Source organism: Triturus cristatus, chromosome 7, assembly GCF_964204655.1.
Source record: "Triturus cristatus chromosome 7, aTriCri1.1, whole genome shotgun sequence".
Classification (NCBI taxonomy): Eukaryota; Metazoa; Chordata; class Amphibia; order Caudata; family Salamandridae; genus Triturus; species Triturus cristatus.
The window spans coordinates 1,158,404,363-1,158,476,451 of record NC_140590.1 but is presented as its reverse complement, the minus strand read 5'-3'; positions in this window follow the sequence as shown (position 1 = coordinate 1,158,476,451).

The window sequence follows — 72,089 nt, the reverse complement described above, 5'->3', positions numbered from 1 at the left end:
CTGCAGTGAGTGTCTGAACTCCTGCGCATTTGGGGCCAATAAAAGTGGGTGACAAGCCTCTCATAGGTCTTGTCCTGCCCCAAATGTCCTGCCAATCGCACATCATGAGCCAGCCCCAGTAGGAAGGCTCTGAAGCGCTGGGGTCCCACCAACACACGGGCTGACCCAGGCTCAGCAACCTTAGGCTCAGAATACAGGACGCCATTCTCCCAGTAGGCCCAATGTGACCCAGACTGATCACCTGCTACCTGGTCTGCAGCCTGCTGCCGAAGACCCACGAGAGAAGGGCACTTGTTCTACTCCTCACAGAACTCCTCCCTGGAGGATCCTCCTTCTTGCTGCCACAAGGTCAGTTCAGGCAGGTCCCCCAGTTCAGCTACCTGTTCCCCTGTAGGCTCCAGGGCATCCCCCTCAGGTTCTGCTTCCTCCTGTACCGTAGGAATTTCGGGCCGGTTTTCCGCGCTTTCCGCCTCCTCTCTCTAAGGCACGTACCTGGGCCCCCCTCTCAGGCTCCAGGTCCTCTTGAGTAGGCCTGGGCAAAAATTTCGTTCCGTTCGCGGAAATTGCGATAATTTGACATTTTCGCGTTCCGCGGAGAGCGCGAAAATGTCAAAAATTCCGGTTTCCGCAGCTTGGCGATAATTTGTTTCTTGCTCGCGCTGTAAAATAATACATTCTCGCGCGCGCGCGATCGCCTTACCTGAATCCCTGTGTTCGCCGACAAGTTTTCTTGATCCGGTCGCGTTCTCCATGAGATGTTGTATTGTTTTTAGCCATTTGCGCTGTCTCGCGACAGCTCGCGCCCGCAGTGACGTCATGCGTCGCGCGATCACGTCTTTCTTCTCGCGATCATGCACCGCGAGACAACTCAAAACAAGATGCAACCACATGGGTAAGTTGGCGACCCGCAACCATGCAGAAAATCTCGCGAACATGCCGGAAAAAAACTTCCGCATCTTCGCGATATATCCGCTTGTTTGCGATAATTTTAAAAATGTTCGCGATAATTTGCGAAAGTTAATTTCGCAAATTCCGCCCACCCCTACTCTTGAGAACCCCTACTGGTTGCCATGGACCGTGTAGTGACACAGGCCCAGCCAGGCAGACCCAACATTTCCAAATGAGCACTCCGCTCCACCTTCGCCCAAGGTGAGCTCTCCCGATCGTTCCCTAACAAACAGTCAACAGGCATGGCGGGCCTCACAGCTACCTGAAGAGTATCAGAAACCCCCCCGCCACTCAAAGGGAACCTGAGTCACCTTGCAGTGGCTCTCTGTGTTGTCAGTGGCAACAACTGGATAGAATGCATTGGGGACAACCTGCTCTTGAGATACCAGGTGACACTTCACACCTGTCCCACTGGCTCCTGTATCTCTAAGAGCCTCCACTCTATGGCCATTGATGGTCACCCACTGCCTGTATTTCTTAGTGTTATCAGGCAGTTGGGTCCTGGGGACCACCTCACAGTCTCCTAAAGAGATAAGGGACATCTCTGCTGGCCCCACCTACCTTGGGCACCCATCTCCTCACCCAGGGCTACACTAGCCATCTTTTGGGGGGCTGCATCAGGGGGTGCTGTCTTCACAAATTGGCGGCACCTGAGATCATTAGCTTTATGACCCAGGTCCCCAAATTTGTAGCATCTCAGGAGTCCCCCTTGAACAGATGGACCTGTCGGGGCCCCTGATGGTTTCTGGGGAGGAGGCTGGGAACCCTTCCCTTGGTTCCCTTGGGGATTACTTTGGGGCCTTTTGGGAACTCCCTCTGTTTACCCTTGTCCCCCCACTCTTCTGCTGGGGACCCTGCCCAATCTTGGCTGAATCTCCCATGTGACCAATATGGACCCTGGTACTGACCCAGCGGTCCGTCTCCTCAGCAAGCTTCCTAGGGTTAGTCAGCCTACTATCAATCAGGTGCTGGCGTAGCTCTGGAAAACAATTACTTGACAAGCGCTCCCATGCAATCAAATCAAAGAGCCCCTGAAAATCATCAACTTTGCTACCCTTCACCCAACCATCCAATGCTCTGCAGAAAAAAGTGACATATTCCACCAAGGTACTGTTCTCTAACTTTTTGCAACCCCTGAACCTCTGTCTTTATAATTCATGAGTTAAACCATACCTGGACATTAATGCATCTTTCATGTGGTGATATGAGTTATAGACTTCAGAAGGCAAGTCTAATAGTGTGTCCCGATGCCTCACTAAGGAACCGCCCCAATAACCCCACTGCCCAATCCTTCTCAGGGACCTGGTGGGAACACATGGCTACCTCATAGGCCTTGAACCATTTCCCAATATCATAATTCCTGTAAAATTCTTTTACCACATCCTTGGGAATATACACTCTAGATTGAACAGGCAATGACGGTGCGCTGCCACCAGAGGGAGCAATATCTAAGCTCCTGGCTTTCAATTCCAACTCCCTCAAACTTTTCTCATGATCCAACTGCATTCTCTTTTCTTCTAGGGCCAATTTTCTATTTTCTAACTCCAGTTGCCCACCCAACTTGAGCTTGGCCCGCTCCATCTCATGCATCCTGTTTTCTTTCCTGTCCGCCAGCTCCTCTGGGGACAGGCCTCTGGCAGAAACACTGCTACCTGCTGGGGAGACTGCTCTCCTCCCTCCTGGACCCAATGGCCCCTCTAACTGCTCGTCTACATTATCTGCCCCCTCCACATGCTCAGGGGTGCTCCTTGCTTCAAACCAGGCCCTCAGCGCCTTTTGGAAATCCTCCTTTCTGGAGATACCAGTCATACAAACTTTGACCTTCCTGCAGAAGTGCTTGAGCTGGGTAACAGTGTAGCATTCCAGTTTCTCTTCTTCCCAATCACAATCAACAGATGCTATGGATGCTGCTTTCTCCATGGTGGTTAAACTTGGCAGTTCTTTTTAAAAATAGAAAGTCCCAGAAAAACAATCTACCAAAAGTATGTGGTTGCGTTTTGGTCTGCACTCACTAATAGTGTTCACCAATCACTGTACATGAGTCACAAATGCAAGTCCAGAATCCTCACCGCTGACCACCAATGTTAGATTTGGGGGTCTCTAGTTGGCATAGGTAGATACCTGTGACAAATGGGACCCTTGCGTCTAGTCAGGGTAAAGGGGTACACTCCTAAAATAACCCATGCTCCCCCCCTTGGTAGCTTGGCACAAGCAGACAGGCTTGTCTCAGAGGCAGCGTGTAAAGCATTTGTGAACACATACAGTAATCAAGTGACAACATTACAGATGGACACCACACAAGTTTTATATCAAAAATAAGTATTCTTTATATAGATTTATCACAAGACCATAAACAACACAAATCCACAATACTGTTACTTTAAAATGGTAGAATTTAGCTTAGTTCTCTTCAGATGGTAAATGTGACACTCAGAGTTCAATGTACCTTAAGATGCGACACGCATGGCAATGAAAGTGTTGCAAGGACGGTGATGCGTTGAAGATACGGTGCAAATAAACAAAGATGGTGCTTTCTTCTTGATGCGATACGCTTCCCAGTGATGCGGCGCCACCTGATACGACGTTGATCCTCTTCTCCGGTGATGCGAGAATGTAAAGATCCATCCAACGCAAAAGTAGTGTTGAGAGTCTTTATTAGCAGCAGAAAGTTTCAGATACCTCCAGCTTGCTCCAACAGCTCCTCCACTCCAGCTCTCACTTCCAAGAATAACATTGCATCCTAGCAACATCCTCTACATTCCATCTTAAAGGAATCCCCACATATCTTCCCCCTACATGGAACACAAATTGATATGCAGGACAGAACTTTTTGAAAATTATAATAATCATAAACAGAACATAACCACTCAAAAGATTATAATAAATGCATTCAGAATTGTACAGGTCATTCATACACTCAAGGAGTTTGACACCTAGAAACATTCCCAGCACTCCAAGCAGATCCAAATGTTAAAATAAGGACATTCCTTTTAACTGCTTTCACTTGCACAGGTTAAGCAAATTTACTTTCCCCTTTGATAACAATGCCAGCTCTTCTTACAACAACCCAATCACCAACTTTTATGTCAGTATCCTTCACTCCTTTCTTCAAGTTAAAACTTTCCCCAGCACTTTCTTGTTGTTTCACCACGCTGTTTCTAACCGCGGCACGGTCCACCCACACACATTCTTTGTCCTTAAGCCAACCAGGAACCTCCTTTACACCAGGCTCACGCCCTTTGAGAGAAACAAATGGAGAAACCCCAGTGACTGAGTGCGGCGTCACTCTATACGACCACACCAGTTTCTTAAGTTCCTTAGACCATGACAATCCATTGGTTAATGAGAGTTGAATATTACCCATTAACATGCGGTTAATTCTTTCAACCAAACCATTGGCCTGCGGCCTGAACATAGCAACCCTCTCATGGACAATACCCAATTTGCAGAGGAAATCTTTCATCCTTCTAGAGATCAGTTGAACTCCATTGTCCGATACAAGAATTTGAGGTAGTCCCTCATTTATAAATGTTCTTTCCATAAATCCAATCACTTTTTCTGTATCCACACAGTCAGTAGATTCTACAACAAACCATTTGGAATGATAGTCTACAAGAACCATGAAAAATTTGTCACGTGAGCCAAGTTTAGAAATCGGACCAAGGAAGTCTATCGCTAATCTCTCCCTCACAACCTTTGTTTTATCACTTCTTGCACATGCATGACACTCCTTAATAACCTCTTCTATATCCCTGTCCATCCCCGGCCACCAGAAAGATTGACGGACTCGTCTCTTAGTCATGTTTCTCCCTAAGTGCCCTTCATGAGCTATGCTCATTATTTTGCCTCTCAGACTAGTCGGTGATACCAATTTGTTCCTTCTCCATAGTTTTCCTTCACTCACACTCAATTCACTCTCAACATGGTAGTAACTTCTAAGACGAGCATTCTGACTGCTATCTTCTCTCCACCCATTTGATACACAATTGATAACTTCTTGCAGTATTTTGGTCTTTGTTAAGGGGCACAGGAGCATTAGTAATAGCTGAAACAATGCTTTTTTTAGGTTTTATCCCTTCCATGGATATCTCGTGCCCTAGGTAAGTCACACAACTTCTTTTTAGTTGGCATTTTTCTCTTTTTATCGTTAGGCCATGATTTTCCATACGTTTTAAGACATCATAAAGCACTTCGTCATGATGACTACTATTATTCCCTACTATCAGCACATCATCTTGAAAGCATAAGACGTTTTTCATATTGGCAAATATTCTTTCCATGACCCTCTGGAATACCGCAGAGGCGGACGCCAAACCAAATGGCATTCTTCGATAACGAAATGCACCTAGTGGTGTTTCAAATGAGGTAAGGTGCCTTGACTCTTCACTAAGGTCGATTTGATGATAGGCTGCTGACATATCAATCACACTAAAGACTACTCCACCACCCGTAGCAGTTAACATCTCAGATATATTAGGTAGTGGTTGCCTGTCCACCCAAATATTCCTATTCAAATCACGCAAGTCAACACATAAACAAATCTTGGTACCACCATCCTTGGGTGCGACCACTATGGGGGCCAACCACTCTGAAGCCTCAATAGGTTCAACAATACCCTCTTGCAACAACCTGTCGAGTTCATCTTTAAGAGGGATTCTCATTAAATGGGGAACATTCCTTACTTTATGGACCACAGGGATTGCATTTTGTTTTAGGATGATCTTATGAGCAACATTTTTTAATCTTCCCAGCCTTTCCGAAAAAACATTTGGGAATTTCTCTGTAATACTGGTGTCATAATTATCAACATTTTTGAACTACTGTGGATTTAACAGGTTCAATTTATTCCTAGATCGTTTTGGTGACGCCAACCCAAAAAATTGGCACCTTGTTTCATCAGGTAAACTCGTCCATAAACTTTTCTCCCCGTAAATTCGATCACCATCCACTTTAACCCTATAATGTCAATGGTTTTACCACCATAACCCACTGCTTTAATGTCTGGTTTAGTCCAGGATTCTATATCACATGTGTTTCCCCACACTTTAAGGTACATGTCTTTTGATAATAAATTATATAAACTTCCTGAGTAAACTAACATTTTTACATCATTCATATCAAAGCTTATAGTACAGTGTGGCTTCTCTAATTTATCTGTACTTTCAGTAATGATATCTATACCACAAATATTGTTGGAACAATCTTCTCCCGAAACGGAGAAACCATCTATACACAACATAAACTCTTGGATGTTTTCACAAGTGTCATCAACTTCATGTACATACTGGGTTTTGAAGTTACACACTTTGGCAATGTGACCTTTTGTTCCACACGCTCTGCATATTGCATTCCTAGCCATACACCTGGTGCTGGAAGCAATATGTCCACCACATCGGTAACACTTAAAGACACTTGTGTTGTTTCGCGGAACTATATTGCCAGAATGGGGAACATCAGTTGGCTTATTAGCAGACTTGAGTTGTACTTTTCATATAGATTTTATGGACTTGGTTTCATTAACACTTACATGGGTTTCTGATTCTTTAGAATTCGATACTTTCGACATTAAATCTTCTGACGCATTCTTAGGCACAATTAAATTGGTACATTTATTCATTTCTTTTATCCATAAATCAGTATGTTCAAGGCCTTTTGCTATTTGAACTGCTTCCTCTAACGTAGAATCTTTGATAAGTAACTTTTCTCTTACTCTCTTATTATTAGTGCACCTTACAATTTGATCACGTATCAGTGTGGAGAAGTGTGGCTCAATGGTTAGAGCGGCAGACCCTGATGCAGAGGTCTGGCCCGGGACCAGGGTTCAATTCCCTGCTTCGGCGGGTGTTGGCCTCAAAAATTCCACGGACCTGATAATTCTCGCCTCGGTGCCTATTCCAATCATGGAGTCCCACTCTGCAACTCTGGGCAATAGCTTGCTTAATCTCCACAACGGCCCCCACAATGCTAAGGATGCCTGGCCTCCACCTTGGGGGTGCCCAGGAGTGAACGCCTCACAGGGTAAGCCAGGATGGGTTCCACAGCGGTATTCGTACAAGCGCCTTGAGACCCTTGCGGGTGAGTAGTGTGCTATACAAGTATCAATTTACATAGTCCTTCAGAATGACAAGTTAATGACAATCCTCTTAGCGCAGCAACATAAGTTGCAATGTCCTCATCTACCTTTTGTACACAGCAGAAAAATGTATGTCTTTCCAATACAGTGTTGATCTTAGAAAACAAATCTCTTTTCCAACATTTGCATACTCATGTTGTATACATTAATAGGGTGTCCCTCCCCTACACCCAGAGAAATCTCTGGAAGATCTTCATATAGACGACGTCCTTCGACCCCCAAATGATGAAGCAAAATTGCTTGTTTGCGTATGAGACCATATTTGTCAGCGCCAGTGGCTAGAATGTAGGTTAAAAATAATTTCTTCCATTCTTTCCAAGGAATAGGTGAATCACCGGGCGTAGGAAGAAATGAGGGAGGAGCTGCTATGCCCTGATCACCCATTGACAACACAAGTTAATATGCAGGTTCAATAATGCAAACAATGTAAATGACGCAAGTTAAGATTTACCTAGAAAAGAAAGAATGTTAGTTAAAATAATAAATTAAAATAACAAATTACTGTCAAGGTAGAGAAGGTCGAAGGTCCTGTGGAGGTGGCGCGAAGAAATGCTTCTTGTGTGTGTAGAAACGATGAAAACGCTTCGTGTGCGCGTATTTGTTTTTTTATCTAAAGGAAATTGGGCACACTTGCATGAAATCTTCCCAACACCCTTAAATGACTGCCATGCACAGAATACGTGCGTCAGTTCACGTTGCTCCAAATGCAAAGGGACTATGAAAGGTTGAGCACAATTTGAGGAAATCCGTCTGTGTTCTCGCGTGTTCATACGCGATACTTCAAGCACCGAAACTTCGATGAGACGATGGGTCGTGTGAGCCGGATTTTTAGAAAGATGCAGATTCGGTAACGGTAACGACGTCAAATCTTGTCTTCTTTTTGCTTTCTAACACAAAATGTGAAAATGAAATTCCACGAAGTCTCATTACAGAGAAAATGTCACAACTTGTATTCCTTGGGTACCAGACACAACGTACACATCAATCTCTGAAATCGGCATAAGCGGAGGGATGAGCTTGACTTCATGAACTATTCCAAGAAATTAATGTACATACCAGAAGGTCCCAGTTACTGTGTATCCAGAGAAACGCTGGGTTCTTTTTTTTTCTTTGAAAATACGAAGTGCATATCAGGAAATTATATGTCAAATTCTTCCAGGGGTGGAGGTAGTTACTGTCTGCCCCCAGCGCAGAACTCTTCACTCGTCGCCAATGTAAAGAGATGTTTTACACGATGCGAGCCGCGACAGGCCCTGCGACACGCTTCCCAGTGATGCAGCGGCATCTGCTGCGACGTCGCTCCTCTTCTACGGTGATACGAGATGCTTTACACGATGTGAGCTGCGACATGCTTCCCAATGATGCGGCGGCGTCTGCTGCGACGTCGATCCTCTTCTCCTGGCGATGCGAGGTGCTTCGGTGGACCTGCGATGACTCAACGATTCTTCTGCAACACGCTTCCCGGTGATGCGGCGGCGTCTGCTGCGACGTCGATCCTCTTCTCTGGTGATGCGAGGCGCTTCGTGTTGTAAAGTGGCAGCAGCAGTTCGGCTTGTTGTGCTTCCAGCTCCTTGCGACATGCAAGGCCTCAAAAAGTCCAGCACAACTTCAGGCACTTCAAAAGAACTCTTGGGGAGCTGGTGGGTGAAGTCTGTTGGCCCTGAGACTTAAGCAGGAGGCAAGCTCTTTTCCAAGCCCTTGGAGCTCCTTCACAAGTTGAATAAAAGTGCACACAAAGTCCTTTCTCCTTTCTTTGGCAGTCAGGCAACCACTGCAGGCCAATCCCCCAAGCAGCACTTCAGCTTAGGGATAGTCTCTCCTCAGTTTCTTCTGGTTCTACTCCTCAGCAAAGGTTTCTTCTTGTTTCCCAAAGTGATCTAAAGTTCTTGGGTTTGGGTCCCAATATTTATACCCAGTTTCTCTTTGTTCTCTGAAGGCAGAGGGGCCTTTGCCTAGTCCAAACCAGTTCTGGTCAGTCCTGGAGCACTTTGTTGACAAGACTCCTTCTTTCCTTTCAGAGTGCAGGGCAGAGACATCAGACGCACCACAGGAGGTGGAGCCAGCATTGTGGAGGGAAGGCACAGCCCTATTCAGGTCTCAGGTGCAGCTCCTCCCACCCATTTAGATGTAGATCTCTCTATTCAGCCCTGTGCTGACTCACCCTATCTCCTGGAATCCCCAGACCCTGCCACTCAAACTCCAGACAAGGAATACACAGCCAAGCAGAGGCAGGTTTGGATGGTTAGACAAGAAAATACCTACTTTCTAAAAGTGGTATTTTCAAACACAGAATGTTAAAACCAACTTCACTAAAAGATGTATTTTATCATTCTGAGTTCAGGCATACTAAATTCGAATTTCTACCATGTTCCCTGGTTCAGTTAGGATTATAAGATGTAATAATCAAACTGCCCATTCTGGCCTATGGAGAACAGATAGCCTTGCAATAGTGAAAAACAAAAATGGGTGTAATTCACAATTAGAACATGTGACACACACCAGGGCATGTCCTACCTTATCTTTACAATGCACCCTGCCCTTGGGCCTACCATAGGGGTGTCTGATATGAAAAAAAGGGAAGGTTTAGGGACTGGCAAGTGGGTGCACTTTAAAACACACAAGATGATGGACGTAATGTTGCACATTGGCAAAACATTCACCCCCAATCACAGATCTGGGTTTAATCCATCGTTATTTTGCTCACAACGCCACCCCAGTTCAGACACGGCCATATGCAAATCAGTCTTGACCCTGTGCCTCATGGGAACAGTCCAGCCCGAACTGCCAAGCCATGTCTTCCCTGGACCGGAATCAAGCATCCTAGGACCGGTTTCGGGGTTTCACCCCTCTTCAGCCAGGATAGCTTGACTCCAGTGGAGTTGTGAGCACGGGACCCACGTCTGGGCATACCCTTCCCACATAGGGCGAACAGCAAAACACACAAGGTGCACTTGTCCAGTCAGCATGACAGTACCAGACTGCATGCAGGCTCTGCAATGGCAGGCCTTAGACACACTTTTACAGGCTGCTTCAGTGGGTGGCACAACGAGTGCTGCAAGCTCACCAGCAGTATTTGGATTACCAGCCCTGGGCACTCCTGGTGAACTGTACTAGGGTCTGACAGGTAAACCAAACTAACCAATCATGGAATCACTAATTCATACATCAATTTACAAGAGGGAGCATGTGCACTGTGGCACTGGACAGCAGTGGCACAGTGCCCAAAGCATCTAACACCAGCAAAAACACATGAGGCAACAGCAAAAAATGGAAGGGAGACACGCCAAGGTGCCAGGTCTTAAAATCACCATGCATAGGATGCCCCCTCCTCTGTTGGTGGAGAGAGCATGCCAGTATCTGGAGAAGTGTCCAGTCCACTGGCTTCCGCAAGCTCTCCATACAGCCCAAAGGCTCTGCTGAGCCAACCGTAGGTTTCTAGAAGGTCCATAGACCCCTCCCATTCCTCTCCTGAGCCTAGTACAACTTCGAAGTGCTGAAGCGACAACATAGAACCCCTGGGTTCAATCGGTGCCAGAATCAACATCCACCAACTTCGTTCCGGCTCCGTGTCATCACCGATGAGGATGGGCCTGGCGCTGCTGGTGGGCACATGCGGCGCAGCAGGCACCGAGTTCGGGTCTGATGCTGGAGGAGGTCACGTTGGCACAACTAGTGTCCACCCGCATCCGGGATTGGATCCATGAGACCCAACCGGCTCCATGGCTGGAGTTGTCGGCATCGAACCCGATGGAGCCCCTTCCGACGCCCCAGGGCCTGGGGGCTCAATAGCGGGGTCATCCCGCTCACAACACGGCACATGGACTCGTAAAATTATTGTATTTGAGCTGGGGTCGCTCCGGCTCCCGGACAGGGAGGGAGGCGCGCTGTTGACACTGGCTTCGGCTCTGCAGGACCGTGCCTAGAGCATCGGTGCTTCTTACCTCTCTCGTCGATGGATGACCGTGACCTCCTAGGAGTCTCGCTTGATGTTGTTGACTGCTGGGCCATGAGAAGCTTCATCGCCTGCTCCCTATAGACCTTTGGAGCCATGGTCTGGCAATCCGAACACGACTTCGAGTCGCGGTCGTGCTTGAGACACCAAAGGCAAAAGAGCTGGGGATCGGTTATCCACATCATGCAGTGGCAGGCACCGTGCAGCTTGAAACCTGTCTTCCTCAAAGACATCCCTCACACACAGTGGAAAGAAATTTCCGAATTCAACAAAAGTCAAGAATAAACCTGTCAAAAAGCAACTTCCCAGATCGGCACTTAACTAGCACAGAAAGAAAAAAACTGACATCCACGCGCCTGGGTGGCACCTAAATAGGCACCGCAACGCCATAACCGATGCCACCGACCCTGCCGACATCATGCGGAGCCGAATGGAGTCACCCGACAGCGCGCACAAGGGGTATTGCTCAGTAAAAGTTTTCAGATCCAGCCTGACACCTGGGAAATTTAAAGGTAAGGAATCTGCAGCTAGAAGTCTATATCAAATCCCAAGGTTCTTGGCCTGGGGGCTGGGAGTGGGTGTAAGTCTAAGTTCGGTCAGCCGCAAGTTGGAGACCCATGGTGAGATGTTGCCAAAGATCACTATTTTTGTTTTGTTGTTGTTGAGCTTGAAAAAGTTGGCTTTTGTCAAGTTAGCAACTATGGTCATGGAGGCAGTGAACTTGTTTCTTGTGATAGGGGTCTTGACCAAGGGGGAGAGTATGAGTTGTGTGTAATTGGCATAGGAGAGGATGTTGATGCTGTGTGCGTGGATTAAGTTGGCCAGAGAGATCATGTATGTGTTATAGAGAGTGGGGCTTAACAATGAACCTTACAGCACTCCCTAAATGAGTTTAAAGGCTTTCGAGGAGTAAGGTGCCAGGCCGACAGCTTGTGTTCTATGTGTTAAGAAGGAGCAGATCCAGTGGAGAGCATGTCTGGGGATGCCAATCTTGTGAAAGCACCTGATGAGGGAGGGGTGTGAGACTGTGTCAAATGCTGCATGAGGTGTAGGAGAATGAGGGCTGCCATGTCTCTTCTGGCAAGGATCATGTGGATAACGTCTGTGGTAGAGATGAGTGCTGTTTCTGTACTGTGGTTGGGCCTGAATCTAGACTGTGTTGCATCAAGGAGCTAGTAGTTGCTGAGGTGGTCTGTGAAGTGTCAGTTGCTTAGTTTATCTAAGACCTTGGCTGGATATTGTCGGAGGGAGATGGGTCTGTAGTCAGCAGATGTTTTCTTTAGGAGGAGAGTGATGCTGGCATGATTCCAGATGTACCTGAATGTGGCTGAGTTGATGGAGACATTGAGGATGGGTGTTGGTTCTTTGCTGATTGGTAGAAGACCGTTGGTAAAGTTGTGGTGGGGGCAAGGGTCAGATGGGCCCAGAGGGGATGGTCTACATAGTAGCGATAGTTTTGATGGTAGTGACTGTAGGCTATAAGGGCAAGTTCCTTCTTCATCCATGATGAGATGTTGAATTGCAGCATTGACGGAGTCCAACTGAGGGTCAAATTTGACATATATGGAGGTGATTTTGTTAACAGAAGAAACCCAAGAGCTTGTTGCAAAGGTCTTGCCTGGAGGTGATGTTGCTTGAGGGGGCAGGAGGTGCGGTGAAATCTTTCATGATGGTGAAGATTTCCTTGCAGCTGTTTGTGCTAGTATCGATGTAGCCTGTAAAATCTGTGCTCTTTGTGTTCCGTATCTGCTGGTGGTAGTGTCTGGTGGCGATTTGAAGATGTCTTTATTCATGGTGTCTTGACTTGTTCTCCATTTGCACTCCAGGTCCTTGCAGTGGCATTTCGTTATTCTGAGTTCATCTGTACCTGCTGGCCTTTGGTCCAGATCTTGCCTTTGTGTGCGCTTCAGTGGAGCCAGGGTATTGGCACAAGCAGGGATCCAGCTTTTGAGATTCTTGATGGTTTTGGCAAGTTGCTGGCATGCTCAAGCCGGTGCATGGACAGGGTGGAAGCACAGTCCTCTTCTGTGATGCTTTTCCTGCTGCAGTGGGCGGGTACAGTGTGGTAGGTTTGTGGTGGTACGGATTAGTATGCTGAAACTGATGAGGTCATGGTCTGTCCACTAGGTGCTGGCATGTAACATTGATGCTGTTTGAAGTGTCTAGTGGTCTGGGTGAAATACTGGGTGAGGTTGAGATTTCAGAGGTCGTAGAGTTTGGTGTGGTCTTCTAGGTGAAGGTTAAAGTTTCCTAAGAGGATGAAGGTGCTAACGTTGATGAGAGAGTGCAACAAAATTCATGATGTCTCTGGTGAAATTGGTGTAGGATCCTGATGGTCTGTATATAATGCTGAGGTGTTTCATGTAGTTAGTAGAGTCATCATCCTATTTAGGATGTAGTATTAGAACTTTAAAACATATGTACTTATTTTTTTATGTCGTTATTTATATTTGTATTGTTTTACTGCACAAGGAAAGTTACATCATGGAAAGTCACATGCCAGAGGACTGACACTCGATTGATGGTACTTACTGTGATTTTATTTTCTGTGATGTTATGTTATATGCAATTTAGACGAGCCTAGCACATTCCAATTCTGCTCGGAGCCCAAAAAATCCTAAAATTGTTCCTGCGCATGAGACTGGACAGGGGAAGAGATCATAAGCCCAGAGTTAAATTCAAGAAAGATGACAGTTCAACCCTTTCCCCAGAGGGAACAAACAGCATCTATTAGAGGAACTGGAATTGGTTTTATAAACTGTAAGGTGCCCCTAGCCACAGAAAAGACTTAAGGGGACAGGCAGGCTTGCTTGAAGCATGCATTGAGCGGTGAGTTATAAATGGTTGTATGACATTACATCGCGTGCCTTTACCAAGCCTGCCTTTACCATGCAGTCTTTACCATGCATATAGCACTACCACACACTTCTTTAACACGCATGTCTTTACCACGAACATACATGGAAATACATTCTATGAACCATTACCACACATACCATTACAACACAACTTTTTTTTTTAAGAAATAGTAATGGATATGGATTTAAAAATTAAAATGAATTACTAACATAGATGATATAATTATAACCTGAGATATCATTTTTTAAACCATCTTTATAAAAAAAGGCATGCCATGCACATCTCCATGAACAGAACACAAAGCAACACAACACGTCACAAGTCAATACAATACAAGCAACCCGTAGCATATTTTTCAGAGTTCATATTGCTGTGCCACACAACTCAAAACAAGCGCTAGTATGCAAATACCATTAACCTTTTTTTATTTCCATGCACCACAGCACAAAATATTGCAACACTTCACAAATATTTACAACAATAAATATGAGAGAAAACAGCACATCACAACACGGCGCAAACATTTTCTACAGTAGTTTACAGCCTTTACACTTAACAAATCCAACTTTCTTTCATGTTTGCATAGGCAACCACCCTATCCAAACCAAATATTGTAAAGAAGGTACAAAAAAACTATACATGTTACCACAAAAATAATAAAAATTGTAGTCAAGATTTACTTCGGAAAAAAGTAGTTTTCAATTCTTATTTTATATTTTATTGAAATTTATAGCATACCCTTAAAAAAATATAAAAACAGGTGTCCACCATATTGTAGTCAGTGGTACATTACCTTCTGACGTGACAGCACACACCAGGGTAAACAAGAGTTTATCAGACACATTCTAAAACACTGCCATCTACCTATACAAGTAAGTATAACTTAGATATTTAATAGACGTAAGGCCTTATTTGAGTTTGGCGGCCCGTGAACTGATGTGCTAGCGGTCCAACCATGACTAACTCGGCGCACTGACTACCATATTACAAGATGGGTGGATTGCGTTTCCAAAGAGTGCAGTGGAACCGTCGACACCGCCAGCACATCGACGACAGCCGGTGTCAGGGAAGGGCAGCTGGAATAGGGTAGTACTGAGGAGCTCCATCCCCGTACGTATTACGAGTTGGCTTTCTGACAAGCCGCCAGCAGTGGTCCGACAACCAGCTTCATGTCGGCAGTAACAAAGGATTTAGGGTGCAAACTCACCCCTCTCCTGTTCTTCCAGGCAGAGTTTGACATGGATCTCTTTCTCTAGGTCCCCCTTCACAGCAGCATCTTAACCCCAACTAATACAACCCTGTTTGCAGCGATCTACAGGTGAGTCCTTTTTGTACCATATACCCATTGCTGGACTGCCCACATATGGGCCGGACTCCAGAAATGGGTAGATGGTATTTTCCCACATGTATCATGCATATGCGTACATTTGACACATGTGCAGTCGAAATGTACAAAAATGCATCAATAGATACAGAAAACCATTGCACACCGCTGCAGCCACACCGCGGGCCCTATGGTCAGCTCGTAATAAGGCTGTCTAAAGACAGCCAGCACTGTGGGCACCTGATGGTTGCAGATGTGCCTTCTTTAAAATTTGTAACTAAATGATAATATTTCCTCAAGACTAACAGTGAGCATTTTTTTTTTTTTTTTAATTGTAATCTACTCAGGAAAAGGTGCTGGACAGTGGCTGTGGGGGTAAAATTACCATTCTAACTCTGTCAAGAACTTATATCAGGGAAGGTGCTGGACAGTGACTGGGGAAAACTTATTATTCTAACTTTGCCAAGTACTTGCCTCAGGGGAGATGTTGGACAGTGGCTGGAGGGTAAAGTTAATATTCTAACTCTGCTAAGTACTTACCTCAGGGAAGGTGCTGGACAGTGGCAGGGGGGCAAACTTCTATTGTAACTCTGACAAGTACTTACCTTTTTTTTCTTAGAACATAAAAACAAACTACAAAACTTCTAAAGATCAGAAAAGTACATACATTTTTCACATTCCATTCTTCGTCAATCCACTAATAAGGTAATTCAAAAAGCAAAATACTCAAAATTAAAAATCAAGATTTTAAAAAGTGTGCATTTCCTAAAACAAAATCCTTAGAGAAACTGGAAACCAATCTAAGAATCCAGGATTTTTTCTTCAAAGGCGTTGTCTTCTTCTTCCAAATGAAAAACGGTATAAACAATTATGCCCAAAAATTAAAATGTTGCTTTTATTTCAAATAGGCATAAAAAAGCTGTAGACATGATTTTTTAACAAATATTTGAAACCTATATTGATAAAAACCAATCGTCCCAATGTGTACATACAAACACAACCTGTATAGAGATGTAAAACTGGTTAAAACACAAATAATTATAACACAAAAACTCCTCTAAGAAAATGAAGGATTTATGTCTCACAAAATCCCCAAAAGGTAGAGCTAGCTACCACTAATCAACATGTACTGCATATGCAGGCTCCATTATGTTACCACAAACCTGAATAATAATATAAAAATAATATATTGTATATGGCTCTCCCTTGACCAAAGGAACTATCAGATGACACACTATCACTGGTGTTTAGCGAGCAGCACGGAGTCTGAAATGCAAGCGTTTAGCTCTGAATGAATTTGTATTTACCCAATGAGTGGCCTGGAAGGAGTGTTTTGACAAAGGGTTTTTTACCATCTTACTACTAGAGAGATTTGCTGGCGCACTAAATATCCTCAACACTGCCATTAGATGTTGGATAAAGTTGATTTTAAAAAACCGATGTCAAGGTTATAACATAGTGGATGCGCTGCACACCTGCACACTCAGCTCTTTCCACAAGGCATGCGCTGGCCATTCTGGAGCATTCAGGAGAACCGGATGGATACCTAAAGTCCTCCACAGCGGTGCGCGATGGAAATGCGCGCTAGCCCAGTGCTACATATACGGCGGCCCCATCCTCCCATCGGTACCTCTGGCCGCAGCTTGTGTACCACGACGGGGTACCGACGGAGAGGTAAGTGCGGGGATGTGCTAACCGGGGGTCTAACTACTTAGTTTAGGGTCTCTTGGGGCATTTTTAGAAGCACCTTCAATCAGTTATTTTCAATTTGTCTCTGTCGGCATTTCAAGTATTAGTAACACGTACCTGCCAGCAGTTTGGGTCTGTTTTTATCTACTCTATGTAGTTTGCCCTTTGCAGTCACTGCGTCTCACTGTTAGGCGGAACACCGCATACCATATAGGGGTGGGCGGAATTTGCGAAATTCACTTTCGTAAATTATCGCGAAAATGTTACAAATCTCTGCAAACACACGGAAATATCGCGAAGATGCGGACGTTTTTTCCCCGTCCGTTCGCGGTATTCTCTGCGTGGTCGCGGCTCGCCAACTTACCCATGCAGTTGCTCACGGGCGCGGCCATCTTGTTTTCACTTGTCTCGCGGTGCATGATCGCGAGAAGAAAGACGTGATCGCGCGACGAATGACATTACTGCGGGTGTGAACTGTCGCGAGGCAGCGCAAATGACTACCAATAATCCAACATCTCGTGGAGAACGCGACCGGATCTGGAAAACTTGTCGGCGAACGCGGGGATTCAGGTAAGGCGATCGCGCGCACGCGAGAATGTATTATTTTACAGCGCGAGCAAGCAAAACATTTCTGGTAAAATGCGGATTGCGGAAATTTTGACACTTTCACGCTCTCCGCGGAACGCGAAAATGACAAATTATCGCAAATTCCGCGAGCGGAACAGAATTTTAGCCCAGGCCTAATACCATATATATTTTCTCGTTTGTGGCTAAAAACTGACATTGACCTGGGGCAATATCCTTTTTGCAACAGTGGTTTGGCATATATGTTAAACAAAATAGGTATGATATAGTATTGACATACAATACTCCTTCAAGGTGTACAGACTAAATCATTTACACAGTGTGAACTGCAGATTGTGGCATTCACATATTTGAAATTGTAGAGTACTTATTATGAAGGTTCCTTTTCACTGTTTGTCAGTAAGTGGTTTATATCAATACACTATCTTATAGATTAGTGCCCACATTTATAGTCTCTAATGTGTGACACATGATCTTGTCTTTTACAGAGCGGGCCCCCTTCCCTGAGCTGTTGCCAGGTAGAGGTGTGGCCATTTATCCAAAATCCTTGGTTAAGTGTATTTCTCCTAATACGTAAGAGCTCCTGCAGAAATAGGATATATTGCTAATCCTTCTGGAGAAGCATGTACTATATTTTCAATGATGGATTGTTGTTTGACTTGTTGCGGTTTTCTGCTTTTTGTCTCACTTACACAGATATCTTCAGTAATACCCTTCAACAAGTCATAGGATTACTGGTTGTGTATCTTTCTATCTTTATTTATTTCTCACTCATTTTCACGTGTTCACTAGCAGCAGCTTTAATATCTTTCTGGTCCTGAAGAAAGCCTAAATACTTATTTAGATCACCCAGGCTGAAACATGTTGTTCGTCCCCATTATGTAGCAGTTTATATCCATACTGCTTTTTGTACTGCTTTTTAATCCTACTAGTGCGAGCAAGTGAATAAAGAGTTCTGTTTTTGTCTCCACTAGGTAGTTTTAAATTCACTATTTGTCACTTTATACTTGTTGCGCTGCGCACTCATCAGACTTGAAACTCACATATGGGATTTTAGCATCCTTTATAGGGTTGTACGATCTAAAAAAACATCCCAGAGCTCCTACCTCACAGTGAGGGAGTTGTACCCCTCAGTGGGACTAGGTTTTCCCACTGGGAGGAGAAACCCATATGATGAAGCATGCCACCTATGGTGGGTGAGGGTATTTGTCCTAAAAGGGATCTTCTCCTTTCAGGGATTTTGTGAGACATAAATCCTTCATTTTCTTAGACGTGATATGTGCTAGTACAGACCCACGGAGTTTTTGTGTTATAATTGTAATGTATTAGGGGATACTCTCCTCGTAGGTCTTTAAATATGTCTCTTGGACCCCCACTTCCTGTTTCTTGTGATATTAAAACACAAATAACACATTTCCTCAATATAGAATATGTATCTATCTCCCTCCATTTCTCCTTACAATAAATTTAGACACAAATATATTTGAAAAAGTAAATGAAATTGTTACGCTGAACCTTTTACGTAAAGCTGGAAAAATAAAACAAAAAACTGATAATTTCTTCCACTGAAGTGAATGGGAAAAAGTAGGAATATGCTTTAATTTTATAAATATATATGTTTATCCTAAAGTAAAAAATATGTGTTATATTTTTAGAAAAAATATATCGTTTGAAAATATTTTTATTAAAAATGTAAAAATTATAATAACAATTTTTTTTACAAAGAAACTCAGTGTGTTTTTTAAATTTGATATAAAATTATTAACACTGTTCTCATTTTTTTTAATGATTATTCCTATTGTACTATTTGCAAAAAAATATTTAATACCTTCTGCATGTGTTTTCTACTTGTAAGTTAAAGATGTACAACTCTAAACTTGTTATAGTGTTTGAAATTATAAGTATTAATACACTTCCACACCCAATACCCCTGTATCCCTTGCTTCCAGCTCCAAAATCGTTATTTTTAAACTACTTTGCAGTAGGTATTTTAAAATAAATGGATTACAACATTAATATACAGGTATCACAGTTGGTACATTAGTATTACTACACTTCTCCACTCATTATCCCTATATCCCTAGCATCCTACTCCTAAAACTTAATTTTGATATTTTTAAATTCAATAAAAATAGTTTCAAAATATTAAATTATTAATAACAGGATACAAATTTAAAACTCATGTAGTACAGTTGATACCTGAGTATTAATACACTTTCTCACCCACTACCCCTATATCCCTTGCATCCTGCTTCTAAAACTTTGTTTTGAAATGTTTTAATTAATTTGTAATACATTTTTTAAAAATAATTGAATTATTATTAAACTGGATAAAAATGTAATACTCAAGTAACACTGTTGATACCTGACTATTAATACACATTACTTTGCATATGATATTTATAAAACATAAAATAATTATAATATTTAAAAGTAAACACATAAAATGTAAAAACCAAATTGCTCATACTTACCTGTACTTAGCAATATACCCACCAAAAATGCATGGTAAAGGAATGCGTGGTAAAGGCATGAGTGGTAAAGGCATATGTGTGGTATAGGCATGTTTTGTAAAGACACATGCTTTGTAAAGACTGCATAGTAATTGGACTGCTTGGTAAGGACTGTATGGTAAAATTTGTTTCACATAATGAATACTACGAGAAAGCTGTCTAGTAACCACTGAGAAATTTGGGGATATCTGAGTCTTCCCTGAGAGATCTGATAGAAGAAACAACATTCAAGTGATACATCTCCTGACAAAGTAGAGGTATACAAATAGTTGCTTACTGTGAACAGTGGTTGGCACAGAAAGTAGATCTTGAGAGTGGTGATGTTCTATCTGCATTAAAGACCCCCATCACCTGATCCCTCTTCTATAGAGCCTTAGAGGCCAGACTACTGACTTTATGAGACTAAAATCTGATCCTGAAGAAAGCTAGAGAATCCAAACACTACCTGATCAGTGAGAGTGAGAAAACTCTCACAAAACAACTAAGAAAACAAAGAAAGCAAGCAGTGGCAAACGTGAATAGAATTGGGAAAAGGTGACAATAGAACAATCCTGGTGACATGACTGACAACCACTGAACGCAGTACCGGACACTGGTCACTCACAGGAAGTGCAAGAGCTGCTGAGCTCTGCAAAGGATTTAATGACTGTGGTGGGTTTTTTCAGGATAGAGGATTACATACCACAAGCGCAACAGGTATCACTGCTTAAGCATAGTAGTTCAGTTTTGTTATGACTCTCAGATCAGCTTTACTAACAGGCTTCTATAGGCGAAATGGCCAGCAGGGACTGAAAATTGCTCCCGGAACATCACAGGCTGCTGCCTCAAGATGCTGAAGAGAAGGAGAACTAGCAGGCTTTTTACAGTGATTTATAGATATGGAGCCTATACCCTTCAGTCCTGGGGTTGGATGGTTCTGTGATGGTATAGCTAGGCTTGCAACTGAGAAACGCATACTTTCATGTGACCCCAGGAAAAATGAATGATATTTTTTTTTTTTTTTTTTTGTGAAAAACCTTTATTCTTGGAAACATGGACACAGCTATTTAGCCGACATCCCGGAGGTTCGGCAGCTTTGAGAAAGCAAACAAGAAAACGTCCACAGTACATAGAGGAGAAGCAAAAAAGGTTCTATTTTAAATAAACACAAACTCACACAAAATCCCAGCAAGGCGAATGACACTGAATACCACTGGTGATTGCCCCTCAGGGGAGAGCAGACCCCCGTCGTCTAACAGTCACAACTCTATGTTAAGAGGAAAAAGGGGGGAAAAGCAGAGGCCCAAAAAGTCAATTATCAATCAGATATATATACAAATGCTGGAAAGAATGTTAAGGAGAGAGCTGCTCATCGGGGGTGTCCAAATCAGGGGCAAGACATATGCCACCCCTATACTGGTTCCACCTCCCCCAAATGGCATGCCACTTCCGGGGGCGCCCTCTAGCACAATATACTGTCTTTTCCCTCAGCATACTCCAGTCCATGTTTTCTTTCCACGCAGTCAATGTGGGGGGACCCGCTGAGCCCCACAGGCGCGCGATGTCTCGCTTAGCCACCATATTACCCAGGGTCACCCACTGGGTCTGTCCCACATCATGATCGGTAGGCCCCCAAACATTCAGGAGACAGCACCGTGCCTCCGGCTGCATAACAATACCCATCACCTCCCCCATCACCGTATGGACTCTCTTCCAGAATTCCCTGATAACGCCACATTCCCAAATGATATGCATAAAGGTACCCACCATACCGCATCCCCTCCTACATAAACCTTCCTCCGAGAATCCCATTCGAACCAGCCTAGGCCCCGTGACATAGGTTCTGTGAAGTATTTTGAGCTGCACCAGCCTCAGTCGTGATGGGATCGCGACCTCCTTAGGAGAGGAGACCGCAGACTGCCAATCCTCGTCATCCAGTTCGAGCCCGTCCCTAGTCCACTGGTCCCTCAGCCCCAACAGCAGGTCCGCCCGGACGTTTATCAATTTCTTATATATGAGAGAAATCGTACTCTCCGGCATATGGCCGTCGAGGATCCGATCCTCCAATGGAGAGGACTCAGGCACCTTCTCTCCGTCTACTAGAACTGATCGCAGGGCATGACGCACTTGAATATAGCGGAAGAACTCGGATTTCCCCAACTCGTGCACCTGCTGCAGCTCTACAAAGGACTTCACCCTCCCCTTAATCAGCAAATCTCCAACCCTGGAGATTCCAATCAAGTCCCATTTATCAAAGCCTTTCGTATGCCAGAGCCTCCCCAATTTTTCAGATTCAAACAACGGGGTAGCTAGGGTGAGCCTATCCTTCCAGCCCAACGAGTCAGTCGCCAACTTCCACACGCGCACCGCCACCCCGGTGGGCCCCGTGAGGGACGAGTCCAGCGCCCGAGAGTACAGCGCTCTATGATAATTACCGCCGCGCAGCAACCATCGGTCCATGGCATAGCCGGGGCTTAGAGCCGGGCCATAAAACCCATGATTAATCGCGCTCAACTGGGTGGCCCAATAATAGCGTCGAATGTCCGGAAGCGCAATACCCCCGTCGTACCACGGAAGCGTCAACTTTGCAATCGCTATGCGCGGCCTACCATCCCACAACAACGATCGTTGGAGGCTTTCAACCTCCCGAAAGTAACTGGCCGGTACCCAATCAAGGGTATTCTGCAAAGCATAGAGGAACCGGGGGAGAGACATCATTTTAAACAAAGCGGCGCGCCCAACGAGGGAAAGCGGCAGCTTCCACCAGCCCGCAACATCCCGCCGCAGGCGCGCCAGTGGGGGGAGCAGGTTTCTCTCATACCGCAGGGTGGAGTCGGTGGAGATAAAGATCCCCAGGTACACAAAGCCCTGCTGGGCAATCTGGATCGAACACGTTCGCGGGACAGGCGGAACCTCGCCGCTCAGAACATACAAATACGATTTGCTCCAATTGATGACGAGACCCGAGTTCCTGCCAAAGGACGTCAGAACGTCGCAAACCACTATAAGCGAGTTCTTGGGCGAGGCGAGATATAACAGGATGTCATCGGCATATAGCGATATACGGTCCTCGTGCTCGGGCGACCACCTAAGTCCACGTATATCCGGATGCCAGCGTATCCACGCCGCCAGCGGCTCGAGGGCAAGGGCAAACAACAAAGGCGACAAGGGGCATCCCTGCCGAGTTCCCCTCCCAAGCTGGAATGGAGTCGACGCCCTCCCGTTTACCACAACACTCGCAAGGGGACCCTCATACAGCAACCTCACCCAGCTCAAAAAACCAGGGCCAAAACCGAACTTGGCAAGCACTGCCCACAGATATGCCCATTCCACCGTATCAAAAGCCATCGTGGCATCGAGAGATGCCACAACAGCTGGTTCTCGGATCGTGCCCGCCCTGGCAATCACTCCATGGAGGCGCCGAATGTTCAACGCAGTGTTACGGTGCGGGATAAAGCCGGATTGATCCGGATGGATCAAGTCTCCGAGCACCCTGACCAAGCGGCCTGCCAGAATTTTAGCCAGAATTTTCGGCTCAGCATTAAGGAGTGATATTGGCCGATAGGAGGAACACTTATCTCGGGGTTTACCCTCCTTGTGTATTACAACAATCGTCGCCAGTCTCTGGTCCAACGGAAGGGACCCTCCCTCCCGCGCCTCCACAAACATGGAGCGCAGGTGAGGGGCAACCCTATCCGGGAACAGCTTATACAAGTCAATCGGCAAACCATTAGGGCCTGAGGCCTTACCCGAGTTCAGCGCACGGATGGCACCCGCCACCTCATCGACCGTTATGTCTCCATCGAGGTCGTCCCTATCCACATCAGACAGGCAGGGCAGAGCAATGTCTCGCAGGAGATCAAGCGAGTCCTCGGTCGGCCTATCCGATGCTGAGGCATAAACCATACTGAAATAATCCGAAAAACACTGTACTATCCCCTCAGGGTCAACAACTACCTCTCCCCCCTCTCTCGTCAGTTCCGGGACCACTCTATTAACCCGTTCTTTTTTGTCCAGCCAAGCTAGGAGCTTCCCGGCCTTATCCCCAACATCATACAAGCGGCCCTGCTGTTCCCTACTGAGGGTCTTGGCGGCATTAGTCACCAGATCCTTATATTCGGCTTGCTTCAGGCTCAGCTCATGCAGTGAGGCCTCTGTAACCTCCTCCTCCAGGGCCACCTCTAAAGCCGCGATCCCCTCCTCAACCTGCATAACCTCGCCATCTCTCCGCCGCTTGGCCGCCACTACCAGGGAGAGGGCCTCTCCCCTCAGCACAGTCTTAAATGCTTCCCACAATGACACAGCCGAGTCAACAGACCCCTGGTTGTCCTTAAAAAAGTGATCAACTGTCTTCAACAGCGCACTGCGCATCTTGGGGTCCCGAAAGTACCAGGGGTTAATAGGAGCAACCCTACCCCCTCCCTCGCGCCCGACATCCAGCCGGACCCACACTGGCGAATGATCCGATATGCCCCGCGCCATGTGCCTCGCCTCAGATACCAATGAGGCATGCGCAGCCAGGGTGAGCAGGTAATCTATCCTAGAGAGGCTACCATGCGCCCCGGAGTGGAAGGTGTATTGGCTCTGTGTGGGGTGCCGGAGCCTCCAGCAGTCTACCAGGCCGAGTGTGTCTAAGAAGTCTGGAAGCCACTTCTGAGCCCCCCCGGTATCCCTGGGCGGGTACCTATCCAGCAGCCCAGAGCCGACAGCATTGAAATCGCCCCCCACCACCAACATACCCTCCGGGAGGTCCAACAAGGCCCTACCCAGATCTGTGAACGTGGAGGCCTGCAGGGCAGGAGGGACATAGACCGAAACCAAAACCAAAGTTCTTCCTTCCCACCTCCCCGCCACCGCCACAAACCTCCCCCTATCATCAACAATGGTGGAGTTCACCTCAAACGGTAGTGAAGCTCTAACTAGGATGCCCACACCCCTGGATCCAGAGGAGAATCCCGAGTGAGCTATGAATTTGTAACCTTTCCTATTAAGAGCATGGCAAGTATTACCTATAAGGTGTGTCTCCTGCAGTAGGACGGCATCCGGCAAAGACCGTTTCAAGAACTGCAGGACTATCCCCCGCTTAATGCGATCCCCCAAACCATTAACATTCCAGCTAAGAACATTTAAACCCCTACCCCCCATCCCCACACCACAAGAGACCCACCCCACACCCGAGGAGCCACCATGGAAAAATCCTGACAATGATTACTGCGCCTTGCAAAAACAAGCCCCCCAACAACAAACCCAAAATCCCAACTATCCCCCCCACCCTGCACCCCTGCTGCAGCTTACAAAGCCCCCCCAACTTGCAGTGTGCCTGTCGCCCTACCAATACCCAAATCTACAAAAAGTACCCTGAGGGAGGAAAGAGCTCCCCTCGTCCTCCCGCAACCCTCCGTATTGTACTGCAATCAGTTCAAGTCATCATCCGGAACCAAATCAAGTCAATCCAGCTCCAAAGGCATCAACCCTGCCCATCCCGGCCACTGTCCCCGTCTGTGGCGGCATCCTCACCAGTCCGTCGTCGGGGCAAAGCGTCCAGCCATTCACCGGCCATAGCAGGCGACTCAAAGAAGAAAGTTCGGTCTTCATACACCACCCGTAATCTGGCAGGGAAAAGCATGGCATACTTCAGGTCCCTCTCCCGAAGCCGTCTCTTCACCCCCAGGAAGCTCAGCCTTTGCTTTTGCACCAGCTGGGTGAAGTCAGGATAGAAACTCACCGACGCGTTCTGAAAAGGGACCGGGCCCGTCACCCGAGATGCTTGCAGGATAGCGTCCCGATCTCGGAAGTGAAAGAGCCTGGCGACAATCGGTCTCGGTGGAGCTCCCACCTTGGGCCTCCCACCCGGCACTCTGTGGGCTCGCTCAACTGCGAAGAACTTCCCAAGGCCCCCAGGCTTCAGATGGTTAAGCACCAAGTCCTCCACGAGAAGGTCCACAGAAACCTCGTCCGAGGACTCCGGGACCCCGATAATGCGCACATTGTTGTGCCTGGCCCGGCTCTCAAAGTCCTCGAGCCGACGGGCGGAGAGGTCACTCTCGGCCCGCAGCCTACGAACCTCAGTCTGAAGTTCCGAGACATCGTCAGCGAGGCCCGTGGTCTTGAGATCAAGGGTTTTTACCCGTTCATTAGTTTTGCCCAAGTCCGCGCGGATCAGGTTAACGTCCACCAAGACGGTATCCACTTTGTGCGCCAGGGCATCAAACTGCCTCCCAATCGAGGCCTGCATCCCTTCGAGCGCGCCCATGACGTCCTGCAACGAGAGCTCCGAGGCCGGGGGTGAGGCAGTCTTCTGTCCATCCAGCGACTGGCTCGATCCACCGGGCGACCCCTTCTGCTGGGCATACCGATCCATGTTATTGGCTTGAGTATAAGCACCCCGCCTGGTAGCCTTGGGTTTCAGACGATCCACCTCTGCTTTACCCGACATGTCTGTCTCCAAGCAGTCCGGTGCCAAAAGACGGCCCTCTCTCAGGTAGAGGGAGCAGGAGAAGTCAGATCTGCAATAGCCCGCCTGGGTAGGGCGCAGAGCGTCCAGAGGATAATAAAGCAGCCGAAAGCACTCCCAGGCCAAGGCAGACAAAGGGCGAGAAAGTGAAAGTGAAAGGACGGGATCTTCCGTCCGACAGTTCACACCTCGCCTGGCCGCTGTTGTTCAATTAGAGGTCGGGCATCCTGCCAACGCCAGCCCCTGGCATCCCTCGGAGACAGGCCTCAATCTTCCGCCGTGCACAACTCCGGTTCCCGGTGGGCGATCCGAACTCGGGCGGCATCAATCGCCTCCATAACGAGTCATCTGCAAGATGCCGTGCATATAATACAGGATTGAAGACAGGATAGTCGACGGAGGGCGTGTGGGTCTCGGGAGCTCAAAGCTCACGCGGCCATCTTGGTCCGGCGCTAGGCTCCTCCCCATGAATGATATTTTTAAGTTTTCTTCAAGCTGAAGGCTTTGCTCTTCAGCTGAGGGTTTTGGGGACATCTTGCTGTTTATTTATGGTTGCATTATGTGACCTGAGGAGTATTAAAAAAAGTGTATCAGTGTTTATTGTTGTTAACAAAACCAATAGACTTGCTTTCATATATTGATGTGATGACCCCTTGACACAGCCAGTAGACTTGCCTTGGATACTTATGTGGTCACTCTTGCACTAAGCCAAAAGGCTGGTTTTGTATAATGTGATGATTCTTTGGCAAAGCCAATAGGCTTGTAGAACAAGTTACTTACCTTCGGTAACGATGTATCTGTAAGAAACATTAGTAGTGATAGATTCCTTACCTTAGAAGTTTTCGTCAGCAGTACCTCTGCGCGTCGGTAGGTGGCGTCGTGCGACTCCGCGTCCATCGTCGGCATCGTGATCGCCGGTTTGACATCGCGGGCAGTACTTAGATGCCGCCTACGTGTGCTGACGCCAGTTCTGTACACGACTTTCCGCACCAGGAACGCAGAGCCATGCAAGATACTGACCACTGGTGCCTTAAAACTAGGGCCCTGAAAGGGATGACCTTAACCCTAGAAATCAGTTCGAAGAATGGGGAGGATGGGTGGGGTGGTAAGGAATCTGTCACTACTAATATTTCTTACAGATACATTGTTACCGAAGGTAAGTAACTTGTTCATCTGAAAGAAACACGTAGTGATAGATTCCTTACCTTAGAATAGATACCCCAGCAATACCAACCCCGGTGGTGGGTCTGCGAACCAAGATCACACCAGAAAGTCCTGGAGAACAGAACGACCAAAAAAGCAGTCTCTATGGATGTGAGAAAGTGCCATCTTTCTTGCATGGTATGCCCCCACTTTTTGCTGAATTGCTGAATGTACTTTGACTGAGTGTGCCCTGGACTCCTGCCAATCAGGTGCCCAGGGCCTATGTTCCTTCCCTAAAGCACACAAAACCCAAATTGGCAAACCCTGGCCACATGTCAGCCCCTGGTAAATGGTACCCTAGGTACCCAGGGCCTTGTGACCAGGGAAGGCCCATAAGGGCTGCAGCACTCATTGTGCCACCCTTAGGGGCCCTGTACCCTTACACACACACACTGCCGTTGCAGGCTGGGTGTCTGGGTGCAAGACAAAACAAAGTCGACATGGCACACATCCCTGTGTGCCATGCCCATCACCTACACTTCCATGGCATACATCAGCCACCCCTCTAGCTGGGTGCCTTATGCCAATGGTGTGGGCACAGGAGCAGGAGCCCTGTGCCCCTACAGTACCCAGGTCCATTCCTGAGCACTGTAAGTGCAGTGCTGCCTTTTAAGAGTACATGGTGCTGAGAGCTCGTCAAACACGAACTCCACAGCACCATAATGGCAACACTGAAGACTGAGAAGTTTGGTATCAAACTTCTCAGCACATTAAACCCACACTGATGCCAGTGTGGGATTTAATGCACCAAGCACCCCAGAGGGCATCTTAGAGATGCTCCCTTAAACCTAACCTACAATTCACGTCTGCTCTGAGGCTGCCTAGGCTGCCACACAGCAGACATGTTGCTGGACCCCTGGGTGGGAGAGCCCCTGCTCTCCTGGGCCTGCAACAATACACATCATGGGCGAGGTGCTAAATCTCCTCCCCCAGGATGGGCAGGGGGAAGCTTCAAAGGCATGCCGCCTCTGTGAGCTTCCCCAGGCCACTGCAACCCCCCACTCTGGCGGGAAGCTTGGCCGGAAACCCCAAATAAGGACAGTGGATGTGCCAGCCTGCCAACCCCACCCCTCAGGTGGGGGAGGCGAGGTGAAGCACATCTCCGGGCTCTCGCCATCTTGAAGATGGGAAGCCCTACCCTATCAGGACTAGGCTACTGCCCCCCTCCCACAGGAGAGAGGCAGGATAGGGGGTGTACCCACCCCAGGACAGGGACCCATTGGTCCCTACCCTTCACCTACCTGTAACGCCCCTAAATCTAGTATTTAGGGGCACCCTGAACCTTCCTTCCCCAGATTCCAGATTCCAAAATACAAAGAAGAGCAATAAGAAAGAAGACCTGCCCTGCAGCTGCTAAGAAGAGGAAGACACCAACTGCTTTTGCCCCAGCCCTACCGGCCTGTCGACCCTTGAACCTGCTCCTGCTCCAACCCGGCATCTCTTGTGGCCAGCAACCTCACAAACCCCGGAGGACCTGGCTATCTTTTGGTTCTAAGCCCCTGGGTCTCCAATGAGTAGAGGCTCTACTCAAAACCTACCTCTAATCCCTGGAAGCAGCCCGGAACCGCGAACCCAGCACACTCTGCACCAGCCAAGCCTGGCCAGTGCCGGAGTGAACAAAGACCACGAGGACGACCCCACGGCGACTGTGACCCCGAGTCCGGCACCCAAGGACCTCCCTCGACACTCCTGAAGAAGCCTGCAGCCTCAGAACAAGGTGCCCCCCCTACCGCGATCAACAGAGGGTAAGATTTCCCGACACCAAAAGGCACCCCTGCACGCGGCGCCCCGCGGCCCCCTGTGCCCAATCCCGGGGTACCTACCTATCCTCTAACTACCCAACTTACCTCTCGAAGTGGTGGTGGCACCTGAAGAATCCTCGTCCCCGAGCTTGCAGTCTTTTTCTAAACCGGAGATTTCCTATTGAAATCAATTGAGCGCCCGAAGGCTCAAAAGCACCCTGCACCCAGCTGCCCGAGTGGCCCTGGCAGTGCAACCTCTACACCTACCTACTTCTCCACTTGCCCTGAGTAAGTGACCGGGAGCCCAGCTCCCACAGCCGCGTGGCTTGCTAGTCAGCAGCCACCAACCAAGGCCTCCCTATCCCTTATAGGATAACATTGGGCCTAACTCTCTCTGCACCCGATCGCCCTAGAGTCGCTGAGGGTGAACCAACTGTACCTACCTGACCCTGGGGGACCCCTGAGTCTATGCCTAGAACCTCAACTCTGCCAGTCGAGTACTTACCTTTAAACCGACAACTCTATTTTCTTCATAGGGTAACATTGACTGGCTTTTTCCTGAAATTTCTTCTGTGGACTTATCAAATCTTAAAATATTCACCAACAATCAGCCGGGTAACGAAAATGAAAATACTCACCTGTTTTTAGGTGAGCTCCCAGTGCTGGATCTTGGTGCCAGGCTTACAACTGTACTTACCAGTAACCCAATTTTCTCCCATAGGAAATCATTGACTGTTTTTCTGTGAAATTTCTTCTGTGTCAATTTCTGCAATCTTTAAATATTCTTTAAAAATCGTATACTATCTGAAAACGTAATTACTTACCTGTTTTGGATAAAGGTCCCAGTACTGAGTCTAGGCACCCAGTACTGGATTACAAAAGTAATGAGAACATACTGTCCTGCAACTTGAATTTTCTTCCATAGGGAATCATTGACTGTTTTCTTTGAAATATTTTCTAAGTATCAACTTTTAATATAGCTAAATATTGTTTAAAAATCATCACAGTAATTAAGTCGACTTTCATCACTTGATTCTAAGCACTGACCTAGGACTGAATCTAGGATCCAGTCCTGGAATTCCAAAAGTAATCCTAAAAGTAATCTGTTGCAAATAACTTGAAATTCCCGTTGAGCTCAATGCATTGTTGTGCTTAAAATAGAGTTGCCTATTGCAACCACTTGTAACTGCGAAAATGTTAAAAATCTCCGCAAACACGCGGAAATATCGTGAAGATGCGGAAGTTTTTTTCCCGCCCGTTCGCGGAATTTTCTGCGTGGTCGCGGCTCGCCAACTTACCCATGCGGTTGCTCGCGGGCGCGGCCATCGTGTTTTCACTTGTCTCGCGGTGCATGATCGCGAGAAGAAAGACGTGATCGCGCGACGCATGACGTTACTGCGGGCGCGAACTGTCGCGAGACAGCGCAAATGGCTACCAACAATCCAACATCTCGTGCAGAACGCGACCGGATCGGGAAAACTTGTCGGCGAACGCAGGGATTCAGGTAAGGCGATCGCGCGCACGCGAGAATGTATTGTTTTACAGCGCGAGCAAGAAACAAATTATCGCTAAGCTGCGGAATGTGGAAATTTTGACATTTTCGCGCTTTCCGCGGAACGCGAAAATGCCAAATTATCGCAAGTTCCGCGAACGGAACGGAATTTTGGCCCAGGCCTAATTTTAAATCCAATTGTTGGTTCTAAAATAAAACAAGCATATATTTTTTATATATATAAACCATTGGCCTAGAGTTCAGTTATTGAGTGTGTGAGACCATTTGCTGACTGAGTGTGTACAACAAATGCTTTACACTGTCCTCTGATACTGCCTTACTGCTCGACCAAGCTACCACTTTAGAGAGTAAGGTTATATCTAACTTTAACCTGTGTCAACCCTGGGGGACTGTGGACTCTGTACACCCTGTACCTATTAAGGAACAGTATATACAGAGCCACTTTCTCACACTGGTGGATCAGCGGTGGGATACAAACTTGCATTTGTTGGACTACTTGGTTACCATCTGATCACACGACAGAACTCTTAAAATTGACTTTAGAATTCTGATTGGTCTTTTCCAAAATTACTAAAAGTCTTGCTAGGGCCTTGCTTAAGTCCCATTAGAATTTTAGAAAAATAAAAGTCACTATAGTCAGGGTAGAGGATTAGAACTGTCATGTTAGAATGACTCAAACAAACCCAACTGTTAGTGACAATAATAACATGGACCTGGTGGAGGAGCTCGACCTCACACCTTACTTACACTTGTCTTTCAAGGAATTGAGGTCCCTATGCAAACTTAAAAATTTACCAATGGGCCTGCATCCAACCAAACTAGGGCTCCAGGAGCTCTTGGCTGAGTATGCTAAGGACCACCCATCTGAACATGGTGATGGCCAGTGAGATGAGGAAGGGGAAGCAGAGGAGGTTGACAATAACCCCCCCAGACTATCCCCTAGGGAGGAGAGGGCACCCATACCCTTCAATCCAAGAATTAGCATCTGGGCACCTAGAGATCACACAGGTGACTCTGGTACCAGAGAGATCACTGGGGGACCCACCAGTGAAGAGGCCATCCTTATGAGGCTGGCCAGAAGATTGGAGCTAGAGTCCAGGCTCCTGGCTCTGGAAAAAGAAAGGAGAGAGATGGGTTTAGCACCCATCAATGGTGGCAGCAATAATAAAAATAAGGATAGGGAGGAAACTTCTGACCTTAAAATCCCCAAAGGGATTGTCCCTAAATTTGAGGAAGGTGATGATATCACCAAATGGTTCACAGCCTTTGAGAGGGCTTGTGATATCAGAAAAGTAAAGAAACCTCTCTGGGGGGCACTCCTGTGGGAACTGTTCTCTGGTAACTGCAGAGACAGGCTTCTGACCCTCTCTCTCTGGGCCAGAAGCAGGATCCTATGACCTCATGAAGAAAGCTCTGATTGAGGGATTTGGATTGACCACTGAGGAGTATAGAATTAGATTCAGGGGGGCTCACAAAACCCAGACCCAGTCCTGGATTGATTTTGTAGACTTCTCAGTGAAGACAATGGATGGTTGGTTAGCTGGACATGGTGTGCAGAATTTTATGGATTGTACAATTTATTCATGAAGGAACATATATTAAGTAACTGCACAAATGAAAAGTTGCATCAGCATTTGGTAGACCTAGGTCTAATTTCTCCCCAAGAATTGGAAAAGAAGGCAGACCACTGGGTCAAGACTAGGGTGACAAGGAGAGCCACTGGGGGCGACCAAAAGAAAGTGGTCACAAAACCTCCCCAGGGGAAAGGTGGTGAGAATCCCCAAGATAAAAAGTCTGAGTCTTCCAAAGGGCCCCAAAAACCTGTTTAGGTGGGTGGGACCCAAACTACTTCCTATGTGCCTCAACCCTATTGGGGGAAGAACTATGATCCCTTAAAGGCCTGGTGTAATAACTGTAAGAGGTCAGGACACCTAACTGTAGACAAATCGTGCCCCCACAACAAAGCCCCTAAGGCACCCAGTACAGCTACTCCTGGGACAGCAAGTATACAAATGGGATCAGAGGTGTACCCTGAGCAAATCTGGGAACACACTGAAGCAAGTCTAGTCTCCTTGGGAGAAGTGGAGTTTGCCACTGTAGCTGTGTGGCCCCCCAACTTAAAGAAATACTTACAGTACCCCTGGGTGAATGGAACTAGGGTAGAATCTCTGAGGGATACAGGTGCCAGTGTCACTATGGTGAAAGACACACTGGTTTCCCCTGAGCAATACTTGATTGGGAAGTTTTACCCAGTCACCAACGCTGACAGTGACACCACTAGTCATCCCATGGCCATGGTGACATTAGGCTGGGGGGGGGGGGGGGGTTACTGGCCTGAAACAGGTAGCGGTCTCTCCAAAGTTGCCACCTGCATGTCTGCTTGGAAATGATCTGGAAACCTCATCCTGGGCTGAGGTTGAGCTAAAGGCCCATGCAGCCATGCTGGGCATCCCTGAATTGGTGTGTGTGCAAACCAGAGCACAGAGCAAGAGGAAGGGTGAAAAAGTAGGTCTGGAGCCTGAAATAATGGCCCAACCAACCAAGAGAAAAGGTAAGAAGACTGGGGAACCAGCTTCTACACAGCAAAACATTCATGACCCATCTTCACGGGGAGAGGATTTGGGTGACCCTGAGGGAACTGAGTCCATGGAGCTTGACCCTTACCAGGTTGAACTCTTGGGCCCAGGGGGACCCTCTAGGGAAGAGCTGTGCCAGGGTCAGCGAGATTGTCCCACTCCTGAAAGCCTGAGGCAGCAAGCTGTTTCAGAAGCAAGGGGAGATGTCAGTGGTACCCACAGAGCTTATTGGGAAGAGGGATTACTGTATGCTGAGGCAAGAAACCCCACTCCTGGAGCCACCAGGAGGGTGGTAGTGCCACAGAAGTACAGGGAGTTCCTCCTAACTTTGGCTCATGACATCCCCCTAGCTGGACATCTGGGGCAATCCAAAACTTGGGAAAGGCTAGTGAGTCACTTTTACTGGCCCCAGATGCACCAAAAGGTGAAGGAGTTTGTCAGCTCCTGTGTTACCTGTCAAGCCGTGGCAAGACAGGTGGCCACCCAAAGGCCCCCCTCATCCCACTACCAGTGGTGGGGGTCCCCTTTGAAAGGGTAGGAGTGGACATTGTGGGTCCACTTGAATCTCCCACAGCCTCAGGGAACACATTTATTCTAGTGGTAGTGGATCATGCTACTAGGTACACTGAAGCAATTTCACTTAGGACTACTTCAGCTCCTGCAGTAGCCAAGGCCCTCCTGGGTGTCTTCACCAGGGTAGAGTTTCCTAAGGAGGTGGTTTCAGACAGAGGTTCCAACTTCATGTCTGCTTACCTAACACACATGTGGAAGGAGTGTGGAGTGCAGTACAAGTTTACTACACCCTACCACCCACAAAGCAATGGCCTTGTTGAGAGATTCAACAAGACATTGAAAGGTATGATCATGGGTCTCCCTGAAAAACTCAAAAGGAGATGGGATGTCCTGTTACCATGCCTGCTTTTTGCTTACAGGGAAGTACCACAGAAGGGAGTAGGTTTCTCACCCTTTGAACTTCTGTTTGGTCATCCTGTAAGGGGACCACTTTGTCTTTTAAAAGAGGGCTGGGAGAGGCCTCTTCAAGAGCCCAAACAAGACATAGTGGACTATGTGCTTGGCCTAAGGTCCAAAATGGCTGAGTACATGGAAAAAGCATCCAAGAACCTTGAGGCCAGCCAGGATCTCCATAAGCACTGGTATGACCAAAAAGCTGCACTGGTTGAATTTCAACCTGGGCAACAGGTGTGGGTTTTGGAGCCAGTGGCACCAAGGGCTCTCCAAGATAAATGGAGTGGCCCTTATCCTATCCTAGAAAGAAAGAGTGAGGTCACCTATTTAGTTGACCTGGGCACTAGCAGGACACCCAAGAGGGTCATCCATGTGAACCGCCTTAAGCTCTACAATGACAGGGCTGACATCACCATGCTGATGGTGACCGATGAGGAACAGGAAGCAGAGAGTGAACCGCTCCCTGACTTCCTCTCCTACAGCCCAGAAGATGGGTCAGTAGATGGTGTGATCTTCTCTGACACCCTCTCTGCCCAACAGCAGACTGACTGCAAGCAAGTCTTGCAACAGTATGCTAGCCTCTTTTCCCTGACCCCTGGTCTGACAAACTGGTGTACCCATGATGTGGACACTGGTGACAGTGTACCTGTCAAAAACAAAATCTATCGACAGTCAGACCAAGTTAAGAAAAGCATCAAAGCTGAGGTCAGCAAGATGCTGGAGTTAGGGGTCATTGAACCCTCTGAGAGCCCCTGGGCCAGCCCAGTGGTTCTGGTCCCCAAACCTCATCAACAAGGTGAAAAGAGAGAGATGAGGTTCTGTGTGGACTATAGAGGGCTCAACTCTGTCACCAAGACAGATGCTCACCCTATCCCAAGAGCAGATGAGCTGATAGATAAATTAGGGGCTGCCCAATTCCTCAGTACCTTTGACTTAACTGCTGGGTACTGGCAGATTGGCATGGCCCCAGGAGCAAAAGAAAAGACAGCATTCTCCACCCCTGATGGGCATTTCCAGTTTACTGTGATGTCTTTTGGGTTAAAGAATGCCCCTGCCACTTTCCAGAGGCTGGTGAAGCATGTCCTGGCTGGGCTGGAGTCCTTTAGTGCAGCTTATCTTGATGATATTGCTGTCTTTAGCTCCACCTGGCAGGACCACCTGATCCACCTTGGAAAAGTTTTAGAGGCTCTGCAAAATGCAGGTCTCACTATCAAGGCATCCAAATTCCAGATAGGGCAGGGCACTGTGGTGTACTTGGGCCACCTTGTAGGTGGAGGCCAGGTACAACCCTTACAACCCACGATCCAGGCCATCATGGACTGGGTAGCTCCAACAACCCAGACCCAAGTCAGGGCATTCCTTGGCTTGACTGGGTACTATAGGAGGTTTGTGAAGGGGTATGGGTCCATTGTGACCCCCCTCACAGAACTCACCTCCAAGAAGATGCCCAAGAAGGTTAACTGGACAGTTAGTTGCCAAAAGGCTTTTGACACCCTAAAAGAAGCAACGTGCTCAGCACCAATTCTAAAAGCTCCAGATTATGCCAAGCAGTTCATACTGCAGACTGATGCCTCTGAGCTAGGGATAGGAGTGGTCCTATCCCAGACCAATGATGAAGGCCAAGACCAACCTGTTGCTTTTATAAGCAGGAGGCTACTCCCCAGAGAGCAGCGTTGGAGTGCCATTGAGAGGGAGGCCTTTGCTGTGGTTTGGTCCCTGAAGAAGTTGAGGCCATACTTGTTTGGTACTCACCTCCCGGTTCAAACTGACCACAGACCTCTCAGATGGCTAATGCAGATGAAGGGGGGAATCCCAAACTACTAAGATGGTCCATCTCCCTACAGGGAATGGACTTTGAAGTGGAACACAGACCAGGGACTGCCCATGCCAATGCAGATGGACTTTCCAGATTCTTCCACTTAGACAATGAAGACTCCATAGGGCAAGGTTAGTCTCATCACCTTTCGTTGGGGGGGGGGGGGGGTTGTGTGAGAAAGTGCCATCTTTCTTGCATGGTATGCCCCCACTTTTTGCTGAATTGCTGAATGTACTTTGACTGAGTGTGCCCTGGAATCCTGCCAATCAGGTGCCCAGGGCCTATGTTCCTTCCCTAAAACACACAAAACCCAAATTGGCAAACCCTGGCCACATGTCAGCCCCTGGTAAATGGAACCCTAGGTACCCAGGACCTTGTGACCAGGGTAGGCCCCTAAGGGCTGCAGCACTCATTGTGCCACCCTTAGGGGCCCTGTACCCTTATACACACACACTGCCTTTGCAGGCTGGGTGTCTGGGTGCAAGACAAAACAAAGTCGACATGGCAGACATCCCTGTGTGCCATGCACATCACCTACACTGCCATGGCATACATTAGCCACCCCTCTAGTTGGGTGCCTTAAGCCAATGGTGTGGGCACAGGAGCAGGAGCCCTGTGCCCCTACAGTACCCAGGTCCATTCCTGAGCACTGTAAGTGCAGTGCTGCCATTTAAGAGTACATGGTGCTGAGAGCTCGTCAAACACGAACTCCACAGCACCATAATGGCAACACTGAAGACTGAGAAGTTTGGTATCAAACTTCTCAGCACATTAAACCCACACTGATGCCAGTGTGGGATTTAATGTACCAAGCACCCTCGCAGCCAGAAAGACAGCATCCCTTTTAGTCAGTTCCTGCGTCTCCGCAGGAACTGCACTTGTATGCAATCCTTTGAATACCATGCTGAGACCCTCAAAAGCAAGTTGCGGAATAGAGGGTATCCTAATAGGATAATTAAGGACTCCTACAAAAGGGCCAAATATTATAATTGGGACATCCTTCTGACCCCCAAAAGTAGAAATACTCAGGAGAATTTGGTTTGTGTCACTAAGCACTCCATTTTTAACAACAAACTTCGACAAGTGATCAATTCTTCATGGCACATTCTGAACTCTGGCAATCAACAGAAAGACCTTCCCAAACCTATTTTTGCATTTAGAAGAAATAGAAATTTGAGAAACGTCTTGGTCAAATCCATTATGCCTAGTAAAAACCCTATGGTTCAGAGTTCCATTATGGGTACCCTACCGGTCTTTGGCACACATAAATGTGGAGGATGCCAGGCATGTGCCTTTGTTAAAACCACTTCGACCTTAAAATGGGGCAAAAAGATCTTTTCTTTCACCGAAATGTCTAATTGTAGGACGACCAATGTTATCTATCTAATCATGTGCCCTTGTGGCAAGGGCTATGTTGGCGAGACCAGCAGAGAGATGCGAGTTCGTTTTTGCGAGCATAAATCCTCTATTAATACCAAATGCTCAGGAGCTCCCTTAGTCAAGCATTGGCTCGAGAAACAGCATTTGATCAAAGATCTTGAATGGTTAATCTTGGAACGCGTGAAAATACCCAAAGATCATAATACTGAAGCCTACAGAAAAAAAAGAGAAGTTTTCTGGATATTTACTCTGCAGACTTTCGATAATGGACTTAATGAATGTCTCCCCTGGGAAAACGCGATTTGCTGATATACATATCTATAGCTTCACCCCGGTTTAAATTTGATCTCATCTTTATACCTTCTGTAGACTAGCTATTCCAACTTCGGTAGTTACCAGTTATACTTTTAGGATATACACCGCTGGCATTTATTTGTAATTTAGCCTATTTGTTAGTTTGTTAACTCATGACGATCTATCCTGGCTGACTTATACATCGGCCGTTAACTGTCTTTACTGTGATTCTTATTTAGGCCCTACACACTCACTGCCGGTACCCAGGCTTTATTCTTTACCCCTTACAAGATGGCGCCTCTGTTCTAATCCTGATTGGCCCCTCTTTGATAATGTCCCTTGATAGCTTGGTGTTTCCATCCCCTCGTCGGTTTTGCTACTCCTGGTATGATTCCCCATTCCAAGATGGCGGCTACTTTTTTACACGCTCTACGAGGCATGAAATCCCTCCTCCCCGGAGCCGTGTATTGACATCAGGTGTGACTTTTCAGCTTTGTGTATGTATGTGTATGTGTCTTGTAAAGCGCACTGCTGCCCTGAGGCGTCGTGGCGCTGTAGACCGCTGGGGAACCCGTCCTGGCTATCCCTGTGAGATGGTCCCTCCTGGGTATCTCCAAGGTGAAACCAGGCATCCCCGGCGAATGTGGGGGGCCATTGTGGAGATGAGGCAAGCTAATGCCCAGAGTTGCCGAGTGTGTTCCTGGTTAGAGTAGGTACCGAGGCGAGAATTATCGAGTCCGTTTTTGACCCTGGTCCACAACCCTGCCGCGTCGGGAATTGAACCCTGGTCCCTGGCCGATTCTCTGCTTGCGGATCTGCCGCCTCTAACCAGTGAGCCACACCTCTCCACTTTCCCTCCCACACCACTATCCCCACCAGCAGTACTTAAACAGTACGCTTATTAGTGATTTTTTAGATCCAGCGGTGGGCACACCGAGTGGCTTTTCCTTCAGAATCCATTATCTATGATCGAACCCGACGTTTCTCAGTAAGTTCTTTGTAGTATTATTTGCTGTGCGCTAGCTGTTTTAGCTTACCAGCTGTTCGTTAGCTTGTTCTTTTACTATCTGATAACTGTTTTATTTGTCATCCTCGAGTACCTGTTTTTCTATACTATTTACGTACTGTGGTTAGCACGAATCAGGATAGGTTCATTGCAGGCTGTTCTCGAATACCGATTTGGCCGTAGATTCTATCCAGTCTATAAAAGGATACCTTCTCTTAGTCCCCGTTATACTAATAGGAAGGGCTCTTACCTTGCACACCTAGCGGGACATATCTTGAGAAAACAACTGCTTGCGTAAATTACTCGCTCCCCACTCTACCTTTGGGTTGTCAGCTCCCTCTGTATCTTTACGGCTTACTGTCGCGCTTTCCTTTATAGAACCTTTTGAACTAAAACTGAACTTGGATTGGAGCCTTAGCAAGACGGCTTTGACTTATGCCATTAGAACTCTGAATACATGAGCATGAGCCTCTACCATCCTGAGAACCACACCAGCGTACTATGTAAGTTCCATATATCTGTATTACATGTCTCACATTGATAGGATAGCTTCATTAGGCTACACCCTTACTTTCTAGATTTATCATTTTTTACGAAGATTTTCCTAGGTTTATCGTTCTTTTTCTTCTCAGCCTCTGGAAATACACTGCTGAACAGGAACTAGGATTTCTAAGCTTCCCATTTTGTACCAGAGTATACCTTGATTTTGGGAACTCTCTCGCCTATTCCCCACCACCTGGCCATTTTGATCGCGAGACCTCTTTTGACGATAACAAGTGTGTATCATGCTTACATTATTTACCTTCTTTTAGGGATCACAGGTTCAGGTGTTTTTATATATACTTTTCTTGCTTTACACTCACGGCTTTAGACTCTAAATATATTTTCTCTAGTTACTCGCCCTTATTCTTTTTTCTTTCCTTTTTTAAAAAATTTTTTTAAAAAAAATTCCTATGTTCACCTATTATATTTTTTTCTATGTTCACTTATTTTTTATTCCCCCCTATCTCTCTTTAACTCTCCCTTGATTTTGGCACCCCTGAAGTACTTTGGTGTTATTTTATTATGTATTTTATAAATGAATAATATAGGTATCTCTTTTTCCACAGATAATATTGACGAGGCTTGAAAGCTAATTTTTGTTAGCTATCTCTGATTAAATTTGTTGACTCATTTGTATTATATTATATTTATTTCTGTTTTTTGAAATGCCATCTACGCCCTGAGGAAGGAGGACTCCGAAACGCGAGTCGGCGTAATTGCTAGTTGGCACTACTGTCCGTTTGTTTTTTATGTTCTTACACTGTATTGTATATATATTTGTATGTGATTATTTTCTATACACTGTATTGATTGTTATGGTTTTTATGTTATATATTTTTTTCTGTAATCTGTATGGCTTCGTCGATTCTAGCCTGATTAATAGCTGGCTACATTTGAATATCTTTGAACAAAAAATTGAATGATTTATTCTAAAAAAGACAAATTGATTAATAACTTTACATATTTTTATAATAAAAAAATGAAAAAAATGTTATAAAGTATTGTTCTTTCTCTGTGGTTTTTGAGAGGTCATTTTCCTAATAGGGGGACTTCTTTTGTATTCTGAATTGTGTATTCCCTGCTATCTCACCCCGCTATTTTTGTAGTACAGGGACCCTCTGATGTTCTCATTGTCCAAGCACCCCAGAGGGCATCTTAGAGATGCCCCCTTAAACCTAACCTACAATCCACGTCTGCTCTGAGGCAGCCTAGGCTGCCACACAGCAGACATGTTGCTGGACCACTGGGTGGGAGAGCCCCTGCTCTCCTGGGCCTGCAACAATGCACATCCTGGGCGAGGTGCTAAATCTTCTCCCCCAGGATGGGCAGGGGGAAGCTTCAAAGGCATGCCGCCTCTGTGAGCTTCCCCAGGCCACTGCAACCCCCCACTCTGGCGGGAAGCTTGGCCGGAAACCCCAAATAAGGACAGGGGATGTGCCAGCCTGCCAACCCCACCCCTCAGGTGGGGGAGGTGAGGTGAAGCACATCTCCGGGCTCTCGCCATCTTGAAGATGGGAAGCCCTACCCTATCAGGACTAGGCTACTGCCCCCTCCCACAGGAGAGAGGCAGGATAGGGGGTGTACAGGGACCCATTGGTCCCTGCCCTTCACTTACCTGTAACGCCCCTAAGTCTAGTATTTAGGGGCACCCTGAACCTTCCTTTCCCAGATTCCAGATTCCAAAATACAAAGAAGAGCAAGAAGAAAGAAGACCTGCCCTGCAGCTGCTAAGAAGAGGAAGACACCAACTGCTTTGACCCCAGCCCTACCGGCCTGTCGACCCTCGAACCTGCTCCTGCTCCAACCCGGCATCTCTTGTGGCCAGCAACCTCACAAACCCCGGAGGACCTGGCTACTTTTTGGCTCTAAGCCCCTAGGACTCCCATGAGTAGAGGCTCTACTCAAAACCTACCTCTAATGCCTGGCAGCAGCCCGGAACCGCGAACCCAGCACACTCTGCACCAGCCAAGCCTGGCCAGTGCCGGAGTGAACAAAGACCACGAGGACGACCCCACAGCGACTGTGACCCCAAGTCTGGCACCCAAGGACCTCCCTCGACACTCCTGAAGAAGCCTGCAGCCTCAGAACAAGGTGCCCCCCCTACCGCGATCAACAGAGGGTAAGATTTCCGGACACCAAAAGGCACCCCTACACGCAGCGCCCCGCAGCCCCCTGTGCCCAATCCCGGGGTACCGACCTATCCTCCAACTACCCAACTTACCTCTCGAAGTGGTGGTGGCACCTGAAGAATCCACGTCCCCGAGCTTGCAGTCTTTATCTAAACCGGAGATTTCCCATTGAAATCAATTGAGCGCCCGAAGGCTCAAAAGCACCCTGCATCTAGCCGCCCGAGTGTCCCTGGCAGTGCAACCTCTACACCTACCTACTTCCCCACTTGCCCTGAGTAAGTGACCAGGAGCCCAGCTCCCACAGCCGTGTGGCTTGCTAGTCAGCAGCCACCAACCAAGGCCCCCCTATCCCTCATAGGATAACATTGGGCCTAACTCTCGCTGCACCCGACCGCCCTAGAGTCGCTGAGGGTGAACCAACTGTACCTACCTGACCCTGGGGGACCCCTGAGTCTATGCCTAGAACCTCAACTATGCCAGTCAAGTACTTACCTTTAAACCGATAACTCTATTTTCTTCATAGGGTAACATTGACTGGCTTTTTCCTGAAATTTCTTCTGAGTGGACTTTTCAAATCTTAAAATATTCACCAAAAATCAGCCGAGTAACGAAAATGAAAATAGTCACCTGCTCTTAGGTGAGCTCCCAGTGCTGGATCTTGGTGCCCAGCACTGACTCTGAAAAATACTTACAACTGTACTTACCAGTAACCCAATTTTCTCCCATAGGAAATCATTGACTGTTTTTCTGTGAAATTTCTTCTGTGTCAATTTCTGCAATCTTTAAATATTCTTTAAACATCGTATACTATCTGAAAACGTAATTACTTACCTGTTTTGGATAAAGGTCCCAGTACTGAGTCTAGGCACCCAGTACTGGATTACAAAAGTAACGAGAACATACTGTACCTGCAACTTGAATTTTCTTCCATAGGGAATCATTGACTGTTTTCTTAGAAATATTTTCTAAGTGTCAACTTTTAAAATAGCTAAATATTGTTTAAAAATCATCACAGTAATTAAGTCGACTTTTATCACTTGATTCTAAGTACTGACCCAGGACTGAATCTAGGATCCAGTCCTGAAATTCCAAAAGTAATCCTAAAAGTAATCTGTTGCAAATAACTTGAAATTTCCATTGAGCTCAATGCATTGTTGTGTTTAAAATAGAGTTGCCCATTGCAACCACTTGTAACTGTTTACAAAAGTCAATTGCATTTTGCAAAAGTATTTATATAAAGCATCTCATTCTGAGAAAGTATATTTTAAGTCCAATTGTTGGTTCTAAAATAAAACAAGCATATATTTTTTATATATATAAACCATTGGCCTAGAGTTCAGTTATTGAGTGTGTGAGACCATTTGCTGACTGAGTGTGTACAACAAATGCTTTATACTGTCCTCTGATACTGCCTTACTGCTCGACCAAGCTACCACTTTAGAGAGTAAGGTTATATCTAACTGTAACCTCTGTCAACACTGGGGGACTGTGGACTTTGTACACCCTGTACCTATTAAGGAACAGTATATACAGAGCCACTTTCTCACACCGGACTTGGCTGTTCAGGCAATAATGTTTTGTAAACGTGTGCAGCGAGGCCCACGCAGATGTCTTGCAGGGGGACACCCCGTCCCAATGCAGTAGTGGCTGCAGTTGCTTGAGTGGAATGAGCACGCAGCCCGACCGGAGGCTCTTTTTTAGCCAAAGAGTAACAGGCTTTGATTCACAAGACAACCCAGTGGGAGATCGTCCTCTTGTGCACTGCCCGACCTTTCTTGGTGCCAACGTGGCCAACAAACAGTTGGTTGCCCACCCGGAACTGTTGTGTGCGGTGGAGGTAAAACAAAAGCAAACGTTTTGGGTCCAGACGGTGGAGCCTTTCTTCCTCTCTGGAACGATGTGGAGGCGGGAAGAAAGTGGGCAAGATAACAGTCAGCCCAATATGAAAGGCTGTGACAACTTTTGGCAAAAAGGAAGGCCGGGGTCTGAGAACCACCTTGTCCGGATGAATGGAAAGGAAAGGAGGCTTACAAGAAAGAGCCTGGAGCTCACTCACTTGCCTAGCGGAGGTGATGATAACCAGGAAGGCAGTCTTCAGAGTCAAAAGACGAAGAGGACAGTTGTGAAGAGGTTTGAAAGGAGCACACATCAGATACGTTAGAACTAGATTCAAGTCCCACTGTGGCATCACAAATGGAATAGGAGGGAAAAGGTGTGTAATGCATTTGAGAAATCTATTTACAACAGGGGACTTGAAGAACAAGTTACTTACCTTCGGTAACGATGTATCTGTAAGAAACATTAGTTAGTTAGATTCCTCACCTTAGAATATCCCCAGGCTGGATCCGGAAAGATTTTTCGTCTGCAATACCCCTTGCGCGTCGCTAGGCGTCATCTGCGGCTCCGCGTCCGTCGTCAGCGTCGTGCGCCGGGAATGACGTCGTCGGAGTACTTAGACGCCACCCTCGCGCGCTGACGTCAGTTCTTGTATATAGCTTTCCGCGCCAGGAACGCAGAGCCATGCAAGAGACCGACACTGGTGCAAAAAAATCTAGGGCCCTGAAAAGGATAGCCTTAACCCTAGATGTCAGTTCGCAGAACGGGGAGGATGGGTGGGTCGGTGAGGAATCTAACTAACTAATGTTTCTTACAGATACATCGTTACCGAAGGTAAGTAACTTGTTCATCTGAAAGAAACACGTTAGTTAGATTCCTCACCTTAGAATAGATACCCCAGCAATACCAACCCCGGTGGTGGGTCTGCGAACCAAGATCACACCAAAAAGTCCTGGCGAACAGAACGGCCAAACAAGCCGTCTCTCCGGACTTGGCTGTCCAGGCAATAGTGCTTGGCAAACGTGTGCAGTGAAGCCCACGTCACCGCCTGCCAGATGTCCTGCAAGGGAACTCCCCGGCCCAGGGCAGTAGTAGCCGCTGTGGCCCGGGGGAATGGGCCCTCAAACCAACAGGAGGGTCCTTTTTTGCCAAGGAGTAACATATTTTAATACACAACACGACCCACCGCGAGATGGTCCGTTTGTGTACCGCTTTCCCCTTCTTAGCTCCTACGGATCCAACAAAAAGTTGGTCGTCCACCCGGAACTGTTTGGTGCGGTCCAAATAAAAGGACAGCGCCCGTTTTGGGTCCAGACGGTGGAGCCTCTCTTCCCCTTTTGAAGGATGCGGAGGCGGAAAGAAGGTGGGCAACGTGACAGATTGCCCGAGATGAAATGGGGTCACCACTTTCGGTAGGAAAGAAGGACGAGGCCGGAGGACAACCTTGTCCGGATGAACAGAAATAAAGGGAGGCTTAGATGACAGAGCCTGGAGCTCACTCACCCGTCTAGCCGAGGTGATAGCTACCAGGAGAGCAGTCTTGAGGGTCAGAAGACGAATGGGACAATTGTGAAGAGGCTCAAAAGGAGCGCACATCAGAAAGGTCAGAACAAGATTCAAGTCCCACTGAGGCATTACGAAGGGGACAGGAGGGAACATGTGAGTAATGCCTTTGAGAAAACGTGAAACAACAGGGGACTTGAAGAGAGAAGGCTGATCAGGAAGCCGTAAGAAGGCAGAGATAGCAGCAAGATAACCTTTCAAGGTGCCCAGAGCAGAGCCCTGCTGGGCCAAAGAAAGAAGAAAGAGTAGAACCTCAGAAAGAGGGGCGGAAAGGGTGTCCACAGCCTTTGCTGTGTACCATGCCACACATTTATTCCACCGGCAGGCGTATACCGTCTTTGTGGAGGGACGCCTGGCTGCCAGAATGACATCACAGACTTCAGGAGGCAAGTCAAATGGCATCAACTGCCGCCGCTCAATCTCCACGCATGGAGGTGGAGGCTGGACAGGTTCGGGTGGAGGACCGTCCCCTGCTGCTGCGACAGAAGGTCCTCCTGAAGAGGCAGTCGTATCGGAGGATCGATTGACATACTGAGTAGCTCGGAATACCAGAACCTTCGTGCCCAATCCGGAGCCACTAAGATAACTTGAGCCCGGTCGCGCCTGATCTTCTTCAGCACTCTGGGCAGAAGTGGTATAGGCGGAAAGGCGTACAAAAGACCGCAACTCCACTTGCGTCGAAAAGTGTCTCCGAGCGAGTGCTGCCTTGGAAATTCCAACGCCCAGAACTGCTGACATTGCGCATTCGCTTCGGTGGCGAATAGATCTAACCAAGGCTCTCCCCACTGCAGAAAGAGACCTTGCGCCACGTCCGAGTTCAGACGCCATTCGTGATCGATCATGCAGCTGAGTTCGTCTGCTCTGGCGTTCAGAGAGCCCGCCAGATGTTGGACCACTAGGGTGATGCCCTGGTGTTCCAGCCAGGTCCAGAGGCGCAGAGCCTTCTGACAAAGGGTCCACGACCCCACCCCGCCCTGTTTGTTGTTTGTTGCAATACCACATGGCGGTGGTGTTGTCCGTGAACACCTGCACGACACTTCCCCGGACAGAGGGAAGGAAGGCTTTCAGTGCAAGCCGGATCGCTCTCAGCTCCAAAAGGTTGATATGGAGGAGAGACTCCGCCGGAGACCAGAGTCCTCTGATCTCCGCCTCTCCCATGTGGCCCCCCCATCCCAGGAGGGACGCGTCCGTCACTACTATGTGCTCCGGTTGGGGTAGGGAGAGGCATCTGCCGCTGACCCAATCGCGGTCCGTGAGCCACCACTGCAACTGTTTCGCAGTGCCCTCCGAGACATGGTCGGACAGGTTGCCTCGATGCTGGGCCCACTGAAACTTCAGGTCCCACTGCAGAGCCCGCATTCTCCACCTGGTGTAATGCACCAACAGGATGCAGGAGGCCATCAGCCCCAGAAGCCGCAGCACCAACCTGACCGAAACCCAGAATAGAGGCCGAAAGATGGGAGTCAGAGCCTGAATATCCCAGACCCGCTGTTCCGGAGGATAAGCCCGGAACTGCGCCGAATCGAGAACCGCTCCGATGAAGAGGAGCTTCTGGGAGGGACTCAGGTGGGACTTCGGCACGTTGATGGAGAACCCCAGCAAATGCCGGAGGTCGGCCGTAGTCTGGAGGTGGGAGACGACTTGCTGGGGCGAGCCCGCCTTCATCAGCCAGTCGTCGAGATAGGGGAAGACTGGAACCCCTGATCTGCGCAGAGGAGCTGCGACCACCGCCATCACTTTAGTGAACACCCAAGGGGAGCTGGTAAGGCCAAAAGGGAGCACGATGAACTGAAAGTGCTCATGGCCAACCGTGAACCGCAGGTAAAGCTGGTGGGCTGGCAGGACGGGAATATGGAAGTAGGCGTCCTGCAAGTCCAACGTTACCATCCAGTCTTGCGGGTCTAGGGCAGACAAGACCTGAGCCAATGTGAGCATCTTGAACTTCTCCTTCCAGAGGAAGCCGTTGACGTTCCGAAGGTCTAAGATAGGACGCAGGCCCTTGTCCGTCTTTGGAACCACGAAGTGGTGGAAATAACAGCCACAACCTACTTCGGGCGTCGGAAAGTGCTCGATGGCCCCTTGGCCAAGAGGGCCGCAACTTCCTGCTGGAGAAGTGCCAAGTGATCCCCCGACATGCGGTGATACTGAGGTGGCATGGCTGGAGGGGTAACCTCGAAGTGGAGGGAGTAGCCCCTTCGGACAATTTGCAGCACCCACTGGTCCGATGTGATGGTGCGCCAGTGGGGGAGATGATGGCGAATCCGTCCGCCCACTGGTGTTTGATGGACCTGAAAGGAGGGACTAAGAATGCTTAGCAGTGGATGACGCGGGGGTGGAGGTGGACTGACCCACCCGCTGGCCCCCTGAACCGCCTCAACGGTTCCCACGTCCGCAGCCACGCTGAGGTTGCTCCAGCGCACTATCTGCCTTATTGCCAAAAAGGCGAATGCCATCAAAGGGCATGTCCATCAGGGTATTCTGGACCTCCCACGAAAAGCCAGTTGTTCTCAGCCAGTCGTGGCACCTAAGCACCACCGTCATGGAAATTGCCCTGCCCAGCGAGTCGGCGGTGTCAAGCCCAGAACGAATGGTGAACATAGCTGCGTCTCTCCCAGCAGCAGCAACTTGGGTGAGTACTGTCTGGACCTCCTCCGGACAGCTAGGCAGCACCTGCGCAACCGTGTCCCACAGAGAGTGGGAACAACTGCTCAAGAGGCATGCGGTGTTCACCGACCGCAGCCCTAAGCTGGCAGATGAAAACCGCTTCTTGCCAAGCTGCTCCAGCTTCTTGGATTCCCTATCCGGAGGTGCGGAAGGGAATGCGCTTTGGGACGAAAAGGCCTGGACAACCAAGCCTTCAGGAGTAGGGTGTTGAGAGAGGAAGAGGGGAGCGCCTGGAGCCGGGCGATGGCGTTGTACCACGTTCCTGTCCACAGGAGCCCCTGTGTTGGGCCTGGACCAAGTGCCCAAAAGAACATCAGAAAGTGCATAATTAAAGGGCAGCAAGGGCTCCGAAGAGGTTGCCGCCAGTTGAAGCACTTCTGTCAGGATGTTCGTCCTGATGGCCACTATAGGAAGTTCGAGGTGGAGGGCCTCGGCCGCCCTACACAACACCACTGCATATCCTGCTCCCTCCTCCGTAGCTACGGTAGGAGAAGACAGCACGCCAGGGTCCGGCGATGTGTCAAGACCACTGGCGTCCCCCAAATCCTCTGCCCAGTTCGGATCATAAGCACAGTCCTGTGCGAGAGGGTCCTCAGACCCCTCCCAGTCCTCCCCTTCCTCCGAAGTCTGTGGAACAGGCTGAAAATACGGAGGATGGACATAGGGAACAAATCCCATAGTCATCGGGATCCGCGTCGACCGACGCCGATCCGGCTCCGTGTCTGGTTCAGGGCTAAAACCGGGGATGACGTCGTCCCGAGGAGCGGGCGACATTGGAAGCGGTGCTGGTGGGGTCGACATCGGTGGAGGTGTAACACGGTCAACCGGCATCAACCGGGGTCCGATCCCAGATCCCATGGGGGCCTGCGGCGCCGGAGCTGTCGGCGACGCCGGGGCAGGAGCCAGCGGCGATGGAACCACAGGACCCACAGTCGGGCCCGCGGGGCCCGGAGGTGCACCGGCGGGGCCAGACGGCCTAAATAGTCGGGCCATGGCAGCAAGAAACTCTTGCACCTGAGCAGGCATCGCCGCTGGACTCAGGAAAGGCGGGTAGACCGGCGGCGACGTCACAAGCGACGCTGGAGCCATGGGGGTGCCACCGCCCACACCCTCAGCCGCGTTGCGCGACGGGCGAGGGGAAGTCGAAGAACGATGACACTTCTTTGACTTCTTTTTGGAATGCTTCGACTTACCTAACCCCGAATGTGAAGACTTAGATCCAGAAGAATGACGGTGACGACTCCACGACCGGTCCCTCGACCTCCCATGGGACTGGGACCTTGAATGGCGCGGAGCCAACTGCCGGACTTCCAGCAACTTTCAGGACCGCTCCCGCAAAGTTTTCGGTGCCATGGCCTGGCAGTCGGGGCACAACTTGGAGTCGTGGTCACGCCCCAGGCAGTAGAGGCACACTCGGTGTGGGTCCGTCACCGACATCATGCGGTGACAGTCCCCACAGTTCTTAAACCCGGGCATCCCTACGGCACCAGGACTCGATTGACTCAAGAAAAAATAGGAGACAAAAAGCCTCAAAAAGCTCAGTCAAAAAATGACTGAGGGTACTAGCTCTTCCCAGATCTGCGCTTGCTGGCGCGGAAAAAGAAAGAACTGACGTCAGCGCGCGTGGGCGGCGTCTAAATACTGCCCGCGACGTCATCCCAGCGATCACAACACCGACGACGGACGCGGAGCTGCACGACGCCACCTACCGACGTGCAGAGGTACGGCTGACGAAAACTTTCCGGATCTAGCCTGACGCCTGGGGGTAATTCTAAGGTTATGAATCTATCACTACGTGTTTCTTTCAGATTTCAATTTTCTATGTGGTGACCTGTAGATAAATCCAAAATGCTTGCTGTGCATGTTGGTGTTTTTGTCAAAGCAAATGTCATCAGTGATGTCATTGAGATGTCATCAGTGATATCAGCAATGATGCTGTAGTTAGCAAAACAATATACAGCATCTCTCAAAATGACCTATCAGGGATTATCACAATGAAAATCAAATCTTCTACACCCAGGGTTTGTCACGAGGCATAAAGAACACTCAAAACATTACCTACTACATTGATCTGTGAGATTTTATGTAAAAAGAATAATTATCCTCACCCTGTACAAAAACAAGATAACACTCCACTATTAAATGCTTTTCTCTATATATAAGTCAAGCTCAATGATTTTGAAAACGTGTTATAATAAAGAGATCAGACCTATGGCTACGGGTATTTTACCAGTGAAGCAATCAGGTCTGTACCCTTCATCATTGCCTTGTGAGACTTACTGTATTGAGTGTAAACTTAGGGGTGGGCAGAACTCGCAGATTTTCTCTGTGTGGAATTCCGCAGAGTTCCATAAAAACTCTGTAAGGTTCCATGGAGTTCCGCGAGTGGGCGAATTCAGCATGTCTCACTGCATGCACTGATTTTTAGTACCAGAAGCTGCTTCCGCACTGTAAAATCAGCGTGAACGGCATCACGCAGCATGCCAAGGGTGCTGCTTCTTTCTGTCATTTGAGTATTCTCTTCTTAAGCGGCAGCTTTCTAAACACGGATGGTTGTGACCTGCCGTGATCGCCCACCTTGAGAAATCTCACTGGGAGGCATTCGGGCACCCAAAAATCATGCTAGAGGACACAAACTCTTGCTCACGCCTTGCCAACTTAACCTCTTCACTGCCAGGCCTCCCCCTCTCGTGCCAAGCCTATTTTTGGCTCTTTGGGGTAGTTCATTCTTGGACCCCCATAACTTTTTTGTCCACATAAAGTATCCATGCCAAATGTGTGTCCTTCTGGTTGGTGAACTCTGTTCTGCTCATGGAGTTTGCTGAGTTTTCCTTACTCTGCGTTATTCGGAAAAACTCCGCTCCGAGTAGCGGAGAGGAGTTTTTTTCTTGCTCACGCGCGTCAACATCAAGTTGTCAAGCGAGGAAAATCCACCTCCCGGCGAAATATTTCCTCATTTGCGCTCGTCAGTGTAAAGTTGGCAGGCGCGAGCGAGGGAAATCAACCTCCCAGCAGGATTTCTCAACGCGTCGGTCAGATTTCTCAATGCGGGTGGCCGCGTATTCTCATGAACACTCATGTTGAGAAACCGTCTGTTCGTGTTGAGACAGCTGCAACTCGAGTAGAAAATCTACTCGAGTGGCAGAAAGAAAGCAGCGCTCACTTGCGCAGTGCGTGATGCCGTTTGCAATAATTTCCCAGCACGGACAAACACCAGTGAACAGCATTTTTCAAATGCACTCCTCTGCTTGCGGAGCTCCGCGTAGCACGGCGGAGTGTTTTTTGCCCTTCCCGGAGTTCCACGTAGCAGAAATCCGCGAACTCCGTCGAGGCTTACCTTTTTCCAGCACTCTGAGGATTCCAAAGGTACCCAGGGTTTGTGGATGCCACTGGGGGGACCGAGATATTAGCCAAGATACAGCTACATTTTGGGGGTTTTGGGGGAAAAAAGTGCTGCAGATGAATGTGTCTGTTTTTTGCTCTGCAAATGGTTTCAACGACGGGTTAGCGGTGCTAAAATATCCCTTTTCCCAGCTTTCAGGAATAGGCAGACTTTGTCAAAAAAACTAATTTTTCTACACAGTTGTGGCATTTGATTTTACTTGGACATAGCCTATTTTTTCAATTTTTTGTGCTTTCAACCTCCTTCCAGTTAGTGGTATAATTAAGTATGAAACCAATAATGAATGAGAAAAGTAGAAAAATTCTAAATTCAGCAAGGAGTCATTTTTGTTCCTTCAAAGTTTTTCTATAGAAAGTAACAGTTGAAATAAAAGAAATATTGAAATTGAGTTGAAAAAAACAGCCATTTGGGCCTACATTTTCACTTGTACCTTCTTCTAACTATGGCAGATTTTTTAAAGCAGCATACCGTTACATTGGCTGAAACCTTCTGGTTGCGAGGATATATAGAGTTTGTAGGTTCACCAGAAACACGAACTACCCAGAGCCAATCAACGAGCTGCACCTTGCAATGGTTTTTCATTTTGTATCTGGTATATAGCAATTCATTTGGTAAAATATAAAGAGTGAAAACAAGGTATCAAGGAAACCTCTGTATTTCCAAAATAGAAACAAGATTTGGAGTTTAGAAGCAGTGTTTATTTGCACATCTCTGAATTTGTGGTTACCTGTAAGAGACTGCTTAGGTGCAGGCCAATTCAAGTGATGCACCTTGCACTACTCCAGACAACCCTTATAGCGATTTTAGTGGTCTATGACAACCATAGAGAGCTCTCAAAGTGATAGCTGTGGAGAGCAGCCTTCAGGCTCATCTTGTAAAGCAGCTTGTTTTACCACATTTCGTTGACATTCATCATGAAAAGTATCACACAGTGTTTTATAAAAATAAGTCTATTTATTACACAACACAATCACTAACACATTGGTATATCTCCTACCTGGAGATATCAACACAATACGCAAGAATACTACAAAATAATCAGGGAGCAGCACAAATATACACTGGTCTCCAGGGGAGACCAAACCATATACTAAGAAAGTGGAATGCAAACTGAAAAGGAGAATGGGACTTGGGCCAGAAGACTCAGAGGAGCTGGAGACACGAGGAACCACCCAAGGTAAATACCCAGGAACCCCACGGAGGCTGTGTGTAGAGTGGAAACACAGCCGTGTGCCCAATGGAAGTCAATGGAGAAGTCGTGGTTGCAGTTTTAAAGAAAAAAGGCCCCTCCCGGAGAAACCCTTTAGAAGACAGAAGGTGGGAGAGCAACACCACCCCTGGATGCTCCAGAAACCAGGTTACTTGCACCCGGGAAGCCAGGTGCATAGGGGTGAAGCGATGTCAGAAACTGCTGTAGACAACAATGGGAGACTTCAAAGAAGATGCCTCTGGAGAAGACTGTGAAGGAGTCCAGTGGAATCCAAGGATGGATTCGTGAAGTGCAGAGCCTGCAAGCAGAGGGGACAGAGTCTTTTTCTTTCGGAGGTGACCAGGAGGCATGGAAGCACAAGCCCAACAATGTCTGAAGGTTCAGAAGAGACAATAGTAACCTTGCCACTGCAGCTGTGAGGACCAGTTGAAGCTGAGGAAGACTAGGAGCTGTTCATGAGCTGCTGGATGCCCACAGTGCAGAGGATGCAGTGAGGATGCTGATCTTCAGAAGATGAGGTGCTGGAGGCTGGAGCTTCTTTCAATCTAAAGATCTCTGGAGTGCAGAGCCAACAAGCTTTGGCAAAGGCAAGTCAACGCGGTCTACAGGGGTTTGGTCCCAGCAGCTCAGACAACAGATACTGTCCTCAAAATTGCTGAGAAGACAATTCAGGCCTCTAGGTAGCTGCAGAACCACCACCTGTGTTACTGGGCCTCAGGAAGTCCGTGGGACAACAGGAGCAGCAGACCAGTCAGCTTTGTTGCAATGCAGGGAAGTGACTCCTTCACACCAAGGGAAATTAATTTGGATGTCCTTGATGCCCACAGGCCTTCTGGAGAACCAGACGAAGCAGAAGGCTTGAAGAACAGCGAGATCAGGAGCAGCAGGAGTCTTCCTTGAGGCAGTCTCTGTTTAAGTCGAAGTCCAATGAAGTCCAAGTGTCCAGACAGTTGAAGAGTGTATTGGTTTCAGAGGTGTCTTGTTCCACGATGAATACAAGGACCCACCCACAGGGGAGCCCTTAAATAGCCAAGGAAAAGGGCTAGAATGGCTCAGGGATAACTCCCGGAAGAGGAGCTGGACACAGGAGAGGATACTCCCCTGTCCTCCCACCAGAGTGGGAACCAAGAGTTCCTGAAGTGGCTCAAACCAGACTATGCAAGGAGGGCACCAAATATGCCCTTTAAACCAGTCTGGTGGCATTGAAAAGCTCCCCCACCCCAGCCCAATATACTAAGGCCTGTCTGGGAGGTGGGAACACCTCCCTGTGACAGTAAACCTATTGTTCTACCTTCTCCTGCTTAAACTCAGCTCAGCAGCAGGAGAGCAGAATCGTGCCCTGTCCTCCTACCAGAGCGGGAACCAAGGGTTCCCGAACTGGCTCAACCTAGACTATGCAAGAAGGGCACCAAATGTACCCTTCAAAGCAGTCTGGTGGTGCTGCAAAGAGCCACCACCACAGCCCAATACACTAAGGGGCATATTAACAAGCACAAGCGATAATTATCGCTAAATGCGCATAGCGCGTTTTTCATTATCGCCGTCTATCGCTGGACTACATCGCCGTGTTAGCGGCGTATCAGCAACACCTAGCTCACAGGTGATGTAAAATCCTGCGATAACCGGCAATAACGTTGGAAATGCAGCGATAATTGTACATCGCTACTGAACAGCTTGCTAATAGGCAAGTGTGCACTTAACCATTCAATCCACCACCCATGCAAATGATGATTAAGTCAAGAATAAAGCAGGTGTTAAAATCCTGCGATAACCCTGCTTTGCGCAACATTTTTTAGCGCGTTGCAGGTCCGGGGCCGCATTGTTAATAGTGAGTAGTTGTGTCTGCGGCTGTTTCCATGTAGGTTTAGGGAGGAACGCCCACTTTGCATGTCATTAGCGATATATATCGCTGGGATGCAAAGTGGAGAAAAGATGGCTGCTAACTCAAGGAAACACGCGTTAGCGTGTCCTTGATAATGGAGCGATAATTAAATCGCTGCTTTTCGTCCGAAAACTGCGCTAAAGCGGCGAAATTGGGTTTGATAATATGCCCCTCAGTCCTGTCTGGGAGGTGGTTACACCGCCCTGTGACAGGAAACCTATTATTCTACATTCCCCTGCTTGAGATCAGCTCAGCACCGGGAGGGCAGAATTGTGTCTGTGGTCGGCAGCAGCACTAGCTTGCTGGCAGACCTTGAAAGGCTCTTACTGGGAGCACAGGGGGACCCCTAAGGAGCCCCCCAGTACATGGGATTATACTTCTAGGACCAGAATCGGTGTTGGGGTATGATTCCAAAATGTTTGATACCAAACATGACCAGGTTCAGTGCAGCCACTATATAGTTAGATATCTCGTAATGACTGATATCCGTTATATAGCTTAAAATGTCCGACAGCACTTACAAAGCCTGGAGAATCGATTCTGGGGTGTGTAGAGGTGTCCTGCTCATGCAGGGGCACCCTCACACATCAAACCAAGCACCTTGCCCTCAGGACTGAAGAGCCTGCCATAGGGGTGACTTATAGGTTTTAAGTGCAGTGACCTCAGATCTAAGGAAACTTATATCTGTTGTGAGGAGTTCAAGTACCAACTCACACAAGCTGCACTGGCAAGCTTGTAGTCACAGTTTAAGTGGACTCTCATGGGTGGCACAATACATGCATCAGCCCATGGGAGACCACTGGTGGACGTATGCCCTGGGTACATCAGTTCCATATACTAGGGTCTTATAAGTGGACACCAGTAGCCAATTGTGGAGGTACCAAAGTGCTTACCAGAGCAAATTTAGGGGAGAGAGATGCTGGTGTCCTGATTAGCAGGAACCCAGCAGACTACGTCAAAAGCATACTGACAACAGGCAAAAAGTGGGGGTAACCATTAAAGCAGATCCTACTTTCCTACAGAATCCATACACTAGCAAGTGAATTAGAGTGCATTTTTCAAAATGACTTCTTTTTTCCACACTGTCTTTCATTTGGAGGCCAGAAATGCGTAGAAAGACAATTGGTAATAACACTTGTTCTACTATTCTGTGTTCCCCTAAGTCTCACAATAAACATGGTATCTCAATTGTGTGTGTTGGCCTAGTGCCTGCATGGATACATCACATTTTTATACTGAAAACTGGACCCTTGCTTTGCAATGTGCCTTGCTGTGGATTTTAGGCACTAGCTCAGCCAGCACATAGGGAAACCTAGAAAACCTATTAATGTTTAAATACTAGACACCCAGGGAAATCCAGGATTGGGTGACTTATGCAGCTCTCACAAGGTTCTGTTACCCAGAATCCTTTGTAAACGTAAAAAATTGTCTAAAAACACATTTTCCTCTCATTTCTTAGAAGGAAAGCACTGGAATCTGAGGCGAGCCATACACTTCCTTCCACTTAACATTTCCACAAGTCTCCCAATAAAAAAGGTACGTCACTTGTGCAGGTAGGCCTAGTGCCTGGAACAGGAAATGACTCAAAAAGTATTGTGTTGACATTAAAATTATTGATTACAAAATAAAATGGTTTTGGAAGAGGGTCACCTGAGTTTTTGGTCATGGGCACTGTGGCCATCTAGGGAAACCTACCAAACCCAGACATTTCTGAAAATTAGACGCACTGGGAAGTCCAGGGAGGTATATCTTGCTTGGATCCCACAATATTTTCTTACCCAGAATCCCCTGCAAACCTCAAATTTAGCTAAACACACAACATTCTCCTCACATTTCTGTGTTGGAAAATTGTAGGATCGCTGGACCGACACAAATTTCCTGCCACCTATTGTTCCCCAACTTCTCCCAATAAAAATGCTACCTCACCTGTATGGGTGGGCCAAGAGCCCACGACAGGGAAGGGAACAAAATGTATTATGGAAGCATCAACATTATCGATTGCAAAAAGGCCTGGTTTTGCAAGGAGGTCACCTGCGTTTTTGGTCCCAGGCTCAGCGGTCATGTTGGGAAACCTACCAAACCAAGAAATTTCTGACAACTAGACACCTGGGGAAGTTCAAAGAGGTATGGCTTGCATGGATCCCACAACATATTTCCCTCCTAGAATCCCCTGCAAACCTCAAATGTTGCTTTAAAAACATCACCTCCAACCTGGGATTTAAACAAGACACTGGTTGAGGAATGACTCCGGTTGGCCCAGCAATTCCTGTGATGTAACCCTGGGAAGAGGTACAATACTCCTGGAAATACCGATTCTTAAAGAGCCCTTGCTCGCGTTCTTCATCAGGAAGAGATAACTTGACTTGGCGGTATGGCTGCAAGTAAAAAAGAGGTGCGATATGAGGGGGAAACTGATCCTTTTCGGTTTTCCTTTCGCTGATGTCCCACAGCAGATCTGCCATCTTGTGACAGGGGGTCACCTGCGTTTTTTGGTCAAGGGCTCTCCAACCATCTAGGGAAACCAACCAAATGCAGACATTTCTGAAAACTAGACACTCAGGGGAGTCCAGGGAAGTGTGGCTTGCATGGATTTCCCATCCCAGGTGGGGGCACTATAATTAGCGACCGGTGGGAGAGCGCCACTGCTTCCCCCGTGGGTGGGTGCCTGGACATAATAGTTACGTCCTCGGCACAGGATCGCTATGGTCAAGGACAGAACCATTACATCCATGGCACACAAGAGGTTAAGGTTGGCCAGCTGCACGCAGTTGGAATAGTTTTGCCAGAACTCCGGGTACCAAGCGGAATGCAGAGTGGCCAGAACTCAACAAACTCCAGAGCTTTCATATAAGTAAATCATCTGGCATGTAGACACAAAATTAGAAATGTAAACGATATTACAGTTGACAAAGGAAAATACTGTATCTCCTAGGAGGCTCTAACAACGATTATCGAGGTGCAAATGTTCTGTTTCCATGGTTTGTTAGAGGGAGTAACCCACACTCAATCCCTTGCCTACTATAGTAAACTGCAAAATTCCATGTATCAAAAGACTTCTCTGCAGATTTTAATGGAGTAATAAAAATCCACCCTTAAATGCCTATTGACTTTAACATATACTTTTCGTTATAATTAAGTCAGGCACACTGACTTTATCTTAACTCTTCACAACAAATAGGTAGAGCTCATAGACTTGGTCATTAGCTTGCCACCATAACCACCAAAGCCCTGCCATATTCATCAGAAGCTTACATACAGGGCAACCAGAGCAAAACACCGTAATTATCAAAATATCTGGGGGACTAGTGTAATAGGATCGCATTGGTATTTGTGTGATCTTAAAGGGCCAGCTATATCCATAACGGTGGCATGTATGTGACTGAAAGGTCAAGCATAACAGCTTTGCTTGATAAAGAGCCTGCCTCAACCAGCTGGATAAACAAATGACTCCAGCTGTTTGCAGGATAAGTGTTCTTTCTCTGGAAGCACTCAGCTTTTGACAAACCAAAAACGGTACTCTGATGAACCATTCTGCATATAAAGTGTGGCGACAGCTCTGCTGTCAAGCCAGACGTAAAAATTGACCACTTTAAATTGCACAACACTCCACTGGGAAGTTAAGAAAGGAATAAGACAGGCGGTCTGTGCATGGGTTGGGCACCTACATGGTGAGGCTAATGTAAAAAATAGAAAGCATCTAGGTTTCGCTGCATGGCCAAGATTTACTACCCTAGAGTGGGATGTGCAAGCCCTTCAAAGTTAGGAGTTTACAGTAAACATAACATGAAAGCAAATGAAATACCTCACAACACAAAACATTTATGGTGCATGGCTGTCCAGGCAACATAGGTTGGGCAGTGAGAACCCCACTGAGCAGGCTAGTCAGCCAAGCATAGCATCCACCACATATCAGGATCTGTACCCTACTGTTACTAGTTATACATGTTATTGTTGTTTTAATGTGCTTCTAAAACATCGTGACCAAAGAATATTTTTGAATTACAGGAGCACATGATACTGAAGGCCCAAAGATTGAACTCAAAGAGAACTTTGACACGCATAACAATATTCAGATATGCTCGTAACACTGAGGAATGCTTGTATGTTATGTAACCTTATTATAAGTGCTTAAACAAAAGAAGATAGTAAGCTGGAACATGACATAGGATCACATCAAACATTTCCCCTTGGCATGTCTAGAACTCCTGAGGCCTGGGCCGGGAGTACAGCAGAGTGACTGGTGACTCGTGACTTGTGAGCGCTTTGCTTATTTTGCACAACTTTTATTCTGCATCCTGTATTTTAGTTGACAACATTGCTGCTACTGTTTTTATCCTGTTGCACCTTTTAATATTGAACTGGGGGGCACGTCTGAAATAAGAGGCGGACCTCTCGATTGTAGTCGCCATATTGGATGGACGCAGGTCAGCGGGCTAGGCTCCCTGACTGCGTATAAAGTGACGACCTGGCGCGAGCGCGCCGCTGGCGCGCCGAAGTCGCGCCTAAGGCAAGTCCGTCTGCACCCGTCCGCGCTAGCTCAGCGCCCAGCGCCAGGAACTTTGCCGCTTCCGAGCCGGTTGTCGAGACAATCCTCAGATATGACTCTCGCAGCTTGCTGAACCTGAGAAAGGGGACTACTTCTACCTGCCCTTGCCTGGCACCGAGGGATCTGTCCTCATCTCCCCTTGAATATTGTTCAGGCTGTGCCACTCGTATTCCGAGGATTCTTAACACTCCCATCCACACTAAGAAGGGGAAGAGGGGTGGGGCAGAGACTAAGAAGGATTGCTTTATAGCTTACATTTTGGTAAATGCTAGGTCGCTAGTCAAGCACAGTATCGAGTGTGCTAGACTTATGGAGGAACTGGAAGTGAAAGTAGCCTTCATAACCGAAACATGGACCGATCCTTCTGCAGGGCCTGATATGGTGAAGGCCACCCCCCCGGACTTCCTTTCCTACACTATGGATAGGCCTTTAAGGAAGGGCGGAGGTCTAGCGGTGATATATCACCATTCCATCAAAGCATCCTTCCAACCCATCCCTATGGATACGTGCGAAGCCCTATTTTTTAATCTTACGCTTACACACCACCAATCTTTTAAGGGTTGCCTGGTGTACAGACCACCGGGGATCCGGAATTCTTTCCTGGCCTCCGTTGGAAAGTTACTGGAGGAGGGGTTGCTCTCCCGAGCCTTCACAGTCCTGGGAGATTTTAATTTCCACCTAGAATTAGGAGAAGATGGGGACACCATGGCCTTGCATGATCTTATGATGTCAGCAGATCTCAGGCAACGGGTTGAAGGACCCACGCACAGGGGAGGGCATACCCTGGATGGTATTTTTTCCAACCATAGTAATCTTCTTTTCCAGGGCCTTCTCCCCCTGGCCTGGTCCGACCATGCTGCAGTTCAGTTTCAGATACGACTAGGCAATCTTGGTAAGGAAACCACTGGTCGAAAGAACAACATAAAATCCGAGCCTGGAATAAGGTGGAGGAAGTCTCCCTTAACAAGATGCTTTCTTCTCCAGCAGATTGTACGCTAGATGACGTAGAGAGCGCTTGTCAAAATTATACGGGCTGGCTGCAGCAGGCCTGTGACAGTCTAGCTCCAACTAAAGTACTATGGCCAAAGAGAGCACAGCCCTCCGCTCCTTGGTACTCGCAAGAACTCAGGACCCAAAAGCTCAACTGTAAGAAGCTGGAACGCGCTTGGAGGAGCAATTAAAAAGAAGCCGAGAGAAAAGCGTATAAAATCAGCCTACAAACTTATAAACAAGTAATTGCGTCAGCCAAACAAACATATTTTGCTGCCCAGATTTTAGAATCTAAAAATACAGCAAAAGAACTGTTCAAGACGGTAGCGATGCTGGCTTCGCCAAAGTCAAGACCAGTTCAACCGAGCCAACAACTATGCGAAGATCTGGCCAATTTCTTTCTGTCCAAGGTGGAATGCATTTTTGGGGTCTTTAATGAGGGATGTACGGGCTCTCTGGACGTGAGCAGGGAAGGCCCAAGGCCAGAGGATGCTCCTGGCCCAACCTTTGACAAATTTCTGACAATCTCTACTTTAGACACACAAAGCGGCTTGATGGAAATTAACTCAGGCTCCCCTTTTGATCCCTGTCCCAGCAGGGTGGCTAAACTGGCTTCGGGCCCGATTGGAATAAGGCTCACGAGCATATTTAATCTCATGTTCTAAACCGGTATTTTTCCAAAGCAGTGGAAATTAGCATCGATTTTACCACTTCTAAAAAAAAACAATCTGCCAATAAATTATCCTAATAGCTTTCGCCCGATTGCTAGACTCCCCCTACCGGCTAAGTTGGTCGAAAAATTCATGAACAAGCAACTAAGTCTCTTCTTGGTAGATACCCAAGCATTTGACCCTACGCAATATGGCTTTAGACCAGGTCATAGTACGGAGTCTGCCTTGGTTAAAGCCACAGAAGAGATCAGAGAGGCAGTGGACCGGGGAGGGAAGGCAGCGCTGATCTTGCTCGACCTGTCCGCAGCTTTCGACACGGTCCACCACTCTATACAACTTAAACGCTTAAAAACGTGTGGTATTGGCGGCAAAGCTTGGGACCTTATCAGATCCTTTCTTACAGATAGAAAACAAGTGGTAACCCTGGGGGAGTTCCAGTCTAAACCTTTCTCCACACCTTGTGGTGTCCCTCAGGGGTCATCACTCAGCCCCACCCTTTTTAATATTTACGTGAGCGCATTGGCACTTGTTATCAGCGCATATGGATTTGGTATCACCTCTTATGCAGACGATACTCAAATCGTGGTCTCGCTGACTCTAGGGGGGGAGATTGATACGGAAGAGCGTCTGCGGGAATGCATGTTAGCAGTAGGGAACTGGATGGCTAAGAACTGCCTGAAGTTAAATTCAGACAAAACGGAGGTCAGTCTATTCGGAAATACTTCCAATTTCTGGACCCCGGTCTGTTGGCCTGATTCTATGGGCACGCTTCCAGTTCCAGTGGTAAAAGCCAAAAACCTCGGCATAATCCTGGATAATCGACTGACTTTAGAGCATCATATCAAGGAGGTGACATCCAAAACCATGTACACCATTAAGATGCTGAGGAAAGTGCTACCCATGCTGCCCCATGACAGCAGATACATGGTGGTCAGGGGGCTGGTGATGGCTAGATTAGATTACTGCAACAGACTTTATTTAAATGCACAATGCAGAGCACGGAGTAAACTTCAGATCCTGCAGAATGCTGCTGTCCGTCTTCTTACGGGCTCTTCGAGATTCGCTTCGGCGTCCTTGGGAAGAAAAACCTTGCACTGGCTTCCTGTTAAAAGCCGCATTCGGTTCAAGGCACTGACCATGACCTTCAAGGCATTGCATGGCCCAGGCCCTAAATTCCTAAAGGACCGGTTACATTGGTATGTGCCGGGTAGAAGCCTACGGTCAAAAGAAGCCAATCTGGCCCAGGTCCCACGCATTAGGAAAGCTCGCTGGGGAGGCAGGAGCTTCATCTATGGGGCTTTCAAGGCCTGGAATGACCTTCCGCCCTATCTCAGGACCGTGACTGATCTTCTGTCATTCAGAAAGGAACTTAAAACCTGGCTGTTCCGAAATGAATAAATCCCGGTCATCCATATACATTAGCTCCCCTTGCTTGAGGACTCTCAGGTTTTTCTAGACAGCGCCAGGACACCTTCGGGTATTTGCCGCGCTCTACAAAATTCAATAACATAACATAACATAACATGTCACGTTGTTCCCGAGTCAGGCATGAGTAGCCGGTTCAGTCAATTTCTTTATTTTACATTCTGGTAGTTAAAGTTTTTTATTCTACATGCAAAACTATATGCCCTTGAATGTAAAGAAAAAAGAGAGCTAGAGATGTCAGCATCGCAAAACTTTCCTCCTTACAATTGAATTAGTACACTTGAGACGTAGGCCCACAGGAAATAAAGACATACGCATTCAGAAAGATTTTGGAGAAGATAAACAAGTTACTTTCCTTTGGTAACGATCCTTCTGGTGGATACCTGCAAATTCCTCACTTTTTAAATCCTCCCTGGCACGAGACTGGATACAGAAAATTTAACAGGATTCCTGTGCCACCATGAAGCCACACAACACTGGATTGACTCAGGCTCCATCATAGACATATGTCCTAGAACTACAGACAGCATGGCCCTAGAGCATTGACGTCATTACCCCATCCTTTTTGCCATGCTCCGGTAGAGACGAGGCTGACACGAATGATAGATCATGCAATGCAAGAACCAAGACTGGGACCTTATAACAAATGTAGCACCATTCCTCAGAAAAGGAAGGCGCTAAAGATCAGTGAGGATTCTGCAGGCAAACAGAGTATAAACTAGAAGGATTGCAACTGAAAGTGATTCATTTGGTTTTTTTTATAGATACTTTTATCTCATCTCTTGAATAAATGCCAAAGTAGTACCTCTCAGGTGGCAGGTTAGATGAAACAATCATTCCAAGAGGTCCTGTAACATCAATCTGGCAAAATGGCCATCTCTGCCAACTATGGAGTTAAGAAAGTGATGTCTGATTCAGGTGAGCATCCACAACCATGTTGCCCGCAGCAGGAGTTCAGTACCAGAACTCCCAGGAAAAATACAGAAGAGGCAGTCTTAGCTCTTGTGGCATGGGTTTCAATTATTTCAGATGGCCCCTTCTTTTTTTTTTTTTTTTTTTTTTTCTTTTCTTTTTGAAAACAACTTTTTGTTTTATTAAATGGAATGGAACACTCCGGCTTCAATACACAGCTTATTCGCCTACAACCACAGGGGCCGGCAGCAACTTTCTTCATGCAACCAAGGGCGAAGGCCCGGGAGATCAAGATTACATGCCATGACTTGAGCACAAGCACACATGCAGTTCCATCATCTAAAGGGACCCCCGCTCCCGCCATTCAATACCCCCCAGCAGTGGCAACCCTTACAGCGGGGATAGGTTCCTGCAGAGCGTCGGAATCTGGAAATCCCTCTAGGCTGCTAAGTTTCATATGTAATGGCATTGAATGCGCCGGGGCCCCGGCCTTGGAAGCCAAGTTGTGTCTGAACTGTCCAACCCCGGGCGAGTGCCCCACCATTCCCGCCTCGCATCGAGCAACCCATGCTCACACAGCCGGTATGCTAAGACCGGGGTGATGATCCCTGAATACCCAACATCGAACCCTAGGGACCGAAAAGGTATGGTGAAGCAGAGCCGCTATCAAGCCAGCCACGTCCACGTAAAGCCATCCCCCAGGCATTTCAGGTGCGGCAGTAATGAGGTGATCATGCACGGGGCCCCGGGGGCAGTCCCTGATGCCAGGAGTGTCCATAAGGCGGTCAACTAACTGAGGGGAATGTGAGACAACAGTGGGAGGGTAGGGAGGGCACCGACCAGGCGGAGGGGGGAGGGCGAGGGGGGACGGAAGGCGAAAAAGTCAGTAACGCTACCACTAGGCTAATCTGCCGAGGCCGCCAGATCCCGAGTTTGCAGATTCGGGGCTCCCTCTCCATGGGGGCGGGGGGCGGCATTAGGCCCCCCCATTCCGTCCTCAGACAACCCCCAAAGGCGTCCTGGATCCACCGGGCAGACAGCGTCCTCAAAAAGCCTCAAGGCTCGCAGCCGCGGCGGTTGCATCCGAGCATGCTCCAACCGCCCTAAATGATCTACCAGGGGCTTCCAGAGTTTCCCATATTGAGTCTCACGGGATTGAAGACGGGCTGTGAGCAGCTCCATTGCCACCACCTGCCACAAGCGGGTAAACCAAACGTTTACAGAGGGCGTCTCAGCCTTTTTCCAGTAGAGCGCCACCGTCTGTCTGGCGGCACCCAACATGTGGAGGCTAAGGTGCCGATCCCGCCCCGTCATAGCTCTCACAGCCACTGGCCTGAGGCCCAGAACAACCACCAGCGGATCCGCAGGCAGAGGGTACCCCAACACCCGTTTGATATGACTGAGTACCTCCTTCCAAAAGATCGCTAGGAGGGGACAGGTCCACCAAATGTGTATGAAATCTCCCGGCGCTTGCGTACATCGCCAGCAGAGAGGAGACGTCTTAGGGAACATCTTCTGGAGCCGAACCGGGGTATAATACCATTGAGTCATCACCTTATAGGCTGACTCCTGCTGAGGGATGCTGCGTAGAATTTTAGGGATGTCCCTCCACAGCCTGACCCATTGAGAGGGGGTGACACCCGAGCCAGAGGCGGTCTGCCACTTCAACTGATATAGATGGGGAGCCGGCCGCTGCGCGTGTTGCAACACCTGGTAGATACGCGAGATCAGCCCCTTATACGTGCCGAAAGTCCGTGCTAGTTGTTCGAACGGTGTGTAGGATCGTGTAGCCGCCTGCGTCAGGGATGAGCCCTGGACCCAGTGTTGGAGCTGGATGTACTGGAACTTGTCGTTCTCCGACAGCCCAAATTCGTGCTGGCATTGCGCGAAAGACTTAAAGCCCCCCCCTGTGAAGAGGTCCCCAATCGTCCTACAGCCAGTCTCCGTCCAATTGGCAAAGAAGGGCGGACGACACGCAGGGGGGAACTGCGGGTTGTGCGCAATTGGGGTGTGCGGAGATGGGAAGGAGGTGAGACCCCTGCGAACCGCCACCTTGTCCCATATCTCCAGGACCGTTCGAGTGGGGACAGCCAAATAAGCGCTGCGATGGCGCACCTCCCGAGGCAGCCAGGCATGATCCCACAAAGGGCGGCATGTGACTGCCCGATCCATGTGGAACCACACCTTTTCGCTCTCCCACGCCCCCCATTCTAAGACGTAACGAAGATGCGATGCCCAATAGTATTCAAGAAGATTCGGACACGCGAGGCCACCCCTGTCACGGGGGAGCATCAGGAGCGTGTTAGAGAAACGCGGTTTCTTCCCACCCCATATAAACGCTACCAGCTCGCGTTGGAGCCCTTGAATCTGGTGTTCTGGGATCGGCGTCGGTAGTGTTTGGAAGAGGTACAAAATCTTTGGGAGGATGGACATCTTCACCGTATTGAGTCTACCCAGCCAAGATAGCGGCAGGGCTTTCCACGCACGCAGGTCCGTCTGGACCGAACATTTATACTCCTGCCAATTGGCCTGCGTCCAAGTGGCCAGGTCCGGGGTCAGATTCAGGCCAAGGTAGCGCACCGACTCGGTCGCCCATTGATAGGGAACACAGGACCGGAGCGCCACGAGGTCCCCATCTGGGATCGTTAAATTGAGGGCCCAAGATTTCGCATGGTTGATTTTGAGCCCGGACGCCCGTTCAAACTCTTGAAGCAGCGAGTGGACCGCCGGCAGGGAGTGCAGCGGGTCCGATAGGGTGAGAAGGAGGTCGTCTGCGAAGAGGGCAATCTTATGCTCCATCCCCCGAAGGGAGATACCATGGATGTCGGGGGACCGGCGTATCATGATGGCCAGGGGTTCCACCACCAGGGCGAACAGCAGGGGGGACAGGGGGCATCCCTGCCGGGTACCCCTACAGATGGGGAAGGCCTGCGTAAGCTGACCGTTCACTCGTACCCTAGCCACTGGCGAGATGTAGGGGGCCATAATGCGCGCCACCATCTTCGGGCCCAGACCCACTCGCCGCAGAACCTCCCGGAGGAACAGCCAGTCAACCCGATCGAACGCCTTCTCCGCGTCAAGCGAAAGAAGGCACGCCGGTATCCCCCAGTGTTTGGCTTTCCCTACGATGTGCGCCACGCGGCGCACATTGTCGGCCCCCTGGCGGTGTTGGATGAACCCCACCTGGTCCGGCTCGATGAGATTGGGCATGTGTACACTGAGCCGTTTTGCCAATAGTTTAGTGTACAACTTGAGGTCGGTGTTTAATAACGCAATAGGCCGGTAGGAAGAGCAGAGAGCATGATCCTTCCCGGGTTTCGGGATAAGAGCGATTTCGGCCATAGCCATATCTGTCGACGGGCCCGTTGCCTCATCAAACGAGTTGAAAAGGCGAAGAAGATACGGTTGGAGTTGCGGCCAGTAGGCACGGTAGAAGGACACCGGCAACCCATCCGGGCCTGGTGCTTTACCCAGTGGAAGATCTCGCAAGGCTCCAGCCATTTCCTCCGACGTGATGGAAGCCTCGAGGAGGCCCGACTGATGCTCACTTAACGAGTCCCAGACACAGTCCCCCATGGCAGAGGCTATCAAATCCGGCGCTGGGGTGTCAGCGGTGTAGAGCGCCGCGTAGAAGTCGTGGAACATTTGGAGCTTGGCCGACTCGTTGCAACTTAGCGATGTGAGCCTTGGCCGCCCGCGTACGCAGGCGTCGTGCCAGCACGGCTCCCACCTTGTCCCCGCCCGCATAGTAACGCTGCTTGAGCGCCAGTAAGGCGGGCTCCGCCTTGTTCGTCCTGTGTGCGCGAAGCTGGCCGCGCAGGATAGCCAGGCGGCGTTTGCGTGCCATCGTCGGACTTTCTTGATCCATCTTCTCCAACAGTTTGACCTCCCTCTCGAGCTTGTGCTCGTACAAGCGAGCCTCCCGTGTTCTCGCGGCCGCAATGGCGGTGAGGGTGCCCCTAATGGTGGCTTTAAAAGCATCCCACAAGAGGGGAAGGGGAGTCCCTGGTAGGTCGTTGTCTGCAAAGTACGCGAGGATAGCGGCCTGCACTTCCTACCTGTCTACCGGGTCCCGGAGTACGTGGTCTGGAAACCTCCACCGACTTGGTCGCGGGGGACCAGTGCAGCGCTCGCGGAGACTCAGTTCCACGTGGGCGTGGTCAGAGATAGAGATGCTAGAGTGTGTTGCCGTAATGGTGTCCTTAAGCAGGGAGTGCGAGACCAACAGCAGGTCTATACGAGAGTAGGAGCGGTGCGCATGCGAATAATACGTGTAGTCTCGCAAGCCTGGGGAATGGTAGCGCCAAACATCCACTAAATTGAGGGCGCTGAGGGAATTCTTCACTGCCGCGGACATGGCCCCCACCCCGTGAAAGGCGCCCCCGCAGCGATCCAGCCCCGCATCCCACACCAAGTTGAAGTCCCCCCCAACTATGAGATCCGTGTCAATCTGCTCTAAATGATCCTTGATCAGCCTGCGTAGAAAAGAATCTTGGCCCTTATTGGGAGCATAGAGGTTACATAGGGTGAGAGTGCGATGTCCCCTCGTGACCTGGACCCTCAAGAATCTACCTTCGCTGTCCCGTAGTACCTTAGAACCCCCCGGGGTAATTCCCGCCCTGCAGAGGATGGCCACCCCCGCCGTCTTGGTAGTCGCCGAGGCCCAGAACTGTTGGGGGTATCGAGGGTGAGCCATACGGGCCACATCAGCCTTAAGAAGGTGGGTCTCCTGTAAGAAAATGAGGTCAGGGTTCTGGAGTAAGAGGTAACGCCACACTTGGCGACGCTTATTGGGCGAGTTAAGCCCCTTCACATTAAGGGAGAGGACCTTCCAGCACGGCTCAGTAGTCATAGTCCCAGAACCCCTCGGCATGCCTCATCCCCCTCATACCCCCGTCCGCCCGTCCAACCCCCCCGCCACAGGGGTACCAAGGAAGGAGAGAAAGAAGGGAAGGGGAAAACCAAAGAAAACCACATCCAGTCTTAACCGGCCAACCGGGCCAACATGTCCTAATCCAGTCTAAGGAGTAGCCAGGCCTCGCGGCACAAGCTGTCCCAGAGATGTCACTCTCCCATGGATAGGCGTGGGGGTTTGTCATCGCCCGGCCAACAGATCACAGAACCAAAAGCCCGCTCCGGGCCACCGCCTCTCTTGTAGAGTCGTCGTGTCGTGCCGAAGAGCAGGCAAAATCAGGAGTTGAGCACCCCAGGGAGACTCATTTGAGGGGCGATACCTGTGAGCCCATAAGCGGCGAGCCGCCTTCCAAGGATTTGATATGCTTGATAATGTCCTGCTTGTCCCTTGATGATCTGCTGCCAGCCGGAGATGAGGGGCCCCGGCATCGTCGCACCGTGGACCACTGCGGTCCCCGGGGAGCCCCACGATCTGCAGCACTGCGCCGCGCCGGACTGGCCGAAGGGGAGTCTGGGATCTGGAGCAGCTGGGCCGCCTCCCGGTAGGAGCGGAGCACTCGGCGCTTGGACTCCCACTGGAAGATGAGAGCGAAGGGGTGGCCCCACTGGTAGCGTGTATTTAATTCTCGCAGCTTATCCGTAATGGGCCGAAAGTCCCTGCGACGTCTGAGGGTCGTAGAGGCCAGGTCCTGGAACAATTGAACCGGCGCGCCTTTATAGCGAATTTCAGGCTTGTCCCTGGCTGCTTTGAGAATCGCTTCTTTCTCCACAAAGAAGTGGACCCTCGTCAGAATGTCAGGGAGGAGTCCAGGTCTCCCAGGTGGTCCTGCTACCCTATGCGCTCGGTCTAGAGCTGGCGGCGATGCATCGTCGTCCCCGCGGATCTCCTGAAGCAAGTCCGCCACAAATGTCATTATATCCTCCCCTTCGGCCCCAATCGGAACACCCCTGATGCGAATGTTGTTTCGGCGCACCCTATTTTCCAAATCTTCCTGCTTGATCTGGAGCTCAACATGTTGCTCCTCCAGGGTCGCCAAGCGTTGCCAAAGGTGTTCCTGATCCTCTGTGCGGGCGTCCAGAGTTTTTTCCATATCATCTACGCGGTCTCCCAGATCTCCTACCTCCTTCCGAAGGTCCTTGACGCAGGCCTGGACTTCCGTGCGAAGGGACCCAATTTCAGTCTTGAGTTCCTGCATGAATGTTGCCATGAAGGACTGCGTGACCGGTTCCGCCGGGGTTCCCCCTCCTGACGAGTTAGCGCCCGACTTCCCCCATAGGTCGGCGACTGAGGCGTCCTTGGTCGCCAGGGGTTCTTTCCCAGGCTTCGTGCGAGTCATGCTGGACACCGGCCTGCGTCAGACCGCGCCAGGCAGGCCAGTTCCCCCGGCCGGCAGGCCACCCCCAGGCAAGCACCGCCAAGCGCGCCGCAGCGGGCAGTAGGTCACAAACCCCGGATCGGCAACCTCTCGCTTCCAGGGGCCCCTCCACAGGCCCCGTCTACACACTTCCCAGGCGGTGGGGTCCCCGCAGTGAGCCGCGCGCAGGCAGTCCCCAAGCCCCGAGGTCAACACCAGTGTCTCTGCTCCCGTTTAAATCCAAGCAGGGGACCCACAGAAGCTTCCGGCCGTCCAGGCCCCTCCCCAGCAAGTGCGAAGTCCCCCCGCCGGACACCCCGGTACCGGCAAGGCGGGCAACAGTCCCGGGGCCAGCAGGTCACCCCCCTGGAACAACTCACTGTGCGTAGCCGTCGCTGCAGGGCTCCGTCGTCGGGCGTCCACAGGCTCCTGCCCCCTTCGAGCCAGCCACGAGGCCCAGCGCAGGAAGTGCAGCAGCTGCCGGTCACTCCTCAGGCCTCCAGCGCCGACCCAGGGCTCCGGCGGCAGCGCAGCAGGCCCCCAGCGATCACAGGGGCACAGGCAGGAGCTCCAGGACACTGCTCCCAGCCAGCTCGGGGCAGATGCAGGCTTCCAGCGAGATTCAAGGCCTCAGCTCACGCCCCCGAGGACTCTCCCAGGGCCCAGCTCCGGCGCATGCCTCAAGCCAGCAATCCAGTCGGGAAGGAAGGCCAGTCCGGAGAAAGATGGCGACCGCTACTCCGCGGTTCCGCCCCCGGAGGCCCCGAGACCTGTATTCCAGGCGGTCTGGAGCCCGCTGCACCACCAGGTAATTCCGAGGCTAGGATAGGGCAGCCCACAGCAGTTCGCCCGGATCGCCGGGTCTCCGACCTCTCCCCCTCCTCAGGTGTCGGGCGCCATAGGCCGTTGACTTTCGGCGGGCAAAATGGCGGGCAGGACAGCGATCTCCGGGCCTTCTCCACCTCTGAGTCCCGCGTCCTCCGGTGCCACCAGCACCTCTGCGCCCCTCACCGGGTGCCCCTCGCCGTCGGCCCCCCCCAGGTGTCGATCAGAACTCCGGCGCTGCCGCGGAGCCGCTTTGAGAAGGCAGATTATCGCGGCGGCGGCCCGGAGAGGAAGCGATGCACGTCTCACTCCATTCCTGGCGAGACCACGCCCCCCAGATGGCCCCTTCTTAACGAGTGCATAGCAGATCTCAGTACATAGGATTGTGGGCACAGATTCCACAGTTAATAACTTTCACCATTAATTAACACTAACGAGTTGTGACTGCGATCTTTTTATTTTGTTTTATAAACATGAGTGAAGCTTTAGGCCCACTTGTGGTTTTAGTTAGCACATTTTAATGCGTGTGGTTACTAACACTTGACAAACTCATCTGTCCCCTCTGCCTGTTCTAGCTTTAACAGTGATCTTCATTGTTTATTTAATAATACAATATCCAATTGGTTCAATGGTTTTGCTCACACCTTAACATTTATAAAATGTAATGTTTTATGCTCCTGATATTTCTGGACAGAACACATTTTGCAACTGTATACAAATTGAAAACTAAATTCCTTGACTGAACAAAGATGCTGTTTATATTCTGAATGTGGTATTGTTTTCTGTTTAAGGCATAGTACAGCATATTCATTAAATTTAGGCCATATGTCTATACAACCATGTGATATGTTTTCTATTTACCTACAGCTTGAGGTTTGTGATTTTCTTTGTCAGACCACAGTGACTGTGCAGTTTCTCTGTCTAAAAATGTATAAGGGTGAAACTAATTCATCTTTCACATCTAGCTTCACACAACATTATCGCAAAGTCCTGAACATCATGTACAAGGTCTCTTTTTGCACTATGTACAAATGTGATCTCTAGCTTCATCTATGCGCCGACTGGGCTAGCTACATATTCATAACATCACTAATCTATACGCACATCGCAAGTCTGCTTTCTATTATAAAAGATGAGCATCCCGATAGATTACCAGAGGAGGCACTCTAGCTGACACCCGAGGTCCTTGAATGCTGAGAATTCACCACGCAGAGGTCTGACATCTCGTGGGGGGTGTCCAGTTCATGACCAAGACGGGGTCCTTTATTCTTTCCCACCAGGTAATGGGGTTGGATTGTCCCTTGGGGGGATTCTTGGCTCTACACCTATACACACTCTAGGTACACTTAGGGTAGGGTTCACATAGTAGGAGTACATTCCATTACTGCCTTGCTTTATATGCCTGCATATATACATTGCTTTAGCACCATGGTAGAACTATAGCTACTATTCACGCTTTTGGTGATTGCAATCTCTTTTATCTGCCTCTGTCTATTAATTATTGCACCACATTTATTCTAAACACAAATAACACTATGGTTCAATAAATATACATTGAAAATGTTACACTGTGTATTCTCTGTATACTTCTCGGAGAATAAGTGAGCATGAGTGACTGAGCGAAAGGTTCTGTACTGTTTCTACGATCCCTAAGGGGTCAGAGTTGTCATGTTCAGTGGTTCCCAGAACCATTTGCTCCCTGGTATGTTGGGGGCTTACGGTGACACTGTAAGCTAGCTGGTCTATAGGCCAACATGTCTTGTTGGGGTGTCTGAAATCAGTCTTGGCACCATGCCCCTAGCTTATGTGGTCCAAATACTGCACAGATCCTATGGATTAGTAGGAACTACACAACATGGCCCCACCAACATTGGTTAAGCTCTTATTTTAATGGTCAACCTGAGTAGTTCAGTCGTGCTTTCTCAGAGACCCCTACTCACATTTAGAATGGAGACGTTCGAAGTGCGAAGGGATACAAATCAGCCTCAGCTGAGTAGGTATACCCTATGTATTGGCTGTAGGTTATTTAAGCTTGAAGGATTAGAAGTTCCCACATTGTGCATACCATATCTCTATAAATATTTTAACTAAATACTCCTTCGCTGACAATGACCTAACAAGCTGAGGACGTTGAAGAACATGTAGCAGCTCTAAATAGTACAGAAAATTGCCGGCAGGCAGTTGCTATGAAAATATTACAACATGGCCTCCCGGCAACAGGTGGAGATGTTACCTTCGTAGTTGAGGCACATGCAACATTCAGAACAGAGGTATTCTACTCATTGGTTA